This window comes from Rutidosis leptorrhynchoides, chromosome 7 (assembly GCF_046630445.1).
Source record: "Rutidosis leptorrhynchoides isolate AG116_Rl617_1_P2 chromosome 7, CSIRO_AGI_Rlap_v1, whole genome shotgun sequence".
Classification (NCBI taxonomy): Eukaryota; Viridiplantae; Streptophyta; class Magnoliopsida; order Asterales; family Asteraceae; genus Rutidosis; species Rutidosis leptorrhynchoides.
In genome coordinates, this window is record NC_092339.1 from 310,290,152 (window position 1) to 310,362,240 (window position 72,089).

Genomic DNA, 72,089 nt, shown 5'->3' on the forward strand with positions numbered 1-72,089 from the left:
GATTGGTGAATATCTCGGTGTGGATATAAGTCGGGGGGATTATTAGTAGAAGAACCAGAACCCCGCGATACCATAGGTTTAAATGTATACCATGGTGCGAAAGTTTTGAAGAGGCGAAATAACGCCGCAGTACGATACCATGGTAGACATCCACAGGTGGAGAGAAACCAACAGCAAGGTAATGTAGGAGGGGGGAATGAGATGCAAGAAATGCAAAGGTTTATAGCTTCTCAGGAATACGAAAATGCTAGACAGAGAGCATTCGAAGATTGGCAAGTTCATCAGAACCAAATCATAGCTCATTGCCAACATATAGGTAGAAACTATATTCCTACACCGAAACCCATCTTCCCTCCTTGGTCTATAGAGATGCAGCCACCATATCCTACGTATGACCCTGCCGAAGCATTCTATAGCACCTATGGTTATGCCTGGAACCCCTATTGGTACCAATATCATCCTTAGTTTACTTATTATTTTTTTTTATTTTGTAATTTGTAATTATTGATACGTTTAATACTTTTGTTAATATTGTAATCATTTTTATAATTATCTAACTTTTATTCTTAGATTTTAATAATTTTTGAATGTGGGGTAATATACCAAACTTCAAAAATATGTATATATGTTTGCAGTTTATCTTATGTACACAACAGGGTAAAACAACGCATTTTCAAAGACTGGCATTAAGTTCAGCAAAAGCAACTAATTTTGACGACAAGATGCAAAATATATGTGAAATTACAACAAGACGGAATGAACAAATGATGTGCACCATTTATCATTCAGCAAACAAACGCCAATATATTTGGAAACTTTGGTAAAAATTTAATCATTTTCACACAAATCACCATCAATAATTTAAATTGTTACTGATTTCTTGCAAACGAGGGCATTGCAAGATCTTAAGTGTGGGAAGGGGTTAAATTCTTTCGGATTTTAAAATTTTTTACTTTATACACTTGGTTACCATTAAAAATACTAGTAAAGCAGTAGTTATATTAGAATCTAGTGCTCTCTGATAATAAAGAACAGCCCTAGTCTTATATACTGACTACCCAATTCTAGTAAAATTTTTCAAAATTTTCAATTAAATGAACTCAAAATCATGTTTATACATATTTATGAACGATAAAACTAGGTTTTAACACCGAAATTATTGTTACCTCGGAAAGGACATAAATTGAGAAACAAACTAAAATGTTAAAATTCATTTAAAATGGAATAGAGGACGATAAAAAGGAAAATAAAAGCCAAGTGTGGGAAAATTTACCAAGTTATCTTAAACATATGTCACATATATCTGTAACAAATAACTGAAAATACTTTTGCTTTGGACTAAACTAAAATGTTTTACCCGATGAAAGAAAAGAAGAGATGGATCTACACGATGAATCAATTCCATCATTAAAAGGAAGTAAAGTCTTCCGAAAAAGACACGCGCTTCTTGATTTAGGTCATGAAGTTCTCGTCCAGACCAGCTGTAGGTTGACAAAAAATCTAGAAAAGTCATCACTAAAATCAGCAGGAAATCCACGGACCTCAGCATTAACCAGGGTCGCCAAGTGGTCAGATTTATCCTAACCATGAGAAGGATTTATCTCGTACAATGGGGGGAACCATGCAAATTAGCTGGACAAGACTAATGAATCAGATCCCCAGAAAGGATAATCTCCTTAAAGGTTAAAAATCAGCTTTTAAGACTGATATCACTCAATCCTTGAGATTGACCTTAAAGATTGAGAATTCAAACTCATGGAATTCAATGATATCTAAACTCGAGCTTGAACGAGAAAATATTTTGATCAAAATTATAAACCGATTTGTTTTTTGAAAACCCTATTTTCAATGCGTTCATTACCATTGAACGTAAAATCATAGGAATTCACCTGGAATTCATTAGGTCACCTGAACTAAATCGGGTGTCAACCGTAAGAACGGTGGTTGCATAGTGGTCAAACACAGGACCTTGTGCCATACCGAAAAATTATAAGGGTGAGCTTTACTATTGCTCCTACCAAGGATAGTAATTGCGTCCGACACGTTACAGACCATAATTAAAAGCATGTCAGGGGACATTGCCTTAACAGTTGCTTGTTCAACGCTTTCCTTTACAACCGGACGGTAGTTTACCGAAAGGTAATATACGGAACAAGTAAACTGGACGTGTTGCTTTCCAAATACAAGGTTAGCAAGTGGGTGACACAAAACAGCAAGTTTTGAGCTAAAATTTTCAATTCTGAAACCCACCAAACCCACAAAAATATTTTGCAAACACCGGTAAAGGGTTATTCTGGAAAACTTATCTAGGGTAAAAACTAGATTTTCAAAAGATCAAATGTTTTCATAAAGATCCAATTTCCTTAATGGATCTAAATTTTTATAGTCATGTGGGACTGTAAACCATATCGTTACTACCATTGTTTATACCACCGTATAGAAATCACTGATGTACAAAGTGTGAAGAATAAAGAAGTGATTCTAGTATTTCAAGACGATATTGCTTGAGGACAAGCAACGCTCAAGTGTGGGAATATTTGATAATGCTAAAAACGAACATATATTTCATAGCATTATTCCTCAAGAAAGACAAGCTTTTAGTTGCAATTGTTCTATTTACAAGTGATATTCGTTTAAATAATAAAAGGTGAAGACAAAAGACAGATTCGACGAATTGAAGACGCAAACGACCAAAAAGCTCAAAAGTACAAAAGACAATCAAAAAGGTTCCAATTATTGATAAGAAACGTCTCGAAATTACAAGAGTACAAGATTCAAAACGCAAAGTACAAGATATTAAATTGTACGCAAGGACGTTCGAAAATCTGGAACCGGGTCCAGAGTCAACTCTTAACGCTCGACGCAACGGACTAAAAATTACAAGTTAACTATGTATATAAATATAATATAATATATAATTAATTATATTAATTATATATATATATTATATTTATAAATAAAAACCGTCGGCAGAGAAAGACTCCAAGGGACTAAGCTGTAAATTCATTCTCCGTGACTCGCGGAGTTTGAAGAGGATTTCACCGCGAGTCGCGGAGCCCCAAAAATCGACTTTTCCTATAAAAGCAACCGAATTCTGATCGCAAATATCAATCTTTTTCTTCCTCATTCATATGTAAAATTTATATTTATATTTATAATTTATATTTTAATTTTAATTATAATTCTAATAATAAGGGTATGTTAGCGAATGTTGTAAGGGTGTAAGTCGAAATTCTGTCCGTGTAACGCTACGCTATTTTTAATCATTGTAAGTTATGTTCAACCTTTTTACATTAATGTCTCGTAGCTAAGTTATTATTATGCTTATTTAAAACGAAGTAATCATGATGTTGGGCTAATTACTAAAATTGGGTAATTGGGCTTTGTACCATAATTGGGGTTTGGACAAAAGAACGACACTTGTGGAAATTAGACTATGGGCTATTAATGGGCTTTATATTTGTTTAACTAAATGATAGTTTGTTAATATTAATATAAAGATTTACAATTGGGCGTCCCTATAAATTACCATATACACTCGATCGGACACGATGGGCGGGGTATTTATATGGACGAATAATCGTTCATTTAACTGGACACGGGAATGGATTAATAGTTAATAAACTTGTTGAAACAGGGGTGAATTACATTCAAGGGTAATTGGTGTAATTGTTAACAAAGTAGTAAAACCTTGGTTTGCACGCAGTCGATAACCTGGTGTATTCATTAAACAAAGTATTAAAACCTTGTTACAATTCGAATCCCCAATTAGTTGGAATATTTAACTTCGGGTATAAGGATAATTTGACGAGGACACTCGCACTTTATATTTATGACTGATGGACTGTTATGGACAAAAACCAGACGGACATATTAAATAATCCAGGACAAAGGACAATTAACCCATGGGCATAAAACTAAAATTAACACGTCAAACATCATGATTACGGAAGTTTAAATAAGCATAATTCTTTTATTTCATATTTAATTTCCTTTATTTTATATTTAATTGCACTTCTAATTATCGCACTTTCCTTTATTTTTAATTGCACTTTTAATTATCGCACTTTTTAATTATCGCAAGTTTATTTTATCGCACTTTTATTATTCGCAATTTCATTATCGTTATTTACTTTACGCTTTAATTTAAGTCTTGTATTTATTTTTAATATTTTACATTTGGTTTTAACTGCGACTAAAGTTTTAAAATCGACAAACCGGTCATTAAACGGTAAAAACCCCCCTTTATAATAATAATATTACTTATATATATGTTTGTATTGTTATAAAAGTAAATTAATATAGCGTTGAGCTTTGTTTAAAGATTTCCCTGTGGAACGAACCGGACTTACTAAAAACTACACTACTGTACGATTAGGTACACTGCCTATAGGTGTTGTAGCAAGGTTTAAGTATATCCATTCTCTAAATAAATAAATATCTTGTGTAAAATTGTATCGTATTTAATAGTTTTTCCTAGTAAACTTCAATAGTATTTTATACCCCTCCGCTACCGCATCAACTTTCGACACTCAAATAGTTGAGTAATAATCCAGTCTTCGTTGCTAGCATGTGTCATCTTGGTTTCTACAGCACCATAGAAGTGTGCAAGACTTTAATCACCGAGTTTAACATGAGAAAACCGCCTCAACTCATCGCTCTAGACACGCCCAACCCTGTCACCCATATGTCAACTGTTAGTACGATTTTCCGTATAGCGACTGTAAGGTACTAGTACAAAAAATTAGCTGCTCAGCGTGTGGTGTATACTGTTGATTGTTATTTGCCCTTGAGAAATAATCTCTGCAGACCCGGAACACAGATGTAAGATCCGTGGGGTGGCCTCAATCAATCTGTGGACCAATCTGTAATGATCCGTCTAGCGCACTGCTGCTAAGCGGCTAATATTATTTTAGAATGAGAAAGAACTGTGTTAGAGAGAAAGTGTATTTCTCTCTGACTGAAGTTTAGATCAGAATGATGTGAAATGTGGTGACCCAGGGGGTCTATTTATAGGCGTAAAATGTCCAAAATTCACGGGATACACGTGTCAATCACTGAATGGTTCTGTTACGTGAAGTATCCGGAATGTCAGTGGCGTGTACTGACGTGGCTGCTTGCCGTTTACGCGCTGAGTTCAAGGGATTATTGTAACATCCTCAATCAGGCCTAGTTGTAAGATTACTATTTTGTCCTTAAGTTAGTATTGTGTTACTATATGCTTTTATTTTTATCTAATATTTATTATTATTTAATGATGTGGTTAGGACCAGTTTGTGACAAGGGTCACAAAACATGTTTGTTTATTTAATTTGGACTCCGTTTGGGTTGCCAAACGACGTACGAAAGATATCAGATAACTGATAAATACCCGTGTGTCACACAGTGTGGGAATTATCCACAATTAAGTGACTAGTGGGCTGTGTTCTTACAATTTCTAGAAAATTCACCAAACACTCCCGTACCTTCCCTTTCACCTACAATCAAACCCTAATCCTTAAACATTTATTTGGAGCTCAAATTGGTGTTAGAATCGTGTTTGTTATCATTTACTGAGTCTATCAAGGTAAGTAACATGTGTTTTTTTGTGTTCAATTCGTTGTTAAATTCATAGTTTTGTGTGAGTTTTGTAAAAAGCTTGAATTTGTGTCAAAACAAGTGATTTAAGTGTTGTTATGGTCAAATTGTTGTGGGTTTTGAGTCTATAACATGTAGTGAACAAGTTGTGGTCGATTTTGGTGTTTAAAACGAGCTCTAGATCGAGATTTGAGGATTTCATCGTGAAGTCCGTAGCCTTTATTCCGTTTCTGATGAAGATGAACACACTCGGCCGACTGTCGGTCGACAGTCGACCGACTGAGGGTTGAACCGGCCGATTGACAAAGACAACCGACCGACTGTTGAGTGAACCGACCGACTGAGATTTACCTTCGGCCGATTGATGTAATACCAAATGAATCGACCGACTGGGAAAGTCAGTCGACCGGTTATGTCGACAGTCGACTGACTGTAAGAGTCAGTCGACCGACTGAGTGTCCAGGGCAGAATATTTTGCCTAAGTGTTGATTTTTAGCCGTTATGCTGCCCGTTTGTATTTTGATGTTCAGGATGTAAATTTTGAAAGTGCATAAGTGTTAAGCAAAAAATTTCAGCGGACAGTTTTTGATACAAAAATTTATATATTGTGTTATTTGATGTTAACGAACAGAAACTAACTTGTGGATATGTTTTTCTCGGGAGAAAAGGAGAAAGAGAAGGTTCAGTGATTAGATAGCTGAATACCTTCTCGTTTGCTGGTAATCGGTGAGTGGGACTAACTGGAGAATATAGTATATAGAAGCATGTTATATTATGATTGCCATGCTTGTTAGATATACTTATTGTTGTGGTTAGTTAGTACTTGTGATGACTGCATGTTAGTTGATGCTTGTCTGCTGGAGCCCAGTGTGTCCCTATTGTGTGGTAGCCTCGGTAGGAGAGATCAACCTGCGGGTTAGGTTCCTCTGTGGTAGCCTAGACAACCGTGGTGTATATATATGTGAATGACGCGTCCGTCGCGTGTGGATTATGTATATACATACGGTGGTGGAGGAACTTCTGGTAAGCCCCAGTCCGATCAGCTGGTGGTTAATGGTTTGGCTGAGCCGCCAGAGTCTCTGTAGACGGCACTTGGGTGATGTTTGTGTGTTAGACTATGTGACATGATTAGTATAACACTTGTGTATGTTATGGCCTGTAGTTAGTTGTACTCACTTAGCTTCATGCTAACTCCCCTCCATCTCCTCCCTGCAGGTTGATAACTTTTGTAGATTGTACTTTTTGGGAGAAGACGGGCATGGTGATGTTATGTTTAACAGGAGTCAACTCTGATGTTGTCTTGTTTTGTTTAAACAGTGATACTTTGTAAATGTATTGTAAATACGTCTTCTCCATATAAACAAGTATTTTGTAATGACACGTGACACTGGTTGTATTAACAATAGTTAATGTTTATTATGTAATTAATAAATAAATGCTTCCGCCACGTATAAAAAAAAAATAGCGGTGCCACACTTATGCATAGAAGCTGCCTGCAGGGCTTACGCTTAATGCTGGGCGGCCTGCTGGACGATGGGCGGCAAACTCTGAAAACTGCCAAATTTCATTATGTCTTGTGCTCTTTGATCGAGTTTTCTGTATAAAAATGATGTGTTATGCGTGTATCGTATAGGATACACCATTAATGAAATGTCCCGTTCTTATTGATTAAAAACGTTCCATATTAATTGATTTCGTTGCGAGGTTTTGACCTCTATATGAGACGTTTTTCAAAGACTGCATTCATTTTAAAACAAACCATAACCTTTATTTCATCAATAAAGGTTTAAAAAGATTTACGTAGATTATCAAATAATGATAATCTAAAATATCCTGTTTACACGCGACCATTACATAATGGTTTACAATACAAATATGTTACAACGAAATAAGTTTCTTGAATGCAGTTTTTACACAATATCATACAAGCATGGACTCCAAATCTCGTCCTTATTTAAGTATGCGACAGCGGAAGCTCTTAATAATCACCTGAGAATAAACATGCTTAAAACGTCAACAAAAATGTTGGTGAGTTATAGGTTTAACCTATATATTATCAAATCATAATAATAGACCACAAGATTTCATATTTCAATACACATCCCATACATAGAGATAAAAAAATCATTCATATGGTGAACACCTGGTAACCGACATTAACAAGATGCATATATAAGAATATCCCCATCATTCCGGGACACCCTTCGGATATGATATAATTTTTGAAGTACTAAAGCATCCGGTACTTTGGATGGGGTTTGTTAGGCCCAATAGATCTATCTTTAGGATTCGCGTCAATTAGGGTGTCTGTTCCCTAATTCTTAGATTACCAGACTTAATAAAAAGGGGCATATTCGATTTCGGTAATTCAACCATAGAATGTAGTTTTACGTACTTGTGTCTATTTTGTAAATCATTTATAAAACCTGCATGTATTCTCATCCCAAAAATATTAGATTTTAAAAGTGGGACTATAACTCACTTTCACAGATTTTTACTTCGTCGGGAAGTAAGACTTGGCCACTGGTTGATTCACGAACCTATAACAATATATACATATATATATATCAAAGTATGTTCAAAATATATTTACAACACTTTTAATATATTTTGATGTTTTAAGTTTATTAAGTCAGCTGTCCTCGTTAGTAACCTACAACTAGTTGTCCACAGTTAGATGTACAGAAATAAATCGATAAATATTATCTTGAATCAATCCACGACCCAGTGTATACGTATCTCAGTATTGATCACAACTCAAACTATATATATTTTGGAATCAACCTCAACCCTGTATAGCTAACTCCAACATTCACATATAGAGTGTCTATGGTTGTTCCGAAATATATATAGATGTGTCGACATGATAGATCGAAATATTGTATACGTGTCTATGGTATCTCAAGATTACATAATATACAATACAAGTTGATTAAGTTATGGTTGGAATAGAATTGTTACCAATTTTCACGTAGCTAAAATGAGAAAAATTATCCAATCTTGTTTTACCCATAACTTCTTCATTTTAAATCCGTTTTGAGTGAATCAAATTGCTATGGTTTCATATTGAACTTTATTTTATGAATCTAAACATAAAAAGTTTAGGTTTATAGTCAGAAAAATAAGTTACAAGTCATTTTTGTAAAGGTAGTCATTTCAGTCGAAAGAACGACGTCTAGATGACCATTTTAGGAAACATACTTCCACTTTGAGTTTAACCATAATTTTTGGATATAGTTTCATGTTCATAATAAAAATCATTTTCCCAGAATAAAAACTTTTAAATCAAAGTTTATCATAGTTTTTAATTAACTAACCCAAAACAGCCCGCGGTGTTACTACGACAGAGTAAATCCGATTTTACGGTGTTTTTCGTGTTTCCAGGTTTTAAATCATTAAGTTAGCATATCATATAGATATAGAACATGTGTTTAGTTGATTTTAAAAGTCAATTTAGAAGGATTAACTTTTATTTGAGAACAAGTTTAGAATTAACTAAATTATGTTCTAGTGATTACAAGTTTAAACCTTCGAATAAGATAGCTTTATATGTATGAATCGAATGATGTTATGAACATCATTACTACCTCAAGTTCCTTGGATAAACCTACTGGAAATGAGAAAAATAGATCTAGCTTCAAAGGATCCTTGGATGGCTTGAAAGTTCTTGAAGCAGAATCATGACACGAAAACAATTTCAAGTAAGATTTCCACTCAAAATAAGATTGTTATAGTTATAGAAATTGAATTAAAGCTTGAATATGATTATTACCTTGTATTAGAAAGATAACCTACTGTAAGTAACAAAGGTTTCTTGATCTTGGATGATTACTTGGAATGGATTTAGAAAACTTGGAAGTAAACTTGCAATCTTGGAAGTATTCTTGATTTTATGAAACTAGAACTTTTGGAATTTATGAAGAACACTTAGAACTTGAAGATAGAACTTGAGAGAGATCAATTAGATGAAGAAAATTGAAGAATGAAAGTGTTTGTAGGTGTTTTTGGTCGTTGGTGTATGGATTAGATATAAAGGATATGTAATTTTGTTTTCATGTAAATAAGTCATGAATGATTACTCATATTTTTGTAATTTTATGAGATATTTCATGCTAGTTGCCAAATGATGGTTCCCAAATGTGTTAGGTGACTCACATGGTCTGCTAAGAGCTGATCATTGGAGTGTATATACCAATAGTACATACATCTAAGAGCTGTGTATTGTACGAGTACGAATACGGGTGCATACGAGTAGAATTGTTGATGAAACTGAACGAGGATGTAATTGTAAGCCTTTTTGTTAAGTAGAAGTATTTTGATAAGTGTCTTGAAGTCTTTCAAAAGTGTATGAATACATATTAAAACACTACATGTATATACATTTTAACTGAGTCGTTAAGTCATCGTTAGTCGTTACATGTAAATGTTGTTTTGAAACCTTTAGGTTAATGATCTTGTTGAATGTTGTTAACCCATTGTTTATTATGACAAATGAGATGTTAAATTGTTATATTATCATGATATTATGATATATAATATATCTTAGTATGATATATATACAGTTAAATGTCGTTACAACGATAATCGTTACATATATGTCTCGTTTCGAAATCATTAAGTTAGTAGTCTTATTTTTACATATGTATTTCATTGTTAATACATTTAATAATATATTTACTTATCATTTAACATAATTAACCAAGTGTATCAATATCTTAATATGATTCATATGTACCTAGTAAGACGTTGTTATAACGATAATCGTTATATATATCGTTTTTGAGTTTCTTAAATTAATAGTCTCATTTTTATGTATATAACTCATTGTTAAAATACCTAATGAGATACATACTTATAACCAAATCATGTTAACTATATATATAACCATATATATGTCATCGTATAGTTTTTACAAGTTTTAACGTTCGTGAATCACCAGTCAACTTGGGTGGTCAATTGTCTAAATGAAACCTATTTCAATTAATCAAGTCTTAACAAGTTTGATTGCTTAACATGTTGGAAACACTTAATCATGTAAATAACAATTTCATTTAATATATATATAAACATGAAAAAGTTCGGGTCACTACAATTAAGTCCCCCCAGTTTAATGTATTTATTTTTGTAAAAAATAAAGTCATTAAACTAAAAAATAAGTAATGCCTTTTCCTCGGGAACAAGAATCTATTGTAGCCGAACTTTTTTCTGCTATGTCAGTTACTTTTTTGATCATGACCTGCAGAAAGTACCTTTTTGAAATTTGAATTTCATTTTCAATTAAATTTACTTCTCCCGCATTTTTGTACGTCCGACACGCGGGTGCACATCAACCATACGATTAACCATCAACTGTTCATCTTCTGTTTGCTATTTAAAACCCAATTTTTTTCTGTGTCATATTTACTTCAATATGAATTTATTTCCTTCATCTACCTTAAACTTCTGTCATAAAATTCCATTCTTAACTTCCCAATCAATGGCTATTTTTAATGTTGAAGATGTTCCAAGCAGAATTTCTTCAATCTACCTCGATCGTGTCAGAGTTGCTTTTCCCAAATTTTTTGGTGCCGATGCTGTTGTTCCAGGCCCACATGATCGTACCTGTCACCCTCCTCTTGGAAAAGTTGCTATTTACGGCCGTGCTTTGTACTTTTCTCACCTTAGTATTCCTTTTACAAAATTTTACCTGGACGTTTGTTGCTTTTATGGTGTTAGCGTTGGACAATTTGAGCCTATGTCCATTCGTAAGATCATGTTGTTCGAGATGTATTGTATGGCTCGAGATATTACCCCTTCTGTTCGTCTTTTTTCTAATCTAGCAACCATAAAACGTTATGAAGGATGGTTTTGTCTTACTCTGGATGGGTTTTTGCTTAATTCTGGTGAGACAAATCAGAATTGGCAGAGTACATTCTTCTTTATTAATAGCGAAGTTATCCCCAATGAGTGCCTGCAAGCTAGCTATTGGCGTACGTCACTTGATCCTCCCAAAGTTATTCATCCAAGGTTAACATCTGAAGAACGAAAAGTATTAAATGTGATTAAAAAGATAAGATTCCAAACCGTCATTATCCAAAACATATGCTCTCTCTATGCTCCCTTAATGCTGAATGGGATGCAGAAACACGCGGTTGTGTCATTGTTATGGTGAAAAATAAAGGTATAATTTGATTAGGATTTGATTATCTATTGTTATTATCTGTATAATAAATAATAATTACTGTTATTCTTATGTTTTTTAGTGATTACTCCGCTCGCCGCTCTGCGTTACACCAGATTTAATGATCTGCAATTTAGATCTGAAAAATTAGCTGATCAGACGCTCGAAAATAGTTTATGTGAAAATGAGCTTGAAGATGAGGATGATGCTCCTTTAAATCGAGCAAATTCGAGGAAACGCCGTGCTGCTGGTAACCTCTCTTTTGAATCAATAGCAGAAGAAAACCTTTATTACTTTTTCCATATGCCTAGCAATGGTGGCTATTATAATGTTGATCCTGATAAATATGCAATATTGAATTGTGAATCTTCTTTTCTGGATTGGAAAAACTTCTTGAATAACAACTGTTATTTTAAATCAGCCCGGGCAGCGAGAGAAGAAGCACAGAAGAAACTTGTTCTTCCGCCTCCCGCTCAGCGTAGCAGAATAGGGGAAAGCAGTTCACAAATAAGCATTCCCAACTTAGATACTACTAGCTTAACAACTCTCTTAGCTGGTCCTCCTGGTAATTATGAGGATTTTATGAAGTATCTTGAAGCGATGCTGTCGCCTTCACTTATTAAATTCTTTGAGAGTTTATCTGATGGTGATGCTCGAAAATGTCAAGCACAAGGCATTATTTGGAATATTGCATCTGAATTCAATAATTTGAAGCGTCTGGAGCGCTCTGATCAAATACATCGTGACAAATCTGAAAAAATTGAAAAAGATGCAGAGGCACTGAAAATTGCCCAACTTGAACTAGAGGCTGCTGTTGCCGCTAAAAATGCTGCAGAGGCGCGCTATGTTCAAATGGAAACAAAGGAAAAATGGTATCTGCATAAAATTGATACTTTAACTCGGTCTGAAATGTCCTTCAACTCAATCTGAAACATCATTGATGGAACAACTGGAGTTAAGCAAGGGTGAGACCAGGCGTCTGATGGAAGGTATTCCAAAAATTGTGAAGAGTGCTTTCTTTTCTGAGAAGTTAACTAAGTCGTTCAACGAATTTATAACTGTTGCTCTGGACGCTGACCGGATACGGTTTCTTGAGAGATTGAAAAATGATATACTTGACTTTCCAAAGTCATTGCCGGAATCTCTTATATCTCAATTGAAGCCAAATGCAGAAGATAAACTTAAAGTGCTTGGTGATGAAATAGAACATCTGTCTTTTCCTGAATTAGAGAATTTGTGTAATAATGCTGCTACATCGGTAGACGATGTTCTAAATTTGAAGTTATAAGCTGTATTGCTTATGTTATCTGTTAATTATATAATGTATATAAATGTTTTTTACTTTGCTGATAATTTTGCCAAAGCTTTATATGTTTGATTTGAACAATCAAAATTATGACTAGTCATATACTGTTTGTATAATTTTTACGTCATGACGGTCGTAGATACATTCTATTGCCTGGATGCTCAGCGGAGTTCTACGTTATCCGCTGCCATTTCAATATTTTGCTTATGATTAAACTTCTACCACTGAGGAAAAAACTTCTCTTTTGTGGGCAGGGATGACACACAGCTTTGTGACATCTGATTATAATCCTTGGCCGGATAAAAATTATGAATAATATGCCATAAGAAATTTTTCTGAATTCTTATTTCTTTTAAAGAAATTTTCACATTTATGATTGCATCTGATGCTCTAAATAGTTGATCAAGCTATTCGAACATGCAATACTACGCATACAATTTCTTTAAACTCATTGCATTCCATGTTCGTGGAATTTCTTCGCCGGAGGGCGCTGAGAGGGTGTATGACCCATTAGGATGTGCCTTTACAACTTTATATGGGCCTTCCCAACGTGGTCCTAACTTCCCTTGTTTTTCCTGCCTACTTGCCTCATTATCTCGTAACACCAAATCCCCCTCTTTGAATTGCACATATCTGACCCGCTTGTTATAATATTTTGCCATTTTCTGTTTTGCATCCGCTTGACGGATGGCGGCCATGATTCGCCTTTCTTCCAATAAATTCAAGTTTTCACGTAAAATGGATGAATTATTTTCTGTATCAAATGCCAAAATCCTTTGTGTTGGTACACGGATTTCAGCGGGTATCACTGCCTCAGTGCCATATACCAAACTGAATGGTGTTTCACCCGTGCTCCATCTTGGCGTTGTGCGGTGAGCCCACAATACATATGGCACTTCATCTACCCACTTAGTCTGACTCAAACCCAACCTATCCTTTATGCCGACTACAATTTCTTTGTTTGTTACCTCAACCTGCCCATTGGCCTGTGGGTGAGCAACTGAGGTAAATGTATGTTTGATGTTTAGCTCTTCACACTAACTTCTGAAGGGGTTATCTGCAAACTGTTTTTCATTATCACTGACAATTTCATTCGGTAATCCATATCTGCACACAATATCATTCCACACGAATTTCTTGACATTCTCCCCAGTTATTTTTGCTAATACCTTCGCTTCAACCCACTTACTGAAGAAATCAATTGCAACAACCAAAAATTTTGCATTTCCTACACTTCTTGGGAAGGGGCCTACTATGTCAATTGCCCATTTACAAAATGGCCATGCCGACGATACTAAAATTAAATCATACTTGGGTAAACGCTGTACGGTTCCATGTCGCTGGCAGGCATTACATGTCTTAATTACGTCTGCTGTATCTTTGTAAATTGACTGCCAATAATACCCTTGTCGCATAATCCATCCAACTATAGTTCTATAACCGGAATGCTGTGCACCTCATGCATTTCCTTGACTACATCAATTGCTTGCTATGGTGTTAAACACCTTAAATTTGGTCCACTGAAGGATTTTCTATAAAGTATTCCGTTTTCCAGGACGTAAAGTGGAGCGCTAACTCTTATCCGTCTTGCTTCCACGGTATCTGTTGGCAGTATTCCGTCCTGCAAATATTTCACATAGGGGGTTATCCAACATGATTCTATTTCTTCAACTATTACAACCACTACCTTTTCATCAACCGATTTATCTTTTAAGACCTTCACCAAAACTTTCTTGTGCAAATGATCAAATGTTAATGTTGCTAATTTGCTCAAAACATCTGCCTTCTTGTTTTTATTTCTTGGTATCTGCACGACCTCTAAGGTATCGAAATGTTTTGATATTTTTTCAACTAATTGCAAATACTGTTTCATAGAGACATCTTTAACTTCAAACCCTCCATTAACCTGTTGTGCCACAATTTGAGAATCAATATATGCACGCAAATGTTTTATTCCCATTTCTGACACTATGCGGAGGCCGGAAAGCAATGCTTCATATTATGCTTCATTGTTAGATGCATAGAAACAAAACCTCAATGCATACGTATGCTCCTTACCTTCTGGACTAGTAAGTACTAACCCTGCATCAACACCTTCCTCACTTGATGCACCATCAGTGTGCAACTCCCAAACATGATTACTAGCTGTAACGTTTGGCGGATGATCGACCTTTTCTGTTGTTTCTAATAAAAAATCTGCCAAAATTTGACCTTTGACTGCATGTCGAGGCGAAAAATTTATTTCATATTCTCCCAATTCAATTGCCCATTTTGCTAGTCGTCCTGATGACTCTGGATTTCTCAAAATATGTTTTATCGGCTGGTCTGTCATTACCAGGATTGAATGTGCCTGAAAATATCGTCTGAGTCGCCTAGCTGTGTGTGTTAAAGCATACACCAATTTTTCAATTGGTGGATAGTTAACTTCACTCTGTTGCAATACTTTACTGACAAAGTATATAGGCATTTGTATTCCCTTTTGCTCTGAGATCAAGACTGAACTGATGGCCTCTGCGGAAGCAGCCAAATACAAAATTAACATTTCTCCTTCTATTGGTGAAGTTAAAGTAGGTAATTATTTCAAGAGTTGCTTAATATCCTGAAAAGCTTTTTCTGCTTCCTCTGTCCACTTAAAATCTTTTTTGTTCAAACAACTTTTTAAAACCTTCATAAATGGTAATGATCGATCTGCTGCTCTTGATAGAAACCTTGTTAAAGCTGCCAATCTTCCATTCAGGCTTTGAACTTCTTTCTTTGTTTTAGGAGATACCATATTTTCAATTGTTTGAATATTTTTTGGATTAGCCTTGATTCCTCTCTCTGTAACAATATAACCTAAGAATTTACCTTCTTCTACACCAAAAGTGCACTTCTTAGGATTCAATTTCATATTGACCTTTCGTAATGATTCAAACGTTTCAAGAGTATCTCTGAGCATACTGTCTTCTGTATGGCCCTTGATAACAATGTCATCAACATAGGCTTCTACATTTTTACCTATTTGATCTTTAAATGCTTTATCAATTACGCGCTGGTAAGTTGCCCCTGCATTCTTTAATCCGAAAGGCATCATGATATAGCAGAAAATTCCATCTGGTGTGTGGAATGCTGTTTTATCTTGATCACGTATTGCCATTGGGATTTGATGATATCCTTTGAATGCATCTTAAAAGGATTTAAACTGATACCCACTGACAGACTCCACTTTCTAATCAATTTCTGGTAAAGGATAATTGTCTTTTGGAAATGCTTTATTTAAATCTGTGAAGTCTACACACATCCTCCATGAATTATCTGGCTTTCTTACCATAACTGGGTTTGCTACCCATGTCTGGTATTTTACTTCCCTCAATATTCCAGCATCCACCAATTTTTTTAACTTCTTCTTTGAGAAATTTTGTTCGATCCGGAGCCATGCCTCTTTTCTTTTGACACACTGGTGGAATATTAGGATTCACACCAAGCTTATGTTCAGCTACATGATGTGGTACTCCAGTCATATCAGAATCTTGCCATGCAAAAACATCCAAATTTGTGGCTAAGATTTTGTAAAGCTTTTCTTTTGTTTCTTTTGTTATTGTGTTTTCAATTATGATTTTTTGATCTGGAAACTCTGAATTTGGTGATATTGACCCATCTTCATGAATGATTGGGTTAACAGCTGTTCTGTTTATTTGTACACATTCTATTGGTCTTCTCCGTTCAGCGTACAGCGTGGCGATGTCAGCCGGTGTGGGGAATTTCATCATTCCGTGTACCGTTGACGTCACAGCTCCGAATGCCATCATGGCTGATCGTCCTAAAATGACATTATACTGCGAATTTGCTTTTACAACCAAAAATTCAATATGGGCAGTTCTTTTAAATGGCATTTTTCCCAATACGACTTCTAAAACTATGCTTCCTTCTGACCATGACGGATCATTAGCAAAGCTTACTAAGGGAACAAATGTGTCCTTTAGCTTTTCCTTAACTCTGTCCGGTAGTTGTATAAAACAATGTTCATACATGATATCTGCTCCTGCTCCGGTATCAGTATATATTCCTCCAACAACACAATTTTCTATTCGAGCTTCAATCACTACAGGAGCGTCAGATAGATTGGTGTTGAACATGGAAGGAAAAGCAATCATTTCTTATTTCTAATCTTCTAACATTTCTGCTTTTCTCCGCTGTCCGGCTTGCCATGAATGTATCATGTTTGCTTCAATGGGTGCTATCTGACAATTACACCTTTTGGTGCTCTTGAAAGTTTAGTGGTTCTTTAGAACGGGTGGCCCCATCTGTTAGTACGATTTTTCGTATAGCGGCTGTAAGGTACTAGTACAGAAAATTAGCTGCTCAGCGTGTGGCGTATACTGTTGATTGTTGTTTGCCCTTGAGAAATAATCTCTGCAGACCCGGAACACAGATGTAAGATCTGTGGGGTGGCCTCAATCAATCTGTGGACCAATCTGTAATGATCTATCTAGCGCACTGCTGGTAAGCGGCTAATGTTGTTTTAGAGTGAGAAAGAACTGTGTGAGAGAGAAAGTGTACTTCTCTCTGACTGAAGTTTAGATCAGAATGATGTGAAATGTGGTGACCCAGGGGGTCTATCTATAGGCATAGAATGTCCGAAATTCACGAGATACACGTGTCAATCACTGAATGGTTCTGTTACGTGAAGTATCCGAAATGTCGGTGGCGTGTACTGATGTGGCTGCGTGCCGTTTACGCGCTGAGTTCAAGGGCTTATGCATAGAAGCTGCCTGCAGGGCTTACGCTTGACACTGGGCGGCCTGCTAGACGCTGGGCGGCAAACTCTGAAAACTGCCAAATTTCATTATGTCTTGTGCTCTTTGATCGAGTTTTCTGTATAAAAATGATGTCGTTATGCGTGTATCGTATAGGATACACCATTATCAACGATCACCCTCGTACAAGATTTCAGTTTATCATCGATTTTCCTTCCCAGCAATAAGAAAATCCAACATACGCCCTTGTAGACTATTCATCAAGGCTCTAGTGAGAACGCAGTCACAACCTCGATATCTATACTTTTAAACTTTCTGCTGTCACGCTGGTACACTTACCTATCTCAAGCACTCTCCCACTGTACGAGTACAAAAATAAACTGTGGCTACTCGATAAGAATCTGGTTCGTACCACCCGGCCAGTTGCAAATTTCATTGCAATTGGAGAGTAAAATAGGTACTCAAGTATCTAGTGCCTGGAATCGATCTAGTGCCTGGAATCGATGCACTAACTCTGTAAATAATAGAGAAACACGTCGCACAACCATCTCTAAAATCCCACAAGTCGTCAAACTCCCACTAACCTGATATTTCTGTCAGTTACCAAACTCACACCGAGTTTTTCATAATAAATTACCTTAGGTGAGCTAAGATTTAAGGTATGGCTCCGAGATTATAAGCCATGATCTAAAAAGTTGGTATTTTTCATTTCGGGATTATTTTGCCTCTAGTAGCAAAGGACCGGAGAAACTTTCTAGGTATGAATCGGGTGTAGAACTAACAGGTGACGCTTAATTACAATTTAGAATCCGCTATAATATGTTGCTCTAGTTTTTGTTGTTTTTGATATTCGCCTTTACCTTTACGGGATTACTACCTTATATATAAAAAAAAATATAAAGCACCAAAGGTAAGCAGTTTGCAGTCGAAAGATAAAATTCTTCTTAGCTGTTAAAAAGTGAATGGCGAAGGGGTAACCCAACACCAACCCAAATAGAGCTAGCCAACAAACTCGGGCTAAGAGCTCTGGATGACCAAGAACCGAAAGAGATACTGGTATAATATTGGGTCTCCCCGATGAATAAGTGATCCATCTTCTTATCTTATATTTCTACATAAACAAAAGTTTGATTCAGAGGGGAAAGAAAAGGCAAACAATGTCCAGAAAGCTTAAGTTCCCGGACATACTAGAATATCCACTCCATCATTCACCTAAAGATTCGTAATTGGCCACCTCGAAGAAACCGCTCGTATGTTGAACTAATCATCGCCCAAAGCCTGAGCATCGGTCGAACGCGTTCTATCTGACACCCTTCGTCAAACAAATTTTCTTAGAGAAAGAAGCTTAAACCCGCCCACATATCCTAAATTCCCTGAAATATCCGACCAAAACCTTTGGTCATCCCATTTAAAACCCGCAAGTGTCAAACTTTCCCGATAACTCTCACTGTCGATTTTAATCCGCATGTATCCCATTGTTACGCATCTTTGCCCAAACCTGAGAGAACCACCCCCGTGAGCTTCTGTAACAGACCAACATCCCCAAAAAAGTACAGCCATATCTCCTAAACTTTCCGAGCCAAACCCGTCTCGCACTCTCTTCATCAAAACTCGAAAAGTTCATCCCGAAAACTGCTCAAAATTGAAAACTGATATATGAAAATCCAATGGTTTAATCATCTCAAAAATTCTACCACAATTAGAACCATGTGTTTAGTCCTTGAGTCCAAGTTTTAGGTAAATCCAACAGTAGACGAACCGGCAATGATTTTTCTCTCATAGCTGCGCAAACAAACCCTAACATGAGTGACAACAAGTTTGGAAAATTATATCTCCCAATTGAACAGTTCGATCCCTACGTAGTTTTGACCACTTCTGGAACTATGAGTTAAGAACCTACAGTAAAAATATCATGGCGATCCAACAGTTAACGAATCCGCTATAAATATTCTTCTACGGCAGCTTCTGAATCTCTGATTTTGATTACTCAATCATTCTTTTGCACGGGATCGCAAGAACGAGAACTCAGATCCAATACCCGGATCTCCCGAAAATCTCTCTTTGTGTCTTCTGCCACAAAACTCTATCGAACCAACCCTCTGACTCTGTAACCTCCGCGAATAACTCACCATCATAATGCAACTAGCGTGCCCGGTTATATCATAACCCGCCAGAATCAGAGAAACTATGGTGTAATCAATTTTTCTGGATATATAGACATACCCCAAGTTGACCGCGATCAACTAAGTCTCTAGATCTCGATACATGTTGCAAAAAACAAAACCCTGGATGTCGTTTCTTCTCATGATGATAACCAAATCATCAAACTGATCTAATATATGCTTTCAATTCGCTATCGTGCCGAGTCTTCAAGCATACGCTCTTATATCACTTGTTAGGAATTTAGAACATAACCAAGAAACTAAGTAAACAACTTTTCTAAAATCATAAACTAGTTTCACAAGTTAAACTTAACTTCCAAGTAAAACTTATTTCCCAAGCAATATTGATTTTCTTTCTTTGTTTAAAGATCTCCACATATCTCAACAAAGATTCCAACAACGAGTCTTAACCAAACTAAACAAACAAACTTGGCTTCCCTTTTCCTCAACCAATTCGATTGTGTCAGCCTGTCTAGCTTTTTGTTATGGGTTGTCTTGGCTGGACAACGATGGATTGAAAGTAAGATAGATTTGAGTTCAAGTGGTACAGGACCTTCGATCTATTGTATGGTAGAACAATACCGAATTCATTCTATTGAAGCGTAACATTACCCTAACTAAATCAAACAAACTAACTAAACGGTTTCAGCAAACAACGGAAAATCGTGTTTAACCTGGTACACAAAGAATAACTAAGACTAAAACAAACAATCTTTTTATTTCAAAGAACAACAATGGTCTATTAATGGTTACTCTTTTAATAAAAACAGCATTTTTAAAGGAATACAATCATATTATTAGTATTATTATAATAATTATAATTATTAAACTTCATATTCATATAAGGGTAGATATTAATTACCCAACTAATTAAGTAGCATGATACAGAACTCATGCAAAGACCCACAAAATTAACATACACGACCCAGAAATTTTATCCAAGAATCAATGAACAGAAGCAGAAAAAAACTGCGTAATGTACAATTGTTAATTTGTTTATCATAAAGAAAAATGGACTAAAAGTTCACTTCACTACAGTGATATACGACTACACTAGAACTAAACCAAAACCTAAACTAAAAGTCTCGCATCACAAGATGTAATACAGGGACTAAACATATAGTTATAAAGGCTACACGAATTTGAAGTATTTTATTTCATGTTATACAAATTGGATTGGATTATTTGATTATAAAAGTCTAAAAGAATTGTACTCCCTTCATCCTATCCTAAATGCACTTAAAAAGCCATATGTACTTGATACGAAGTACTATATTAACAATAAGAAATATATAAAATGAAAAAGGTTGTGTTGTTTATATTTTATTATTTATTTATTTTTGCAAAATATTACGTAGTAAAAAAAAGGTTTGTCAAATGTCCTTTTAAATATGAGTCTATCAACAAAAAGTTGGTGAATGGTGATACGGACAACATTTTTACAACACATCCCAAACAACCCTAATGATCCTAGATACTTTCATTGAAGTATGTTATTTATGTCCCCTCACTATCCATTAGTCAAACCCCTATATAAACAACCACCATCATCACTACTTCCTTCGCAAATTATCAAACAATCACACAACAATCATCATTCACTACTCATCACATTCTTTAAATCAACAACCCTAAAAAACACACACAAAATGCAATATCAAGCAGCCCCGACAACCAAATCATGGATAACAACCCCAACCACCCAATATTACTACAACTACAACTACATGCCACTAACTCATAAACACTACCCAATAGTAGTAGCAAATGACCCTTTAGAAAAAGTGGCAAAACTAGTGTCACAAAGTGCGGTTGTGATATTTAGTTTAAGTAGTTGTTGTATGTGTTATGCGGTCAAGAGTTTGTTCTCGAGTATGGGTGTGAACCCAACGGTTTACGAGCTCGATCAGGACCCAGTTAGAGGAAAAGAGATTGAAAAGGGTTTGGTTAGACTTATGGGGAACTCAATGAGTGTGCCGGTTGTGTTTATTGGTGGCAAGTTGGTTGGGTCAATGGATAGAGTCATGGGTTCACATATTAATGGGACATTGGTTCCACTTCTTAAGAAAGCTGGTGCACTTTGGTTATGAATGATTAGTTAGTTAGTTACTACGTATTAGTTAGTTAGCTAATTATGATTTGATTAGCAATGTTGATTAATTATGATAAGTTAATGAGATTTCAACGGTTTGGAGAAATTGATGTGAAAAAGTAGCTAATGTCATTTTATTTTGGTTACTAAGTTTATAGACTTGATTAATTTTAAGATTATGCATCCATAAATCAGATTTGTTTGAATTACAAACAACACATTATAGACATGATTAACACATTATAGATATGATTAACTATATCATAACAGTAACAATAACATAACAATATTAATTATAATGGAACAAACACAGGCATTTAAGTTTTCTACTAAATCTTGTATTAAACAGAAATTAAAATGGTACTTATAAAATGTGTTATAAGTAACTAAATGTACTATTTGTACTCGAAACAAAATTTTATCGAAGAGAAATTCTACAATTACCAAATTCTTACTAAACAAATTTTACTAAATGACATGGACTAGTGAGTTGGGATTCCATGTCATTCCAGTCACTTATCTCAAACTAACTTCCCACCATTCCACTTGCCTAACTTCTCTCTTTTAATTTAGTACTAAGTATTTATTTATTTATTTATTATTTTTTTTGCCACTTTCTTACTTCCACTTCCAATTTATTCTCTCCCCCAAAAAATTTGATTCACAGTTGGATGGTAAAAAGCATACTATTTTTGTATGTGATATTTCACAAATTCTAGCAATAAAATAATAGTATTCATATTGAAGGCACTTGCATATGTTTTTTCCTCATTAATAATACGAACTTGTTATAAAATTAGAAGTAGAATAAATTTTGTAGTGATGGTGGTTTCACTATTTTTTTTTTTGAAAGGCAAGTTAATTTTATTAATTATGAAAAATTACACGAAATGAACTAGCAAGGAGCTAGAAGCAAAAAGCACGAAACTACATCCACGACTACACCCAACTAAAAACTCACAACAAAACGGACTGACATAAATAATAAAACACAAAAACGCGAGGACAAAAAATGACGCACACCACGACAGGTCGGGCAACTAAGTATCCGACTCCGAGGACGCACATGAAGAACAACAAGAGCAGCAATCATCATCATCCTCGTCCTCTATCGAATTTTTCATCACATTATCTATGAAAAATCGATCTTGCCATCGAAAGTTTTCCCGACGTTGACAACGCTTCATGTTACTCATTTTCCACACATGTTTAATGAAATGACTTTTAATTAGGGGATGGACTTTTTTCCTCTTGCCACGAAAACGAGCTACAGCAGTGGATGATTGACAGGCGATAACCTCGTTTGAGTCGACATAAATCTTCTCACCCGAAACGTTTCCATTCACTGCTGGAGGAGGGACTAGTCCGTTTGAATTACATCCCACCTTAGACTCATTAAACTGAATTGGCCCATTAAGCTCATGTTCAGGCCCAACACCAATTTGATTTTGAAACTGCATTGGGGCAACCGAATTATCCACTGGTTCCTTGGTACACCCAACTTCACGCGAGTTCTTGATACCTGCAACACTATTGCTAATCTCGATATCTTTCTCTTTCTCTTTCCTCGAAACCCGATCATCACCTGTCACCGGAAAAACGTTGGACACTAGATCCGGTGAGGAGACAGAATCCGAAAAACCGTCTGACGGAGAAGGAATGAATTCCCCTTCTTCAAGGTCAGCCACGATTTCTGGTGACCCAACACCATCTTCAACTTGCACAATTGATACATCTTCGCTTGATTTAAAATTATTTCCTACACACGTCGCCGTCACATTAGAGTTTTGGTCCGTCATCGATTGAAAATCAACCTTTTCCCCCGTACCCGACGAATTCGAATCTCCCACGCTAGGGATGCCGTGGGGTTCCTTCGAGACGTTCCCACAATTAGCCATTACCGGAGAATCATTGACATTGATCAACGTCCATGAAACACGATCATTGTTGAAACTAAAAACGAGGTTGTGATTTCTCACCGACTCAGGTAGGTTAAACTCGAAGTTTTTACCTCCAATCTTAATTTCAATACGATTAGTTGCAGGCCATTTAAACGACTTGGAGTCGAGATTTGCAGATGAGGCAGTAGTGTTTGTGTTCCCCCATTTAACTGGGTTAGATTGGCCCCGGTTCCAAGGAGCCGGAGGAAAATCTTCTAATCCATCAATGTTCGGGATGGGTTCTTGATTTCTGTAGGGGGGAAGGTCGTCATTTTTCTTTTCACGAAATCTGTAATGTTGAAATTCTACCCCTTCACTGTTCTTCTCCAAAGCCTTATAGGCACGGATCCATCTTCCATTTATTTGGATGGAATTCAAGACCTTGGAAAAAGAATCGATCTCGGTAATACCTTGAAAACGAACATAACCAAATCGTTGTCCACTCGACAATCTCTTCCGAGCGAAATATACATCTATAAGAGCACCATACTTCTCGTAGACTTTCCGACAATCAACCCGAGTCCATGATTCCGGGAAATTAAAAATCAAAAACGAAGTAACTCGAGGATCACACGACGCTGAAGACGAAAAGCCATTAGGCTTCGACATATGGGTCATACCATCATCAGCCAGGAGACTGGCCGGAAAAGATGGTGCAGACCGGAGTGGTTGAAATTGCCGGAAGAATATGGGGACGGCAGGCAGAGAGGAGAAAAGTTCACCTTGTGGCTGAAAATGGAAATGGTGGTTGCTGGGGTAAAAATATTGAAGAATTGAAAGAAGAATTAAAATGGAGAAGAAGAAATACAGGCGGCAAGGTGGTGGTGTGTGGTGGTTAGCTATGGTGGGTTGAAGTGAAATTCGATGGTGGTTTCACTATGGTTGTAGCAAATGACAGACCTTGCAACTCAAAGCACTAAACATAGTTTATATACATTGTCAATTATGTTATGTTACTTTAGATCACATGACATATAACAGAGACATTATAAATCTATATAACAATCCTCACATTTTCATACTTGAATTGACTAATTTGCCTATAGGGTTGTTATCCATACGTAATATATAATTAAATTCGACGTTGATCAAATATTTATTTTTAGTCGACACGTTCTGTTAACTAAAGTTTACACTAATTATATAAAATAACTTTAGTTAATATTAATGCGTATTATATTTAAAATTATATGTAACATAATTATTAATTAAATGATAAGTTATTTTAATCATTATATATATTTTTAGCTTATAAAAAAAATAAAAATAAAAAGAAATAAGATTTTTTTATAAATTAAATAATGAGCCATGAATTTTGACTAAATATTTTCAAAAACAAAAACTTATTAAAAACATTTTTAACATGTTTTTATTATTTTATCAAAATTGGCACCTTTATTTTATTATTTTTTTCTTTTCACCAACTATTTTTTACCTATAAATACATGGCTCCTCATTTATTTTTTCTTGCCAAACACAAAAACTTAAGTTATTCTCTCAAAACCTTGAAGAAAATTTGAGGTACTTTCTATTTTTATTAATTTTCTTCAATATTGTCATTTATATCTATATTTATTGTATATTCTTTGTAAAATTCGAAATTAATTATGTTTATATGTTATAATTAGTATTATAAGTGTTATGATGCATAAAAATAATTTTGATAATTTATGGAATATTATTTATAATTAAATACGAATTATGTAGTGTTTAAACGTAAAAACAATGTAAAATTCGTAATAAATACTTTTAACCAAAAATAAAATATATATAATTTTTTCTGAGTTTTTAAAACTTATATAGATCTGAAAAAATTATAAAAATAATTACTTGGGTCGAATTGGTATTTATTATATAATTAAACTCTATTATTATGTAATTCGAAGGTAAATTAAGAATAAATATAAAATATTAAAAAATATTTTTTTTTAAATATTTTTCTACAAGTTATTAGACTGATAGAAACTTATAAAAATTATAAAAATAATTATTTGGGTTAATTTAGTAATTATGTAGAATTAAAATTTTTTTGTGAATACATTAAGGGTAAAAACAAAAATAAATACAAAAATATAATAAAAACATTTTCTTAAATTTTTCTACTAATCTATATGATTAACTAAGACTATAAAAATTATGTATGTAATTTTTAGATATTTAATTTATTATTTAGACATTTTTGAATAATATTCGATTAATAAAACACTATTATTTTTGAAGTAATTTAGGTATTTATTTAAAGGTAATTATATTTAATATATATAAGACATACTAAGGTATAATAACTAAATATTAAATAATACTTAGGTTATATTATCACATATATAATTATTAAGTACATTAATAATTCGTTGTGTGTATACACCTAAAGTGAAGGTTAATCAAAGATAATGTATAATTCATGTGAACTTCATCGCTACTCACGGTCGTAAGTGAATGATGTCTAGGTTGCCATTTATGGGTAAGCTTGTGGATCTCGAATGCCATGACTTAGATTCTGGTCAAGAATCCTGGGCCCCCGGTTACATTTGGTCATTCTTGACTTATTTGATAGCAACGAAGTTTGAGTAGAGTTGTACAACATCTTGCTAAAGATTAACCCGAACTTTCTAAAATTGGAAAATTACTATAAGTGGAAACTTTCCATAAATAGTAACCTTCCGAAAATGGAAATTCTTTAGTGAACCATTACTATCAATATAGTACTATATACTATTGTTTGTTAGGCAATGTCTGATCATACGTTCTATCTCTAGGTTGAGATCTCGGTCACATCCTTCCGTTTAATTCTTTCGTGTGCTACTAAGGTGAACTTCATAGCCCCACTTTTTACTGTTTCATAACTATTTTATAACTTTTGGGGTGAGACACATGCTTGCTTTATAACTGTTTTACGCTTAGACACAAGTACTAAATTGTTAACTATACTGTCATGCTTTGATTCATGCTAAATCCCTACCGTAATATCGTCAATTGCTACGTTTAAATGCAAACTTAATTATTGTGAGTAGGCCTATTGAGAGTAACGTCTCTAACCATTCGACCGTTGGTCTTTGGTTACATAATAATGATTCCACGACACTGACAGTACAAGGTGTCATAGGGTAAATTGTTTAGTAGCGATATTACAAACTGCAGCAACACTTTTAGATTGATATATCTATATTGATCAACTTTAAACTAAATCTTGCGGTCTAAAACTTTGAATATTATTTATAAACCTATGAATTTCACTCAACCTTTTTGGTTGACACTTTAAGCGTGTTTTGTCTCAGGTGATGATTGAGCTAGCTGATACTTGCTACTTGATGATTGATGTATGCTTTGCTGCTTGCATGGAGTCCATCATTCATATTTATCATTTTGTTTAAGACATTTTCCATTTACTGTACTCTTATGATGTAAAACTTTGAATAATGCTTCCGCTGTTTATTTAATAAATAAAATGTCTCATTTAGAGTCGTTCTCGCTTATACAAATGTGTTATTATATGATTGGTCACAATTACCCCTGGTCTATTTTGGGGGTGTGAGAGATTGGTATCAGAGCATGTTTGTTGTAGAGAACCAGGATTGCATTTTATGTGTGCCTTTTGTGCTAGTTAGGGTACCTTAGCAATCTTTAGGACTATAACCTTTCCTGCCTTAGTTTTAAGTGCTTTTCCCTTATATCTTACCTCGTGCTTTTATGTCATCCTTAGAATCATTCTAGTTCTCTTTCCTTCTTTCTTTTAGGATGTCCAACCATAATCCGATCATCATCTCTGACTCCGAAACTGAAGGATCAGTCAAACGTAATCCGATCATCATCTCTGATTCTGAAACTGAAGGATCAGGCAACTCACCAACTTACGCACCTGCTACTCCACTTGCATCACCAGTTTATGTTCCGACTACACCGCCTGCACCACCAGTCTATATGCCCGATACTCCACCATATTCACCACCTGCTGGAGAATCCCAAATTGATGCTGACTATGATGGGGATGATGATGAAGAAGAAATCATGGAGGAAATCATTGAAGAAGAAGAATCAGAACCCGAGAAGGAGTCTGAGCCCACTGTTGTCTTAGCTCCCTCTCAGAAGAGGAAGGAACCTGAGACACCTATTGTTGAAACCCCTAGTTCCTCCAAGAGACTTAAACACAACTAACTTAGTTATTAAAAAAAAAAGTCAAGTGTTTTTCATATAAAAGGCTTTGCCTACTCATCGTTTTCTGTGTAATAAGGATAATTTATCCATTCGTTATTAATAAAAGTCAAGTGTTTGTTTTTAAAAATTTTGTCTTATCTCACCATATCTATATGTGTGTGTTGTGTGATTATTATGAATCATAATTGCAAACTTATATTTATAGCACCATAACTCTTCAATTAATACTTTATTTATGTATTGAAGAAAATGACTAGTGGTGCGCAAACAAATGAAAACAACAATATTCCCAACATCACTCTCTCTGCCGAGCAATTTCAGATACTTTTAGCTGCCGCCCAGGGCAACCACATCAATGGCAACAACGGTCAACAGAATCTCCCCAAAACTTGTTCATATAAGGATTTCTCAAATTGCAAACCTCCAAGCTATAAAGGAACTGAGGGACCGGTTGAACTAACCCGGTGGTTCGAAAAACTTGAGTCTATTTTCAGGATGTGCAATTGTGCCGATGTTGATCGCGTTAAGTTTGCTACAGGATCTTTATCTGGCAGTGCATTGACTTGGTGGACCGCATACTCTCAAACTGTGGGACTTGATGCTGCAAATGCCATCCCATGGACTGTCCTAAAAAGAATGATGACGGACAAGTATTGTCCAAGAAATCAGGTCCAGAAAATGGAAAGTGAGTTCTGGGAACTCAAGGTAAAGGGTACTGACATTGAGGCTTATACCAACCGTTTCTTAGAGTTGGTTACATTGTGCCCTGACATGGTACCAACGGAACATAAGAAGATTGAATGTTATGTTGAAGGTCTGCCTGATGAGATTCAGGGTAATGTGATAGCTGCTGGTAAAGAGACCGTCGATGGTGTGATATTGATGGCTCAAAATTTGGTAATGGCGAAAAGAAGGAAGCTCGCCACTAATAAGCAAACCGAAGTAAAAGCTGCTGATAATAAAAGGAAGTTTGAGCCTGCTCAGAGTTCGGGTCAGGGTTCAAACAAAAGGGTTAGTGATGCTACAAAAAGTGGTTATATTGGAACAAAGCCGTTATGTAATCGCTGTGATAAGCATCATCATGGGAGGTGCACTGTTGAGTGTAGTAGGTGTAAGAAGATTGGCCACTTAGCCAAGAACTGTAAGGTTGTGCTGCCTGCAACCAACACTCCAGCTGCAAAGACTGATCTAACCGTGCCTACTTGTTATGGTTGTGGGGAAGTTGGGCATTTCAGAAACCAGTGCCCTAAGAACAAGACTGCAACAGCGGGTAATGCTAAGGGTAGAGCATTTGTCATGACTACCGAAGAGGCCCGTGAAGAAGATGAAGTTATAACGGGTACGTTCCTTGTTAACAATTGCTATGCTACTGTTTTATTCGATTCCGGTGCTGATAGAAGTTATGTGTCTACGGAATTTTGTGCCTTATTCACTGAAAAACCACAAGCCTTAGAAATCAAGCGCCTTGTAGAAGTAGCAAACGGTAAGGCTATGAAAGTAGACAATATTTATAGAAATTGTGATCTGATTCTAGCTGACAAAAACTTTAAGATCAACTTACTGCCAGTCGAATTAGGAAGCTTTGATGTAGTTGTAGGGATGGATTGGCTAACCCCGTTGAGAGCTGCAATCATGTGTTATGATAAAACCATTAATATTCCTCTTGAGAATGGTGAAACCCTAATCATACAAGGAGAAAAGAGTGGTTCTAAACATAATATCATCTCTTGTATAAAAACCCGTAAATACCTGATGAAGGGGTATCAAGCCATCTTAGCTAATGTTAAGAAAGTCGAACCGGAAGAGAAACGAATTGAAGATGTTCCGGTGGTTAGAGAATTTCCTGAAGTTTTTCCTGAAGAACTCCCTGGTCTCCCACCTCAAAGACAAGTCAAGTTTCAAATCGATCTAACTCCCGGTGTTGCACCTATTGCAAAGGCACCATATCGACTAGCTCCATTCGAAATGAAAGAATTATCCATCCAACTACAAGAACTCTTAGAGAAAGGATTCATTCGTCCTAGCTCATCTCCCTGGGGAGCACCTGTTCTTTTTGTTAAGAAGAAAGATGGCACGTTGAGAATGTGTATTGATTACCGAGAACTCAACAAGTTAACTATCAAGAACCGTTATCCACTTCCGCGTATTGATGACCTATTTGACCAACTGCAAGGGTCAAGTATCTATTCAAAGATTGATCTTAGGTCAGGTTATCATCAGTTGAGAGTCAAAGAAACTGATGTTCCTAAGACTGCCTTCCAAACTCGTTACGGACATTACGAATTTCTTGTTATGCCTTTTGGTTTAACAAACGCACCAGCTGTATTCATGGATCTTATGAACCGTGTATGCAAACCTTATCTTGACAAATTCGTGATTGTTTTCATCGACGATATCTTAATCTATTCCAAGAACAAGCAAGAGCATGAATGACATTTACGTTTGATCTTAGAATTGCTAAAGAATGAACAATTGTATGCCAATTTCTCCAAATGTGAATTTTGGTTACGAACAGTTCAATTTCTCGGACATGTGGTTAATAGTGAAGGAATACATGTCGATCCAGCAAAAATCACTGCTATTCAGAACTGGGAAGCGCCTAAGAATGCGAAGCATATTTGCCAATTTTTGGGACTTGCTGGTTATTACCGAAGATTTATCGAAGGATTTTCTATTCTGGCGAAACCTCTTACTAAGTTAACTCATAAGGGGAAGAAGTTTGAATGGTATGAAGAACAAGAATCTGCGTTTAAGATTTTAAAGGAGAAATTGACCACAGCCCTGATTCTATCTTTACCTGAAGGGGACGAGGATTTCATAGTTTATTGTGATGCCTCGAATCAAGGTTTCGGTTGTGTATTGATGCAACGTCAAAAAGTTATTGCATACGCATCTAGACAACTTAAGAAACATGAGAAGAATTATACCACACATGACCTGGAGTTAGGAGCTGTGGTATTCGCTTTGAAGATATGGAGACATTACCTTTACGGAATTAAATTCACGGTGCTTACCGATCATAAAAGTCTTCAACATATCTTCGATCAGAAACAACTAAACATGAGGCAACGACAATGGGTTGAACTACTAAACGACTATGATTGTGAGATTAAGTACCATTCCGGTAAGGGAAATGTTGTTGCCGATGCTCTCAGTCGAAAGGAGCGTAATAAACCTATTCGAGTCCGAGCTTTGAACATGGTTATTCAAACTAATCTTACAACTCGAATCCGTGAAGCACAACTTGAAGCACTGAAGGAAGAAAATGTTCAACTCGAGGGACTAAAAGGTCTTGAAAAGCAACTTGAACTCAAGGGAAATGGAACACGGTATTTTAATAACCGAATCTGGGTCCCAACCTTTGGAAATCTTTGAGAACTAGTCTTGGATGAAGCACATAAGACTAGGTATTCTATTCACCCAGGCTCTAGTAAAATGTATCATGATGTGAAAGAGTTTTATTGGTGGCCTAATCTGAAATCTGATATTGTTGAGTATGTGAGCAAGTGTCTTACTTGTTTGAAAGTTAAGGCCGAGCATCAAAAGCCGTCTGGTTTACTTCAACAGCCAGATATTCCGCAGTGGAAGTGGGAATGTATCACTATGGACTTTATTACTAAATTGCCCAAGACTTCTAGTGGCAATGATACTATTTGGGTCATAGTGGATCGCCTTACTAAATCTGCACACTTTTTACCGATCAAGGAAACTGATAAGATGGAGAAATTGTCACAACTTTACATCAAAGAGATTGTCTCACGACATGGAGTCCCTATTTCTATCATTTCTGATCGCGATAGTCGATTCACTTCTAGATTCTGGAAAACTTTACAATCTGCTCTTGGAACTAAACTCGACATTAGTACCGCTTATCATCCGCAAACTGATGGCCAAACTGAACGAACCATTCAAACATTTGAAGATATGCTTCGTGCTTGTGTTATCGACTTCGGTAAAGGTTGGGACAGACATCTGCCCTTGGCTGAATTTTCTTACAACAACAGTTACCACTCAAGTATTAAGGTTGCACCTTTTGAAGCCTTATACGGACGAAAATGTAGATCACCCCTATGTTGGGATGAACTAGAGGACAGACAATTGACTGGTCCTGAAATCATACATGAAACTTCCGAAAAGATCGTACAGATTAAGAAACGATTGGAAACTTCCCGCAGCCGATAGAAGAGCTATGCTAATAAACGTTGAAAGGATTTGGAATTCCAAGTTGGTGATAAAGTCATGTTGAAAGTATCCCCTTGGAAAGGCGTCATTCATTTTGGTAAACGAAGCAAACTAAGTCCTCGTTTTGTTGGACCTTTCAAGATTACTGAGAGAATTGGTCCCGTGGCGTATCGATTAGAACTACCTGCTGAGCTTAGTAGAGTACACGACGTATTTCACATCTCGAACCTGAAAAAGTGTCTTGCTGATGACCCACTTGTTATTACTTTGGATGATCTCCGCGTTGATGATAAAATGCACTTCATCGAAGAACCTATTGAAGTTATGGATCGTGAGATTAAACGTTTGAAACAAAGCAACATTCCCATTGTTAAGATCCGTTGGAATTCACAACGTGGCCCCGAGTATACCTGGGAACGTGAAGACCAAATGAAACGGAAATATCCCCACCTCTTCTCAACCGCCGATGCATCCGAGAAGTCTACTTGAAACTTCGGGTCGAAGTTTTCTTTAACGGGGAGGTACTATAACAACCCTCACATTTTCATACTTGAATTGACTAATTTGCCTATAGGGTTGTTATCCATAGGTAATATATAATTAAATTCGACGTTGATCAAATATTTATTTTTAGTCGACACGTTCTGTTAACTAAAGTTTACACTAATTATATAAAATAACTTTAGTTAATATTAATGCGTATTATATTTAAAACTATATGTAACATAATTATTAATTAAATGATAAGTTATTTTAATCATTATATATATTTTTAGCTTATAAAAAAAATAAAAATAAAAAGAAATAAGATTTTTTTATAAATTAAATAATGAGCCCATGAATTTTGACTAAATATTTTCAAAAACAAAAACTTATTAAAAACATTTTTAACATGTTTTTATTATTTTGTCAAAATTGGCACCTTTATTTTATTATTTTTTTTCTTTTCACCAACTATTTTTTACCTATAAATACATGGCTCCTCATTCATTTTTTCTTGCCAAACACAAAAACTTAAGTTATTCTCTCAACACCTTGAAGAAAATTTGAGGTACTTTCTATTTTTATTAATTTTCTTCAATATTGTCATTTATATTTATATTTATTGTATATTCTTTGTAAAATTCGAAATTAATTATGTTTATATGTTATAATTAGTATTATAAGTGTTATGATGCATAAAAATAATTTTGATAATTTATGGAATATTATTTATAATTAAATACGAATTATGTAGTGTTTAAACGTAAAAACAATGTAAAATTCGTAATAAATACTTTTAACCAAAAATAAAATATATATAATTTTTTTCTGAGTTTTTAAAACTTATATAGATCTGAAAAAATTATAAAAATAATTAATTGGGTCGAATTGGTATTTATTATATAATTAAACTCTATTATTATGTAATTCAAAGGTAAATTAAGAATAAATATAAAATATTAAAAAATATTTATTTTAAATATTTTTTTATAGGTTATTAGACTGATAGAAACTTATAAAAATTATAAAAATAATTATTTGGGTTTATTTAGTAATTATGTAGAATTAAAATTTTTTTGTGAATACATTAAGGGTAAAAACAAAAATAAATACAAAAATATAATAAAAACGTTTTCTTAAATTTTTCTACTAATCTATATGATTAACTAAGACTATAAAAATTATGTATGTAATTTTTAGATATTTAATTTATTATTTAGACATTTTTGAATAATATTCGATTAATAAAACACTATTATTTTTGAAGTAATTTAGGTATTTATTTAAAGGTAATTATATTTAATATATATAAGACATACTAAGGTATAATAACTAAATATTAAATAATACTTAGGTTATATTATCACATATATAATTATTAAGTACATTAATAATTCGTTGTGTGTATACACCTAAAGTGAAGGTTAATCAAAGATAATGTATAATTCATGTGAACTTCATCGCTACTCACGGTCGTAAGTGAATGATGTATAGGTTGCCATTTATGGGTAAGCTTGTGGATCTCGAATGCCATGACTTAGATTCTGGTCAAGAATCCTGGGCCCCCGGTTACATCTGGTCATTCCTGACTTATTTGATAGCAACGAAGTTTGAGTAGAGTTGTACAACATCTTGCTAAAGATTAACCCGAAATTTCTAAAATTGGAAAATTACTATAAGTGGAAACTTTCCATAAATAGTAACCTTCCGAAAATGGAAATTCTTTAGTGAACCATTACTATCAATATAGTACTATATACTATTGTCTGTTAGGCAATGTCTGATCATACGTTCTATCTCTAGGTTGAGATCTCGGTCACGTCCTTCCGTTCAATTCTTTCGTGTGCTACTAAGGTGAACTTCATAGCCCCACTTTTTACTGTTTCATAACTGTTTTATAACTTTTGGGGTGAGACACATGCTTGCTTTATAACTGTTTTACGCTTAGACACAAGTACTAAATTGTTAACTATACTATCATGCTTTGATTCATGCTAAATCCCTACCGTAATATCGTCAATTGCTACGTTTAAATGCAAACTTAATTATTGTGAGTAGGCCTATTGAGAGTAACGTCTCTAACCATTCGCCCGTTGGTCTTTGGTTACATAATAATGATTCCACGACACTGACAGTACAAGGTGTCATAGGGTAAATTGTTTAGTAGCGATATTACAAACTGCAGCAACACTTTTAGATTGATATATCTATATTGATCAACTTTAAACTAAATCTTGCGGTCTAAAACTTTGGATATTATTTATAAACCTATGAATTTCACTCAACCTTTTTGGTTGACACTTTAAGCATGTTTTGTCTCAGGTGATGATTGAGCTAGCTGCTACTTGCTACTTGATGATTGATGTATGCTTTGCTGCTTGCATGGAGTCCATCATTCATATTTATCATTTTGTTTAAGACATTTTCCATTTACTGTACTCTTATGATGTAAAACTTTGAATAATGCTTCCGCTGTTTATTTAATAAATAAAACATCTCATTTAGAGTCGTTCTCGCTTATACAACTGTGTTATGATATGATTGGTCACAATTACCCCTGGTCCATTTTGGGGATGTGACAATCTATCACTTTACATGACTGAAACTGCGAATCAAAAAGTAATAAATGATAATCTTCCTCAATAAATAAACTAAAATTGAACAAAATGTACCCCATTGTATAAAACATAAACATATAAAATCATACTCAACATGAGATGAGCTAAATCATAAAAAATAAAAATATAAAAAATAAAAATAAATAAACAGTAGCTACGGATGAAAAAATTCAGAAGTATTTGGATGCCTAAATGTCATATTTGAAGCATAAAATTTTGCATTTAATGAGTTGATTTGTGATGGTTGATGCATTTGGATGCCAAAATGTTGTACTTCATTTGGTGTTACTTGCTGAAATATCCTACTGTTTTGCGAAGAATATTGAGGAGGTTGCATAGCATAACTAGGAATATATCCACTATACTGAGGAGGAACGTTAGCATATCGACTATGATTATATTCATTATAAACTTGGTACACATTTTGATCAACCTGCATTCAGAATAATAGATGTTAATCGTTAGAGTAAATGTAAAGACCCTAATCTTACAAATTCCAATCATCATTAACAAAAGTAACTTAAAAGATAAAAGTGCATTATTCTTATTCGAATTCAAACCATAGTCAAAACATCAAAGTTGACAAACTTATTCAAAAGTACTACTAAACCAAAATAAACTACTAAATCTTGATGGAAATCTCTAAGGCAAGGTGCTAAGTTCACTCCACTCTACACTCTTCCCTCGTTCCCAACGCCCCCTAGATACCTGTCGTATAAGAAGGGAAACAAAAAATACGACTGAGCCAAAGCCCAATGAACGGATATAACAAAGAACAGAATACAGTATTACATGCAAAATTTAATTTCAAAACGAACTTATTTTCAAAATAACTTAGTTTGCAAACAAAGTGCGAATATGTATAGATCCACAATACCATATATCATGATGCAAGTTTCATAAAATAATGCACTAAGAGTCAAAAAATATATGTATCAAAGTATCAAACTGAAATCATAGGGTAATTACTCCACTAATCATCCATATCAGTGACGTTTAGTATGACACTACGATGAACGTACACCGTCAAAACAAAATCCTAGGATCGATCCATATGCCTCCTATCAAAATATAATAATAAAGAGCTCGTACCACCACCGGGCAATCAAAAGGAGACGCCGTAGATATAACAAAATACACCGCTACGGTCGATGCCACGTTACCGGCGTCACAATAACGCGCTCATGGGACCTCCACGAATAGGTTACTCTTAGGCACATTTTAAGAAAATGTTTTAACCGATTTAAAAATTATAATTTTTCAAATACCCTTTAAAGTGATTAACAGACTTTAAAAGATATTTAAAAAGAATTAATGATATGACTTAAATATTTTACGCTTGACCAAATACTTAAAATGTTTATAATATTGTATGTCGTATTATTTTTAAAATCAAGTGTCAACCCAACCATTCTGTCCAACCTTTGTCACGAGTCATGTTACATAATATTTTAGCTCTTAACAAATTAATAACTTAAAACAGGACTTAAAGGGACATGTAAAGCTACATGGAATGAGGGACACTTGATACGAATTACCGTACCACTCGCCACACTCACACATGTTCTTTATCAGAATGTTTCCGACATTTTTCGGGGCTGTTTTGAGGCATGGTTTTGACACAATTTTTAAAGGCCAAAATATTATAATTTTCTCAATTAACAAACATAATTAGCAACCTCGTTAGTACATCCAAAATGAGGAAAACATAACACAATATATAGACTAACAAATATAATGAATTTCGAAATAAGCATGTCATACTAATAATTTTTATACACAATTCGAAACAAGATTTTTAAAGGAAAGATATACCAAAGCGATCCTAAAACCACCTAGAATATCCGTACCTTATGTTGAATGATGAAATTCCAAGGACAACAAAATACCACCAAAGGAGGCGATGACCGAGCCAAATCTAATGAATACGCACATATGAGTACAAAACGCATTCAAATAGGGAGTATGTAATATTCTTTATTAATAGTATTACCATAAGATTCTTATGTTTTTATTTCTATCCAAATAGTTTCATTTTTTTAATTTAAATATAGTAATAGTAATTTATTACGAAGTATTATTAACTATTAACTGATGGTAATCTAGATCTAAATTAACAAAAACTATTGAAAGGAAAATTGATACTCCGTATTAGATTATGAAAGAGCAATAGACTAATTTTTATTGCTAAATACTACTTCGTACTTCAAACTTAGTATTCAATACTGAGTGGAACTTATACAATACCAAATGATATGTTGCAAGGGTATTAATTTACATGCCGCTTTTCATTTAATTCTATAAGTTCTTGTATATATGTTTAAAAAAGGCATAGAGTTACTACTACCATAAAAATTTATACACTTTAATTTAATCATGTAATAATTTGATGGACTAGTTACATAAAGGTTTTGAATAATCCATTACTAAATATATGACTACCATTTCTTTAAGATTAATATTCACAAAAGATGCTTATTTTGTACTCAAAATCTTAACATCTCATCCCTATAATAATTCATGTGATATGTAGTAAATCTAAACTAGTAAGTTGATAAACAAAAGAAAAACAATAAACAAATTATACATCAATAACAAAGATGGTGATTAGTAGTTACCTTTAAAACATGTTCGTGTTAGAACCGAAACTAGACCCGCAAATATATTGTACTCTTCTTTGAATATCTCTATTCTCTTCCTCTTAAAAATGGTGTTAGGTGGAAGTGAGTAGTAGTATGGGTCTATGGATAGTTTAGTTCATTTCATTTAGTAAACAGAATACTAGATGGATGGTACTAGTAGATATATAATTTTAATAAGACCTATCTCATTCCCTCTTTTAATATATGTTGGCCAACGTAATTTCCATCTAATCTGATGATATGACCTTTCACATTTAAATATTGAATTAAAAATTCTGGTTTTGCATATTAGCACAAAGTTAGTGACAAGTTTGGTGATCTTAATTAATCTATAGCATGATACAAAATCAAGTTAGTTGCGTAGGATACAAAATTAAGTTAGTTTAGTAAGATACAAAATTTAGTTAGTTTATGTTAATTAATTTACCAGTTAACTTATTTACCACTTATTACTTATGTATCTATCTTATATATTTTAATTATTTTAGTTTGAGTTATTTTAATTTGTATGTAAAAATCACTAGTTATGAGTTATTGGTTTAGTTTTATAGGATATTACAACTCCACCTACTTAAAAAAAATTTGTCCTCGAAATTGAAAGAAGTTATAGAATTGAAACGCACCAATTAGCAAACAAATGAGGGTGCTAGGCCCGCATGGTTTCCTCGAGTTCCCAAGTGGCCTCGCTAGCAGGATGATTCTTCCATTGCACTTTAACGAAAGGGGTGGAGCTTTTACGAGTTACTCACTCATCACGTTCTATAATTGCCTCGGGTTCTTCAACATAAGAAAGATCAGCTCGAATTTCAGAAAAAGGATATTTCACCACGTGCAATGGATGATAGTTGTAACCCCGCAACTGAGATACGTGAAATACGTTATGAACATGAGATAACTGTGGCGGTAATGCTAAACGATAAGACACTTCACCAACTCGATCCAATATCTCAAACGGTCTAATATATCGAGGACTGAGCTTTCCTTTCAAACCAAAATGACGTATACCCTTCCAAGGTGACACCTTTAAAAACACCTTATCACCCACCACAAACTCTAACGGACGTCAGTGTTTATCAGCATACACTTTCTGTCTCAATTGGGCCTCCTTTAGTCGATTCGTAACTATAGCGACCTTTTCATTAGTCACTCTAACCAACTCAGGTCCTTCAATCAATTTCTCTCCTGTTTCATTCCAACAAACTGGCGCTCTACACTTCCGACCATAAAGCATCTAAAATGGCGCCATACGGATACTAGCCTGCCAACTATTATTATAAGCAAATTCCACCAAACATAAGTACTCATCCCAATTTCCCTTCCAATCTAAGGCACATGCTCGAAGCATATCTTCTAATATCTGTATCGTACACTCAGACTGTCCATCAGTTTGTGGATGAAAAACAGTACTAAGCTTCAATCGCGTACCCCAAGCTTTGTGTAACCCCTTCCAAAATCTAGATGTAAACCGGGGATCACGATCGGATACGATAGATGGTGTCGCGGCGCGACAAAGAGGGCCACAGCGCGGCATTTCGAAGAAATCCAGACCAGAAGTTCGTTTAAAAATGATCCCAGTTCAATGCAATCGTCGCGGCGCGACGAATTAGGCCGCGGCGTGGCAATACGGGTAAACTGGTGCCGGTTTTGTGTAATTTTAAATGAGGAGCAAGGGCATTTTGGTCTTTTCACATTTGAGCCAGATTTGAGGCTTTAACCTCATCCATTCATTTCATTTCCTAATTTCATTTTCCTTTTCTTTTCATTTTCCTCTCAAAACTCAAACACCCAATTGAATTCAAAGGGATTTTTGGAAAGGAAGAAGCGAGATTTGATCTTTGGCGTAGTTGACTAGGTTGTTCTCCTCATTCTTAGCTACACGGTGATACTAGTAGTAAGCTCTAACTCCGAATTTCATTCTTGTGTTTATCATTCAATTTTGGGGCTTTTGATTGTATGATTCATAGATAGAACCCATTTAGTTGTTAATTGGAGATTAACACCAATATTCGGATTTATTGTTGTTATTGGCGGGTTTTGGGTTTGGTGTACAAGTTCATGCTTGTGAGACTTGCAATTTGGGTGAAATCACTAGCATTTAGTGATTATTGAGATGTTGGAAGCAATTAGGGTTTGATGATGATTTTGACCCGATTGTTGATTTAATAAGGTTTATAAACTTAAAATGGATTAAGTTGAAGTATAAAACCGAGTTAAATATGTTTTGGTGTTAAAACTTGTAAATGGTGAGATTTTGACTTAGTGGGTCAAAATTAGGGTTTATGGGCGATTTTGAGAACGATAAGTGTTTAACACTTGTGTTCGGGTTTAATTGGCATATTAGGACCATTATCACTTGTGTTAGTGATTATTGGTTAGTTTGGGCGCGGTTTGTCCTTGGAAGTGCATTTGGGTCGAAATTGCACTAGGTGTCGAATTGGGTTGGTTTGTAGATCCAATCTAAGTGTGTTGTTGAATTTGTGATAATGGATTAGGTACTTTCCATTGACGAGTTGCGGATTTCTTGGAAGCATTTTCTTTAAGGCGACAAGGTGAGTGTTAATATCCTATATGCATATGTATGTGTAGGATGGGTGCGGGTCGGGTGAAGGGGTTCTCGGTTATAGAGCTCACTTCTCATATAGGTGGAATTTTTGGACTTGTGTATAGGTCCAATTGGCACGGTTGTGCGTTTTGGTTGACTACCTTGAAGTGGTGCACACTTTGTGTATACGTTATCACATGGGCGTGTGATGTGGATTATATAACCCCAATGGCGAAGGGTTAATATTGTGAGTGGAATATCTATGTATGTATGTATATGATTAATGTACCCGTAGTAATGGTGTCACATAGCCATTTTTGTGACCATAGATGTGGGACATAGCCGTTTTGTCCAATTGATAATTATGCACATAGCCGTGTTTGTGCATATGGTGGTGAGTAATAGCCGTGTTTTACTCCCACGTTGTTACCCGTATTAATTGTTGCACATAGCCGTGGTTGTGCACATGATTGTGAGTAATAGCCGTGTTTTACTCACACATTGATCAAGTGATGCCATAGCCATTTTTGGAACACTTGGGGGTGATGCCATAGCCGTTTTTGGAACACCTCGGGGGTTAGCATGCCATAGCCGTGTTTGGAAGCTAACGGTTGTTATGAACATCGATGACTTGTTTCGCGAAGTTATTCCCTTGCGAAGATTTGGTTAACCATGGTTATTGTGTTGTAAGCGTAAGCAAATTATGTTATTCGATATATATATATATATATATATATATATATATATATATATATATATATATATATATATATTGTATACGTATAACGTTGTATTGTCGTGATGTAGCTAACCCTCTGGGTGTAGCTTATTGGCATTGTTCACATTATCATTGGTGAACTTATATTTTGTTGATGTATCTTTAGCTCGTTGCTTATTGATCTTACGGTATGCTTAGTGTAGTTGCCTTATACATGGATGCTTTTCTATGCGGTATTGATATTTGTGTGGCGTGTCCATTTTATACATATATATGTATGTAGTATATTATCATTCACTAAGCATTAGCTTACCCTCTCGTTGTTGATATTTTTATAGGTTCGCGTGATGGCGGCTCGGGTAAGCATAGGTATTGGAGATCTTGGCTAGGTTGCTTTAGGAGATCTTGCTTTTGGACTCGATTAGGATTTGGGTAGCGTAGTCCTAAATCACCATGCTCGGTTTTGTGTAAACGTAACTAGTCGGGTCATAATGATTATAACCGGTTTACGATTTAATTAATGAACCATTGTATTAGGGAGTTTAAATTATTAATGTATGTTTTAAGTTCGTTGAACTTACTTTGGTAACAAATATGTTTTGGAAATTGTATAATGGGACCTAAAGTATTATTTAACGTATATTAAAAGGAAAAATTTTTATGGGCCGATTTAATACGGGTTGGGTCGTTACAAGTGGTATCAGAGCATGGTCTAAGGGATTTAGGTGACTTGAGATAGGTGCCTAGACTTAGACTTTTGTGTGTGCTTATTTGTTGCGGGACTTGTAGGAGTACGGGTCGGAATAGGTTATAGTTAGTGCCTTCTTTGTAGGTGGACTAACGTTATATTAGTAATGCGGATATTATTAATATGTTATTGTGTTGTGATAATAATTCTCGCGTGTGTTTATATCACGTAGAATTTTGTTTGTGTTTATTTATATCATCAAGCGAGGCGGACGTTGTACTAACGAGTTGATACGACGTGTGTGCGTAATAAGGACTTGCAAACCTTATTACGGGTGCAAATCGTGTCTAACAAGTGATGTACGATGAGTGTTTAGCAAGATGGGACGGTGTTGCGTGTGTGGTTTTATACGTTCGTGATCTAATCGCTTTGCATTCCTTAGAATGGCGACGGGAAGTGGGATCGAGACGAACAACGCTGAGATTAACGCTAGAGTTGCGGCCGCCGTTGCGGAGCAAATGAGTGCGTTACGAGAAGAAATGGATAGGAAGTATTCAGAACTTCAAGGTAGTAGTGGAATGGAGCGTTGTCTTAAGAGCTTCATGAGGACTAAACCCCCAATGTATGACGGGAAACCGGATCCTTTGATAAGCACAACTTGGATCTCGGATGTCGAAGGGTGTTTTCGTACTATTGAATTCCCTCCTAAGAAGAAGACGAGACTCGCTACTAGTTTGTTGCGGGGTAGGGCAAATGATTGGTTGGATGGTAAGATTGATTTTGTCGGTGGTGAACCGTTTATGGCGTTATCGTGGGACGGGTTTAAGAAGGAATTCTTCGAGGAGTTCTGGACTTCAGCCGATTTGTCGGAAATGCGTAATGAGTTGCGAAATTTGCAACAGGGTTCTATGGATTTGAATACTCTCAAGACGACCTTTATGGCGAAGGCTCGTTTTTGCCCGGAGTATTTGGGGAATGATAATTTGTTGATGCAAGATTTCTATCGAACCTTGAATGATGACTTGAAGAATAAGATTAGCCGGGGTCACGCAAAATCGTTTGCGGAATTATTCGCCGTGGCTAGAGGTTTCGAGTCATATACGCAATCAAAGATTGGTGAACCTTCAAGTGAGAGAAGGGTTGTTTCGTATGGTGCTCCGAGTAAGAGGACAAAGGGTCCGAGTGTGAGCACGGGTGGTACGCGGACGGGTATACCGGATTCTAGTGCATCTAGATGTTGCAATTGTGGCATGTGGGGTCACAAGTCTTGGGAATGTTCGGTACCAAAGAGTGATGGCATGGTGTGCTTCAATTGCCAAGAAGAAGGACATCGTAAGTCGGAATGTCCCAAGTTAGCGGGACGGGTGCGGCAAGGAGACGTTAAGGTACGTTTCGTTTTAATAAATATGCCCTTTGATTATTCATTAAGTGCCGTTTGAGTTGGAGTATGTTAAATGCATCGTGTTGTGCATGTTATCGTCATGGGTGACGTTCCTAATGGAAGTACCCTATGGTGACGTTTTGATTGTTGGGCGAAGGGCGTAAGACTTGTCGTAACCACGCATTCCTTAGTATTTGGGAAATGTTTCTACCAAGCCATGGAAATGGGTTTTGGTGTTCGATTGTTAAGCGCGTGTTCGCTTGTATGTTGGAGTTGATGAACCATGAGGTTCGACGGGTGGGATGAAACCCTTGAAATTGAGTGTTTTGGATCTCGATGTACGTTGGTAAAGGAGTCTACGTGACGCGATATTAGGTGCCTCTTTTATACCTACTAGCATGGTGTTCGACTCCGATTATGTTGTGGTTACATTGTACTTAGGGTACCGGAGTGAAACCCTTAGGTACATGAGTGACAAGGTGGAAGTTGAAAAACTAAAGCAATTGGATGATTGCGAGGGATTTGGGTTGTGTAATTGGTGGTACACTTTTCGTTCGAAGTGTTTAAGGATTGATTGAAATCCTTCGTGTGCCCAAGATTGGAGCAAGATGTGGTGATGGGCCGTGTGAGCCCAATTGTTGGTAAAGTCTACCTTTGGTAGCACTGTACGAGTTGTGGATATGGAACATAGTTCCAAGTGGGGGAGTTACACTCCCGCACGAGGATATCCTTAGGGTGAGAATTCGGATAATGCTTATGGTAGATCCGAAACTTGTGTTGGGACCTAGTTTTGGTCGATTTGTGGTAGAGTACAATTTTGGTTAAATTGTACTTATGATTTTGGATTTGGAAATTATCACCGAGGTGGTAATGTGGTAAATCTCGTTGAGAGATAATGGACGTGTTTGGCGAGCAAGGTGAAATCCCTCGGTTAAGGGATGTGTGTGTCGGATTCTCTTTTAGAAAATTTTTGTTTTGTGCCTATGTTCGATATAGGTGGTTCTTGCTCGATTGTGTGAATGGTTAGTGGTATCCGTTAGGATTCACTATGGCGTAGCGGAGCGCGATGTCACGCTACTCATTGTTCAAGGCCAAAAGGGCGTTGATTGGTGAAGCATGACCTTCGAGGTCCGCTGACTTCATCATGGTATTGTTGATTGGTGAAGCATGACCTTCGGGGTCCGCTGACTTCATCATGGTATTGTTGATTGGTGAAGCATGACCTTCGGGGTCCGCTGACTTCATCATGGGAGTAGTGATATATCGGTGAAGCATGACCGTTGACGGGGTCCGTTGACTTCATTCGGTGTTGAGTGATCTATCAGTTGTTTTATACACCGATGGTGGGGTCGTGAGGACCATGTTGTGAGATTAGTGGTGCGATAGCCGTGTTTCGCTCACGTGTTGTTACGGGGTGTGACAATAGTCGATTTGGTACACCTTGAGATTTGCGTTGCCATAGTCGTTTGGGTGCTATCGGTTTTAACCGTTGGATTATGATGTTACGGTAGTTGCGTATTGGTTATGTTTCGCACTACAATGGATGGTTAGTGATTTGGTGTTATCCGTAAGGAGTCGTTTGGTTCGATCATCATCATTTCAGATTGTCGACCTTAGGTTGAGACTTGGTTGCTTTTAGCGTTGTACTCGGTAAGGGTACGTTAAGGGGTTGATATCTCGGTACGAGATTGGCTGAGTTTTCCCGATGTGAGGGATTTAGTTAGTGCTAGTGCTCGGAATTGGAATTTGATAAATCGCGGGTGACGATTTAGCTGTTAAGGGTAACTCTTTGAGAAGATTTGTCTAAGGGATCGTTGTAGGCTTCAGTTATTGCGTGTATTGTACGTCTCGGGTTAGCGAATTTGTGGTAGAAGTCGGTTTGAAATGCATGTTTGAGGACCGTGAAGTGTGGTCCGTTTGGTTAAGTGACGAGGATCATGAGGATGTGATCGAGTATAAGTGGGGAGAGTTGTAACACCTCGTTTTTCCCCGTACATGATTTATAGGTGTAAAATGTACGTACGACTAGTGGATGAAAGGTCCGAGACTTGTTCGTGTGTTGAAGTTGTACGCGAGAAAAATGAATCAGAAAGGGCATGGTGTCGCGGCGTGACAAAGAGGGCCGCGGCGCGGCGTTTCGAAGAAATCCAGATCAGAAGTTCGTTTAAAAATGATCCCAGTTCAAGGCAATCGTCGCGGCGCGACGAATTAGGCCGCGGCACGATAATACGGGTAAACTGGTGCCGGTTTTGTGTAATTTTAAATGAGGAGCAAGGGAATTTTGGTCTTTTCGTGTTTGAGCCAGATTTGAGGCTTTAACCTCATCCATTCATTTCATTTCCTAATTTCATTTTCCTTTTCTTTTCATTTTCCTTTCAAAACTCAAACACCCAATTGAATTCAAAGGGATTTTTGGAAAGGAAGAAGCGGGATTTGATCTTTGGCGTAGTTGACTAGGTTGTTCTCCTCGTTCTTAGCTACACGTTGATACTAGTGGTAAGCTCTAACTCCGAATTTCATTCTTGTGTTCATCATTCAATTTTGGGGCTTTTGATTGTATGATTCATAGATAGAACCCATTTAGTTGTTAATTGGAGATTAACACCAATATTCGGGTTTATTGTTGTTATTGGCAGGTTTTGGGTTTGGTGTACAAGTTCATGCTTGTGAGACTTGCAATTTGGGTGAAATCACTAGCATTTAGTGATTATTGAGATGTTGGAAGCAATTAAGGTTTGATGATGATTTTGACCCGATTGTTGATTTAATAAGGTTTATAAACTTAAAATGGATTAAGTTGAAGTATAAAACTGAGTTAAATATGTTTTGGTGTTAAAACTTGTAAATGGTGAGATTTTGACTTAGTGGGTCAAAATTAGGGTTTATGGGTGATTTTGAGAACGATAAGTGTTTAACACTTGTGTTCGGGTTTAATTGGCATATTAGGACCATTATCACTTGTGTTAGTGATTATTGGTTAGTTTGGGCGCGGTTTGTCCTTGGAAGTGCATTTGGGTCGAAATTGCACTAGGTGTCGAATTGGGTTGGCTTGTAGATCCAATCTAAGTGTGTTGTTGAATTTGTGATAATGGATTAGGTACTTTCCATTGACGAGTTACGGATTTCTTGGAAGCATTTTCTTCAAGGCGACAAGGTGAGTGTTAATATCCTATATGCATATGTATGTGTAGGATGGGTGCGGGTCGGGTGAAGGGTTCTCAGTTATAGAGCTCACTTCTCATATAGGTGGAATTGTTGGACTTGTGTATAGGTCCAATTGGCATGGTTGTGCATTTTGGTTGACTACCTTGACGAGGTGCACACTTTGTGTGTACGTTATTACATGGGCGTGTGATGTGGATTATATAACCTCAATGGCGAAGGGTTAATATTGTGAGTGGAATATCTATGTATGTATGTATATGATTTATGTACCCGTAGTAATGGTATCACATAGCCGTTTTTGTGACCATAGATGTGGGACATAGCCGTTTTGTCCAATTGATAATTATGCACATAGCCGTGTTTGTGCATATGGTGGTGAGTAATAGCCGTGTTTTACTCCCACGTTGTTGCCCGTATTAATTGTTGCACATAGCCGTGTTTGTGTACATGATTGTGAGTAATAGCCGTGTTTTACTCACACATTAATCAAGTGATGCCATAGCCGTTTTTGGAACACTTGGGGGTGATGCCATAGCCGTTTTTGGAACACCTCGGGGGTTAGCATGCCATAGCCGTGTTTGGAAGCTAACGGTTGTTATGAACATCGATGACTTGTTTCGCGAAGTCATTCCCTTGCGAAGATTTGGTTAACCATGGTTATTGTGTTGTACGCGTAAGCAAATTATGTTATTCGATATATATATATATATATATATATATATATATATATATATATATATATATATATATATATATATATATATATATATATATATATATATATATTGTATACGTATAACGTTGTATTGTCGTGATGTAGCTAACCCTCTGGGTGTAGCTTATTGGCATTGTTCACATCGTCGTTGGTGAACTTATATTTTGTTGATGTATCTTTAGCTCGTTGCTTAGTGATCTTATGGTATGCTTAGTGTAGTTGCCTTATACATGGATGCTTCGGTATGCGGTATTGATATTTGTGTGGCGTGTCCATTATATATATATATATATATATATATATATATATATATATATATATATATATATATATATATATATATATATATATATATATATATATATATATATATGTATGTAGTATATTATCATTCACTAAGCATTAGCTTACCCTCTCATTGTTGATATTTTTAAAAGTTCGCGTGATGGCGGCTCGGTAAGCATGGGAATTAGAGATCTTGGCTAGGTTGCTTTAGGAGATCTTGCTTTTGGACTCGATTAGGATTTGGGTAGCGTAGTCCCAAATCACCATGCTCGGTTTTGTGTAAACGTAACTAGTCGGATCATAATGATTATAACTGGTTTACGATTTAATTAATGAACCATTGTATTAGGGAGTTTAAATTATTAATGTATGTTTTAAGTTCGTTGAACTTACTTTGGTAACAAATATGTTTTGGAAATTGTATAATGGGACCTAAAGTATTATTTAACGTATATTAAAAGGAAAAATTTTTATGGGCCGGTTTAATACGGGTTGGGTCGTTACACTTTGGTAACCTACAAACGAAATCCATTGAGATATCATCCCACTTCCACATAGGAATGTCCAACGGCTGCAATAAACCACTAGCACGTTGGTGCTCGATCTTTACTTGTTGACAAGTAAGGAACTTCCCAACATATCTAGCAACGTCCTTCTTCATGTCGCTCCACCAAAAGTGCTGCTTTAAATCCTGATACATTTTGGTCGAATCGGGATGTACAGAAAAAGGTGAGCTGTGAGCCTCAGACAACAGAGCCTCATGAATATTATCATCATTAGGAACACACAATCGATTCCCACACCAAATAATCCCATCATCATCTTCTCTGAACTCTTTCACTTTACCCTCTTCCAAATTTTGAAACACTGTCCACAAATCCCCATCATCCAATTGAGCTTCTTTTATTCTAGTAATTAAATCTGGCTCGAATTTTAGATTTGCCAACATCCTCAATGCTCCTCTTTTACTCAATCCCATATCAAGTCTTTCGAATTCTCGAATGTGAGTAACCAAACATGAGATACTACCAAATGACTTTCTACTCAAAGCGTCGGCTACCACATTCGCTTTATCCGGATGGTATTGAATGTTGGCATCATAATCCTTCAATAACTCAAGCCACCTTCGTTGTCTCATATTTATCTCTTTTTGCGTGAATAAATATTTAAGACTTTTGTGATTAGTGAAAATATCACAAGTTTCTCCATAAAGATAATACATCCATATTTTCAACGCAAAAATCATAGCAGCTAACTCCAAATCATGAGTTGGGTAATTAACCTCATAAGGTTTCAACTGCCTCGAGGCATAAGCAATTACCTTACCGTGTTGCATCAAAACACAACCCAAACCATGCTTAGAAGCGTCACTATAGATTTGAAAACCCCCACTTCCTGACGGTAATGCAAGAATACGAGCAGATACAAGCCTTTTCTTTAATTCATCGAAACTTTTTTGTCGTTCATCGGTCCACACAAATTTTTCCCCTTTTCTCAACAACTTGGTAAGCGGCAAAGAAATCGTTGAAAAACCTTCAACAAATCTTTGATAATAACCAGCTAAACCAAGAAAACTTCGAACCTCAACAACATAAGTAGGTCTTGACCAATTTGTAATAGCCTCAATTTTCTCTGGATCCATCATTATACCCTCAGCTGATACAACATGACCCAGAAAGGCAACTCGTTGCAACCAGAATTCACATTTAGAGAACTTTGCAAACAATTTCTTACTTCAGAGGGTTTCAAATACAACACGAAGATGATTCTCATGCTCTTATTTATTCTTTGACAATACCAAGATATCGTCAATGAATACGATCACAAACTTATCCAAATACTCATGGAACACCCGGTTCATTAAATCCATGAATACCGCAGGAGCATTAGTTAATCCAAACGGCATCACTAAAAACTTATAGTGCCCATAACGAGTGCGGAAACCAGTCTTAGGGATATCTTCTTCTTTAACACGCAGTTGATGATACCCAGACCTAAGATCAATTTTAGAAAAATACTTCGAACCTTGAAGTTGATCAAACAAATCATCAATACACAGAAGTGGATAACGGTTTCGGATAGTAATACGATTTAACTCGCGATAATCAATGCAAAGTCTCATGCTACCATCCTTCTTCTTGACAAACAAAACCGGCGCACCCCAAGGTGACACACTTGGTCGAATAAATCCACAATCTATCAATTCTTGTAATTGCTTCTTGAGTTTTTGCAACTCGAGTGGTGCCATACGATAAGGAGCTTTTTATATCGGTTGAGAACCAGGAATCAAATCAATCGAAAATTCAACTTCACGAACTGGAGGCAAACCTTGCAATTCGTCAGGAAATACATCAGGAAACTCTCGAACAACGTCAATATTTTCAAGTGAAGGACTCTCGATAGACAAATTCTGAATCGAAGCTAAATAACCCACACAACCATGTGAAATGAGCTTTTGTGCCTTAAGCGCTGAGATAACCTTAATAGATTTTTCAGGAAGATCACCATTAAAGACACAATCGGGTATAGAATGATTTCCAAACAAAATTCTCTTAAAATAACAATCGATAGTCACGTGACGATGAGATAACCAATCCATGTCAAGAATAATGTCAAAGTCATGCATGGTCATAGGAAAGAGATTTGCGGGAAACATGCAGTCATTGAATTCCAAACGGCAGTTTTGATACACACGATCTATAATTTCAATACTACCCATTGGGGTAGAGATTGTAAACGGAGTAGACAACCAAGTTGGAGACACTTTCAAATATTTCGAGCTCTTAACAGACACAATCGAGTGCGTAGAGCCAGAATCAAACAGAAAGAAGAGGTCACGATGGTGTACAAATACATGACCAGTAATAGTACCTAATCATATCAAGAATGTATGAACAAATAACTCAAAGGAAATATTTTTAAAATGAAAAGGGATCGAAATGTACCTGTTGCGTCAGCAGCCTGAGCAGTAGTCATGGCAAAGACGCGTCCACCAGGAGCTGGAGGAGGAACCCTCGGAACAAACCTAGGTCTAGGATTCTTATAATCCTTAGCTAAGTGACGAATCTCACAAGCAAAACATGAACCAGCACTACGATAACAAACTCTTCCAGGATGATTCTTTCCACAAGTCCCACAAGGTGCATTAGCATTAACACCACCATTTTCATTACCCCTTTGTTGCCCTTGGGGACGGTACACTTGTAATTGACCACGGTTATTATTATTTGGCCCGTTGTCAATCCTAGGCTGATTTCCTCTATTATTCCAATTATTACTACGATATCCTTGGTTCCTAGGTTGTTGACCCTGTTTGCTAGTCTGTGGCGGCACATATCGTAGTGGTTGTACATTCTTAACCCTATTATTTTTACCATCATCATTTTTAGTAGTCAAATACTCGGCTCGCTCCATCTCCAAATTCCGAGCATAATCGGCTGCCTCGGCGAGATCAAAACATTTCAGATTAATCATTTTAAAACGGTAACGCCCATGAACAGTCCATTTGTACTTACGAGCTTGGTCCTCGGAAGACCCAACAGCAGCCCTAATCAAACCCACAAGCCTCAAAAACTTCTTAGTGAAATCATTAATAGACTCATCACTCCCTTGCTTAATATTCGCATACTCCTGAATCACAGCCTCTTTCTCCGCCTCAGAAAAGTACTGACGAAAAAACAACTCCTTGAAATCAACCCAATCTAACGAATCCTCAAAATTGATACCTCCTTTTGCTTGTCTCAAAGTGATCCACTAACGCTGAGCATCCCCTTCTAGTTTATAAACAACCAATGGAACCCAAAATCTCTCTTCACAACCAAGCACTCGATATATCTTCTCAATGTGAGTGATCCAATTCTCAGCTTCAACAGGAGTACTAGCAGTGCTAAATGACAAAGGACGCTATTTTTGAAACCGTCCTAGCTAAACATAAATAGCATCCCCCGTTACAGCATTCATCTCCACATACTCATCCTCATCCACATCTTCATGCTTAAAAGTCTCGCCACCTTGCTTACGCATAGCGTCAATAGCTTGAGCTACAATGTTGGGTAACAAATTCATGATTGTTTGGTTAATCTTGTTTTCTACCTCCTCCTCAGACATCCCCTTTCTTTTCGGTGCCATCTATGAACGAGATGAGGATATAACGGTTACGATTAGTAAGAAGAAAAGAAGAGAATATGAGAAGTGGAAACATATTATTAATGCGGAAAGAAAATCCTAACCCAAAGTCTACCCAAATCTCACAGGCCATAACATAGGACGTAAGTTTCTATAAGAGGGAACCTAAGCTCTGATACCATCTGTAAAGACCCTAATATTACAAATTCCAATCATCATTAACAAAAGTAACTTAAAAGATAAAAGTGCATTATTCTTATTCGAATTTAAACCATAGTCAAAACACCAAAGTTGACAAACTTATTCAAAAGTACTACTAAACCAAAATAAACTACTAAATCTTGATGAAAATCTCTAAGGCAAGGTGCTAAGTTCACTCCACTCTACACTCTTCCCTCGTTCCCAATGCCCCCTTGATACCTGTCGTATAAGAAGGAAAACAAAGAATACGACTGAGCCAAAGACCAGTGAATGGATATAACAAAGAACATAATACAGTATGACATGCAAAATTTAATTTCAAAACGAACTTATTTTTAAAATAACTTAGTTGCAAAACAAAGTGCGAATATGTATAGATCCACAATACCATATATCATGATGCAAGTTTCATAAAATAATGCACTAAGAGTAAAAAAAAATATGTATCAAAGTATCAAACTGAAATCATAGGGTAATTACTCCACTAATCATCCATATCAGTGACGTTTCGTATGACACTACGATGAACGTACACCGTCAAAACTGTAACAGACTGAAACTCGGGCTAGTTGTAAGTGGACTATTTTGCCCTTAGGGTTTGTGCTTAGTCTTAAGTGCTTTTTATTTTAATTATTTTATTAGTGTTTTATTATAATTGTGTTGTGACCTGTTTGTGACAAGGCTCCCAGAACAGATTTGTTTATTTTATTTGGACCTCGTTTGGGTTACCTAATCTTGTGCGAAAGATATCAGATAACTGGTAAATACCCGTGTGTTGTGAGGTGGGGAAAATAGCAGCCTTAAGTGACTAGTGTACTGCCTTCTTCTTCCCATTTCTAGAATTTTCCCAAACACACCCGTACCTTCATCCCTCCCATCTACCAAACCCTAATTCTCCATTGTTGATCTTGAGCTCGAATTGGTCTTGAAATTACGTTCTTTACACTCTACTGATTCTTTTAAGGTATGAATCATGAGCTTTCATGATCAATTTAGTGTTAAAATGGTGTTTTTAAGTGTATTTGTTCAAAAGCTTGAATTTGTGTCAAAACAAGTGATTTAAGTGTTGTTATGGTCAAATTGTTGTGGGTTTTGAGTCTATAACAAGTAGTGAACAAGTTGTGGTCGATTTTGGTGTTTAAAACGAGCTCTAGATCGAGATTTGAGGATTTCATCGTGAAGTCCGTAGCCTTTGTTCAGTTTCCGAGGAAGATGAACACAGTCGGCCGACTGTCGGACGACAGTCGACCGACTGAGGGTGAACCGACCGACTGACGAGTGAACCGACCGACTGAGTTTGACTTTCGGCCGATTGTGGAAATACCAAATAAGTCGACCGATTGGGAAAATCAGTCGACCGGTTGTGTCAACAGTCGACCGACTGTCTACGTCAGTCGACCGACTGTGTGTCCAGGACAGAATGTTTTACCAAAGTGCCTTTTTCTAGCCGTTATGCTGCCCGTTTGTATTTTGGTGTTCAGGATGTAAATTTTGAAAGTGCATAAGTGTTAAGCATGAAAATTTTAGCGGACGCATTTTTTTATGAATTTACTATAATTCGCCGTCAGTGTGTCTAATCTTGATGGGAACACTATTCTAACTTGATTTTTGCTGTTATCAGGAGATAAGGACAAGGAGGAAGCTCAGAATTAATAACTGAGCAGTTGCTGGTAATTGGTGAGTGGGTCTATCTACGGATAGAGTTTAAGTAGCATATCATGCTACTGTGGTTGACTCTTTTACCATGCATAGTGTAGGAATTGCTATGATAGAATAATATAGTTTTCCTAATGTTGTATGTGAATTATGTGTACACTCTGTGAATGGCACCAGTCGGGCCTAGGGAGAATGGGGACTCGAGACCGTGCCTAGGAGAGGTTAGAGTCCGTATGAGGTCAACCGTGCCTAGGGGAGGTTGGGTCAATAGGCTACTGATTGTGGAGTATAGTGTGAATGATGCATCCCCTGCATCTGGATAACTATACTGTGAATTGAGTAGCAGGGACTATCGGTAGACTCATGCCCGATCAGCTGGGAGTCGTGTGCTCGTACAAGCCGCCGATCCTCGTATTGTCTTATTGTATACTAGTTGGTAGTTAGCAAGTGTTGTTGTTAGCATATAGCTTGTGTGTAGCTTAAGCTATATCTGTTAGATAGATTCCATTCACTTAGCGGTGCGCTAATCCCCCACATGTTTCTCCCCTTGCAGGTTTAGGTACTGCTAGTCGGGATGGGTGCTGATGCAGAAGATATGTTTGACAACCCAACTCTGATGTGGACTTTTGTATAATTAATATTTTGTAATAACATAACACCGTCGTGTAAACAAAAACATAATTACACGGTTTAATGTAATGACGTGACTATATTGTATTTGTTAATGAAGTCTTCCGCTGTGTGTTAAAAAAAAAGGGTCGGTGTTACAAGAATGGTATCAGAGCCACTCATGTGTCGTTGGGGGTGGTGGGGCAAACCTCATCGAGGACGATGAGTCCCTAAGGGGGGTGAATGTAACACCCTAGGAAAATCTCACATCGCCCACGGACATGAGTGATCATTGGATTATAAGGTAATACCCACGCTTAAATGACACAACGCGTTTTGGGACCACAGGCTGAGTAGAAGTGTGAGTACGTTGTGGTTAAGCGTGCTCGGGCGAGAGCACTACTAGGATGGGTGACCTCCTGGGAAAGTGCTTCTCGTGTGTGGTCGCCAAGAAAAAGCCGTGCGCCTGCGGGCAAAGCGGACAATATTGTGGTCATGTTAAGCTGGGGTGTTACAAAAACAAAATCCTAGAATCGATCCATACGCCTCCTATCAAAATATAATATTAAAAAGAGCTCGTACCACCACCGGGCAATCAAAAGGAGACGTCGTATATATAACAAAATACACCGCTACGGTCGATGCCACGTTACCGGTGTCGCAATAACGCGCTCATGGGACCTCCACGATGAAATGTCCCGTTCTTATTGATTAAAAACGTTCCATATTAATTGATTTCGTTGCGAGGTTTTGACCTCTATATGAGACGTTTTTCAAAGACTGCATTCATTTTTAAAACAAACCATAACCTTTATTTCATAGATAAAGGTTTTAAAAAGCTTTACGTAGATTATCAAATAATGATAATCTAAAATATCCTGTTTACACACGATCATTACATAATGGTTTACAATACAAATATGTTACAACAAAATAAGTTTCTTGAATGCAGTTTTTACACAATATTATACAAGAATGGACTCCAAATCTCGTCCTTATTTAAGTATGCGACAGCGGAAGCTCTTAGTATTCACCTGAGAATAAACATGCTTTAAACGTCAACAAAAATGTTAGTGAGTTATAGGTTTAACCTATATATATCAAATCGTAACAATAGACCACAAGATTTCATATTTCAATACACATCCCATACATAGAGATAAAAATCATTCATATGGTGAACACCTGGTAATCGACATTAACAAGATGCATATATAAGAATATCCCCATCATTCCGGGACACCCTTCGGATATGATATACATTTCGAAGTACTAAAGCATCCGGTACTTTGGATGGGGTTTGTTAGGCCCAATAGATCTATCTTTAGGATTCGCGTCAATTAGGTTGTCTGTTCCCTAATTCTTAGATTACCAGACTTTATAAAAAGGGGCATATTCAATTTCGATAATTCAACCATAGAATGTAGTTTCACGTACTTGTGTCTATTTTGTAAATCATTTATAAAACCTGCATGTATTCTCATCCCAAAAATATTAGATTTTAAAAGTGGGACTATAACTCACTTTCACAGATTTTTACTTCGTCAGGAAGTAAGACTTGGCCACTGGTTGATTCACGAACCTATAACAATATATACATATATATCAAAGTATGTTTAAAATATATTTACAACACTTTTAATATATTTTGATGTTTTAAGTTTATTAAGTCAGCTGTCCTCGTTAGTAACCTACAACTAGTTGTCCACAGTTAGATGTACAGAAATAAATTGATAAATATTATCTTGAATCAATCCACGACCCAGTGTATTTTTATCTCAGTATTGATCACAACTCAAACTATATATATTTTGGAATCAACCTCAACCCTGTATAGCTAACTCCAACATTCACATATAGAGTGTCTATGGTTGTTCCGAAATATATATAGATGTGTCGACATGATAGGTCGAAACATTGTATACGTGTCTATGGTATCTCAAGATTACATAATATACAATACAAGTTGATTAAGTTATGGTTGGAATAGATTTGTTACCAATTTTCACGTAGCTAAAATGAGAAAAATTATCCAATCTTGTTTTACCCATAACATCTTCATTTTAAATCCGTTTTGAGTGAATCAAATTGCTATGGTTTCATATTGAACTCTATTTTATGAATCTAAACAGAAAAGTATAGGTTTATAGTCGAAAAATAAGTTACAAGTCATTTTTGTAAAGGTAGTCATTTCAGTCGAAAGAACGACGTCTAGATGACCATTTTAGAAAACATACTTCCACTTTGAGTTTAACCATAATTTTTGGATATAGTTTCATGTTCATAATAAAAATCATTTTCTCAGAATAACAACTTTTAAATCAAAGTTTATCATAGTTTTTAATTAACTAACCCAAAACAGCCCGCGGTGTTACTACGACGGCGTAAATTCGGTTTTACGGTGTTTTTCGTGTTTCCAGGTTTTAAATCATTAAGTTAGCATATCATATAGATATAGAATATGTGTGTAGTTAATTTTAAAAGTCAAGTTAGAAGGATTAACTTTTGTTTGCGAACAAGTTTAGAATTAACTAAACTATGTTCTAGTGATTACGAGTTTAAACCTTCGAATAAGATAGTTTTATATATGAATCGAATGATGTTATGAACATCATTACTACCTCAAGTTTAGTAGGTAAACCTACTGGAAGTGACAAGAAATGATCTAGCTTCAAAGGATCTTGGATGGCTTGAAAGTTCTTGAAGTAGGATCATGACACAAAAACAAGTTCAAGTAAGATTTTTACTCGAATTAAGATAGTTTATAGTTATAGAAATTGAATCAAAGTTTGAATATGAATATTACCTTGAATAAGAAAGATAACCTACTGTATATAACAAAGGTTTCTTGATCTTAGATGATTACTTGGAATGGATTAGAAAGCTTGGAAGTAAATTAGTAAACTTGAAGGGATTTTTGAAGTGTTCTTGAAGTGTTCTTCCTATGATGATTATAGCTTGATTCTTGAAGTGATTTTTGATGAAGATGATGATTAACTACTGGAAAAATACATTCATAATAGTGTGTATGCGTTGAGAGAGAATTAGAAAGAGAATTGGAAGTGAAATGGAGTGAATGATGAGTGGTAATTGGTGAGTGGTGAGTGGGGTTAAAAGGAGTTCTAGTTAGTTGACTAGCTCATGGTAGAAGTTAAAATTGATTAGTCATACATGACATAATCAAGAGTGGAATCCCATGCTAGTTCCTATTGGTATATACTCATAGTAAGTACGTTTTGAAGCTGTGTATAATACGGGTAAGAATACGACTAGAATTCTTGATGAAAGAAAAGAATGGAAAAGTAACTGTAACCATTTTCGTTAAGTATGAGTGTTTTGATATATGTCTTGAAGTCTTCCAAAAGTATTTTAATACATCTAAATACACTACTTGTATATACATTTTAACTGAGTCGTTAAGTCATCGTTAGTCGTTACATGTAAGTGTTGTTTTGAAACCTTTAAGTTAACGATCTCAATTAATTTTGTTAACCCATTGTTTATTATATCTAATGAGATGTTAAATTATTATATTATCATGATATTATGATATATTAATATATCTTAATATGATATATATACATTTAAATGTCGTTACAACGATAATCGTTACACATATGTCTCGTTTCGAAATCCTTAAGTTAGTAGTCTTGTTTATATGTATATAACTCATTGTTAATATACTTATGGAGATACTTACTTATCATAATCTCATGTTAACCATATGTATATCCATATATATATCGTCATGTCGTTTTTACAAGTTTTAACGTTCGTGAATCGCCGGTCAACTTGGGTGGTCAATTGTCTATATGAAACATATTTCAATTAATCAAGTCTTAACAAGTTTGATTGCTTAACATGTTGGAAACATTTAATCATGTAAATATCAATCTCAATTAATATATATAAATATGGAAAAGTTCGGGTCACTACAGTACCTACCCGTTAAATAAATTTCGTCCCGAAATTTTAAGCTGTTGAAGGTGTTGACGAATCTTCTGGAAATAGATGCGGGTATTTCTTCTTCATCTGATCTTCACGCTCCCAGGTGAACTCGGGTCCTCTACGAGCATTCCATCAAACCTTAACAATTGGTATCTTGTTTTGCTTAAGTCTTTTAACCTCACGATCCATTATTTCGACGGGTTCTTCGATGAATTGGAGTTTTTCGTTGATTTGGATTTCATCTAACAGAATAGTGAGATCTTCTTTAGCAAAACATTTCTTCAAATTCGAGACGTGGAAAGTGTTATGTACAGCCGCGAGTTGTTGAGGTAACTCAAGTCGGTAAGCTACTGGTCCGACACGATCAATAATCTTGAATGGTCCAATATACCTTGGATTTAATTTCCCTCGTTTACCAAATCGAACAACGCCTTTCCAAGGTGCAGCTTTAAGCATGAACATCTCTCCAATTTCAAATTCTATATCTTTTCTTTTAATGTCAGCGTAGCTCTTTTGTCGACTTTGGGCGGTTTTCAACCGTTGTTGAATTTGGATGATCTTCTCGGTAGTTTCTTGTATAATCTCCGGACCCGTAATCTGTCTATCCCCCACTTCACTCCAACAAATCGGAGACCTGCACTTTCTACCATAAAGTGCTTCAAACGGCGCCATCTCAATGCTTGAATGGTAGCTGTTGTTGTAGGAAAATTCTGCTAATGGTAGATGTCGATCCCAACTGTTTCCGAAATCAATAACACATGCTCGTAGCATGTCTTCAAGCGTTTGTATCGTCCTTTCGCTCTGCCCATCAGTTTGTGGATGATAGGCAGTACTCATGTCTAGACGAGTTCCTAATGCTTGCTGTAATGTCTGCCAGAATCTTGAAATAAATCTGCCATCCCTATCAGAGATAATAGAGATTGGTATTCCATGTCTGGAGACGACTTCCTTCAAATACAGTCGTGCTAACTTCTCCATCTTGTCATCTTCTCTTATTGGCAGGAAATGTGCTGATTTGGTGAGACGATCAACTATTACCCAAATAGTATCAAAACCACTTGCAGTCCTTGGCAATTTAGTGATGAAATCCATGGTAATGTTTTCCCATTTCCATTCCGGGATTTCGGGTTGTTGAAGTAGACCTGATGGTTTCTGATGCTCAGCTTTGACCTTAGAACACGTCAAACATTCTCCTACGTATTTAGCAACATCGACTTTCATACCCGGCCACCAAAAATATTTCCTGAGATCCTTGTACATCTTCCCCGTTCCAGGATGTATTGAGTATCTGGTTTTATGAGCTTCTCTAAGTACCATTTCTCTCATATCTCCAAATTTTGGTACCCAAATCCTTTCAGCCCTATACCGGGTTCCGTCTTCCTGAATATTAAGATGTTTCTCCGATCCTTTGGGTATTTCATCCTTTAAATTTCCCTCTTTTAAAACTCCTTGTTGCGCCTCCTTTATTTGAGTAGTAAGGTTATTATGAATCATTATATTCATAGATTTTACTCGAATAGGTTCTCTGTCCTTCCTGCTCAAGGCATCGGCTACCACATTTGCCTTCCCCGGGTGGTAACGAATCTCAAAGTCGTAATCATTCAATAATTCAATCCACCTATGCTGCCTCATATTCAGTTGTTTCTGATTAAATATGTGTTGAAGACTTTTGTGGTCGGTATATATAATACTTTTGACCCCATATAAGTAGTGCCTCCAAGTATTTAATGCAAAAACAACCGCGCCTAATTCCAAATCATGCGTCGTATAATTTTGTTCGTGAATCTTCAATTGTCTAGACGCATAAGCAATCACCTTCGTTCGTTGCATTAATACACAACCGAGACCTTGCTTTGATGCGTCACAATAAATCACAAAATCATCATTCCCTTCAGGCAATGACAATATAGGTGCCGTAGTTAGCTTTTTCTTCAATAACTGAAACGCTTTCTCTTGTTCATCATTCCATTCAAATTTCTTCCCTTTATGCGTTAATGCAGTCAAGGGTTTTGCTATTCTGGAAAAGTCTTGGATGAACCTTCTGTAGTAACCAGCTAGTCCTAAAAACTGGCGTATGTGTTTCGGAGTTTTCGGGGTTTCCCACTTTTCAACAGTTTCTATCTTTGCCGGATCCACCTTAATACCTTCTTTGTTCACTATGTGACCGAGGAATTGAACTTCTTCCAACCAAAATGCACACTTTGAAAACTTAGCGTACAATTCTTCCTTCCTCAATACTTCTAACACCTTTCTCAAATGTTCACCGTGTTCTTGGTCATTCTTTGAGTAAATAAGTATGTCATCAATGAAAACAATGACAAACTTGTCAAGGTATGGTCCACACACTCGGTTCATAAGGTCCATGAATACAGCTGGTGCATTAGTTAAACCAAACGGCATGACCATAAACTCGTAATGACTGTAACATGTTCTGAAAGCAGTCTTTGGAATATCATCTTCTTTCACCCGCATTTGATGATACCCGGAACGTAAGTCAATCTTTGAATAAACAGACGAGCCTTGTAGTTGATCAAATAAGTCGTCAATTCTCGGTAGTAGGTAGCGGTTCTTGATGGTAAGTTTATTCAACTCTCGGTAGTCGATACACAACCTGAATGTACCATCTTTCTTCTTGACAAACAAAACAGGAGCTCCCCACGGTGATGTGCTTGGTCGAATGAAACCATGCTCTAAAAGTTCTTGTAATTGGCTTTGCAGTTCTTTCATCTCGCTGGGTGCGAGTCTGTAAGGAGCACGAGCTATTGGTGCAGCTCCTGGTACAAGATCTATTTGAAATTCAACGGATCGATGTGGGGGTAATCCCGGTAATTCTTTCGGAAATACATTGGGAAATTCTTTTGCAATGGGAACATCATTGATGCTCTTTTCTTCAGTTTGTACTTTCTCGACGTGTGCTAGAACAGCATAGCAACCTTTTCTTATTAGTTTTTGTGCCTTCAAATTACTAATAATATGTAGCTTCGTGTTGCCCTTTTCTCCGTACACCATTAAGGGTTTTCCTTTTTCTCGTATAATGCGAATTGCATTTTTGTAACAAACGATCTCTGCTTTCACTTCTTTCAACCAGTCCATACCGATTATCACATCAAAACTCCCTAACTCTACTGGTATCAAATCAATCTTAAATATTTCGCTACCTAGTTTAATTTCTCCATTCCGGTATATATTATCTGCTGAAATTAATTTACCGTTTGCTAATTCGAGTAAAAATTTACTATCCAATGGCGTCAATGGACAACTTAATTTAGCACAAAAATCTCTACTCATATAGCTTCTATCTGCACCCGAATCAAATAAAACGTAAGCAAATTTATAGTCAATAAGAAACGTACCCGTAACAAGCTCCGGGTCTTCCTGTGCCTCTGCCGCATTAATATTGAAAACTCTTCCGCGGCCTTGTCCATTCGTGTTCTCCTGGTTCGGGCAATTTCTAATAATGTGGCCCGGTTTTCCACATTTATAACAAACTACATTGGCATAACTTGCTCCGACACTACTTGCTCCGCCATTACTCGTTCCGACACCATTTGTTCCTTTCGTTCTGTTAACCCCTGGTCCGTAGACCTCACACCTTGCCGCGCTATGACCATTTCCTTTACACTTGTTGCAAAATTTGGTGCAGAACCCCGAGTGATACTTTTCACACCTTCGGCATAGCTGCTTCTGATTGTTGTTGTTGTTGTTGTGGTTGTTATTGTTGTTGGGATGATTGTTGTAGTTGCTGTTGTTGTTGTTTTTTTTGTTGTTGTTGTTGTTGGGCCGTTTGTTGTAGTTGCGATTGATGTTGCGATTGTTGGGATAATTGTTGCGATTATTATTGTAAATGTTGTTGTTGTTGTATTGGTGATTCTTATCACCGTTTTCCTCCCACTTTCTTTTGACTTGCTTCACATTGGCCTCTTCAGCAGTCAGTTCTTTAATTCTTTCTTCAATCTGGTTCACTAGTTTGTGAGCCATTCTACATGCCTGTTGTATGGAGGCGGGCTCGTGTGAACTTATATCTTCTTGGATTCTTTCCGGTAATCCTTTCACAAACGCGTCGATCTTCTCTTCCTCATCTTCGAATGCTCCCGGACACAATAGGCACAATTCTGTGAATCGTCTTTCGTACGTGGTAATATCAAATCCTTGGGTTCGTAACCCTCTAAGTTCTGTCTTGAGCTTATTGACCTCGGTTCTGGGACGGTACTTCTCGTTCATCAAGTGCTTGAATGCTGACCACGGTAGTGCGTACGCATCATCTTGTCCCACTTGCTCTAGATAGGTATTCCACCATGTTGACGCAGAACCTGTGAAGGTATGCGTAGTGTACTTCACTTTGTCCTCTTCAGTACACTTACTTATGGCAACCACCGATTCGACCTTCTCGGTCCACCGTTTTAATCCGATCGGTCCTTCGGTTCCATCAAATTCCAAAGGTTTGCAGGCAGTGAATTCTTTGTAGGTGCATCCTACACGATTTCATGTACTGCCAGATCCAAGGTTATGGTTGGTATGTAGCGCAGCCTATACTGCGGCTATGTTTGAAGCTAGAAAAGTACGGAATTCCTCTTCATTCATATTCACGGTGTGTCGAGTAGTCGGTGCCATTTCCTTCAAAATAGTCAAATGGAACAAGTTAATCATACAGAATATTAAGAGTAGTTAATAGTATTTCGTAGCATAATATGAACTCATTTATAAAGGCTTTTTCTTCATATTAGCGTTTTATAAGTTTAAATTCGGGTAGTACCTACCCGTTAAGTTCATACTTAGTAGCTAATATACAATTCAACTACTACAATTCTATATGAAAAACTGATTGTAATAATATTTCGCGTTCAAACTTTTATACAATATTTTACAAACTTACAATACCGCTTATTTTACATAAAGCATGAAATATAGCACACAATAACTTTGATACAAGATAGTTGTGAAGATAATTCTAGCTAGTACACAAGTCGTTCAGCAAAGGCAATAAAGACACGTAATTCATACGTCCAGAAACAATTCATGCATTCTGGTTTTACTAGGACTACTTTCCATCCTTGGTCTTGTGGAACATAACCGTTATGGCCGTTGATAAGACAGCGTGTTGTAACGTCGTCAAAGGGATGAGGGTTACGTAATGACCAACAGTCTCGTAATAACCTAAAAACCTCATTTCTTACCCCAATTACTGACTCCGTCACTTGTGGGAACGTTTTGTTTAATAGTTGTAGCCCGATGTTCTTGTTCTCACTTTGGTGAGAAGCGAACATTACTAACCCGTAAGCATAACATGCTTCTTTATGTTGCATGTTAGCTGCTTTTTCTAAATCACGAAGTCCTATATTCGGATATACTGAGTCAAAATAATTTCTTAACCCGTTGCGTAAAATAGCATTTGGGTTCCCCGCAATATATGCGTCAAAGTAAACACATCGTAACTTATGGATTTCCCAATGTGATATCCCCCATCTTTCGAACGAAAGCCTTTTATAAACCAAGGTATTCTTGGAACGTTCTTCGAATGTATTACAAACTAATCTCGCCTTAAATAGTTGTGCCGAGGAATTCTGACCGACTCTAGACAAGATTTCATCAATCAAGTCTCCGGGTAGGTCTCTTAAAATATTGGGTTGTCTATCCATTTTGTGTTTTTATACTGTAAATTAGACAAGAGTTAGATTCATAAAAAAAATACTTATTAATACAAGCAATTTTTACATATATCATAAAGCATAAGCACACTATATTACATATATTACACCACACGAATACAACTATCTTATTCCGACTCGCTCGTTTCTTCTTGTTCAGTTTTGGTTCGGTTTGCCAAGTTTCTAGGGATATATGATGTTCCCCTAATACGAGCCATCGTTGTCCACATTGGTTTAGAAAAACCTGGTGGTTTAGAGGTTCCCGGGTCATTGTTACAACTTAAGGACTTCGGGGGTTGACGATACATATAAAGTTCATCGGGGTTTGAATTAGATTTCTCTATTTTTATGCCCTTTCCCTTATTATTTTCTTTTGCCTTTTTAAATTCAGTTGGGGTAATTTCTATAACATCATCGGAATTCTCGTCGGAATCCGATTCATCGGAGAATTGGTAATCCTCCCAATATTTTGCTTCCTTGGCGGAAACACCATTGACCATAATTAACCTTGGTCGGTTGGTTGAGGATTTTCTTTTACTTAACCGTTTTATTATTTCCCCCATCGGTTCTATTTCTTCATCCGGTTCGGATTCTTCTTCCGGTTCCGATTCTTCTTTCGGTTCCGACTCTTCTTCCGGTTCCTCTTCGGGAACTTGTGAATCAGTCCACGAATCATTCCAATTTACATTTGACTCTTCATTATTATTAGGTGAGTCAATGGGACTTGTTCTAGAGGTAGACATCTATCACATAATATCAAACGCGTTAAGAGATTAATATATCACATAATATTCACATGTTAAAAATATATAGTTTCCAACAAAATTTGTTAAGCAATCATTTTTCAAGTAAACACGGTCGAAGTCCAGACTCACTAATGCATCCTAACAAACTCGATAAGACACACTAATGCAAAATTCTGGTTCTCTAAGACCAACGCTCGGATACCAACTGAAATGTCCCGTTCTTATTGATTAAAAACGTTCCATATTAATTGATTTCGTTGCGAGGTTTTGACCTCTATATGAGACGTTTTTCAAAGACTGCATTCATTTTTAAAACAAACCATAACCTTTATTTCATAGATAAAGGTTTTAAAAAGCTTTACGTAGATTATCAAATAATGATAATCTAAAATATCCTGTTTACACACGACCATTACATAATGGTTTACAATACAAATATGTTACAACAAAATAAGTTTCTTGAATGCAGTTTTTACACAATATTATACAAGCATGGACTCCAAATCTCGTCCTTATTTAAGTATGTGACAGCGGAAGCTCTTAGTATTCACCTGAGAATAAACATGCTTTAAACGTCAACAAAAATGTTAGTGAGTTATAGGTTTAACCTATATATATCAAATCGTAACAATAGACCACAAGATTTCATATTTCAATACACATCCCATACATAGAGATAAAAATCATTCATATGGTGAACACCTGGTAATCGACATTAACAAGATGCATATATAAGAATATCCTCATCATTCCGGGACACCCTTCGGATATGATATAAATTTCGAAGTACTAAAGCATCCGGTACTTTGGATGGGGTTTGTTAGGCCCAATAGATCTATCTTTAGGATTCGCGTCAATTAGGGTGTCTGTTCCCTAATTCTTAGATTACCAGACTTTATAAAAAGGGGCATATTCAATTTCGATAATTCAACCATAGAATGTAGTTTCACGTACTTGTGTCTATTTTGTAAATCATTTATAAAACCTGCATGTATTCTCATCCCAAAAATATTAGATTTTAAAAGTGGGACTATAACTCACTTTCACAGATTTTTACTTCGTCGGGAAGTAAGACTTGGCCACTGGTTGATTCACGAACCTATAACAATATATACATATATATCAAAGTATGTTTAAAATATATTTACAACACTTTTGATATATTTTGATGTTTTAAGTTTATTAAGTCAGCTGTCCTCGTTAGTAACCTACAACTAGTTGTCCACAGTTAGATGTACAGAAATAAATCGATAAATATTATCTTGAATCAATCCATGACCCAGTGTATACGTATCTCAGTATTGATCACAACTCAAACTATATATATTTTGGAATCAACCTCAACCCTGTATAGCTAACTCCAACATTCACATATAGAGTGTCTATGGTTGTTCCGAAATATATATAGATGTGTCGACATGATAGGTCGAAACATTGTATACGTGTCTATGGTATCTCAAGATTACATAATATACAATACAAGTTGATTAAGTTATGGTTGGAATAGATTTGTTACCAATTTTCACGTAGCTAAAATGAGAAAAATTATCCAATCTTGTTTTACCCATAACTTCTTCATTTTAAATCCGTTTTGAGTGAATCAAATTGCTATGGTTTCATATTGAACTCTATTTTATGAATCTAAACAGAAAAGTATAGGTTTATAGTCGGAAAAATAAGTTACAAGTCGTTTTTGTAAAGGTAGTCATTTCAGTCGAAAGAACGACGTCTAGATGACCATTTTAGAAAACATACTTCCACTTTGAGTTTAACCATAATTTTTGGATATAGTTTCATGTTCATAATAAAAAACATTTTCTCAGAATAATAACTTTTAAATCAAAGTTAATCATAGTTTTTAATTAACTAACCCAAAACAGCCCGCGGTGTTACTACGACGGCGTAAATCCGGTTTTACGGTGTTTTTCGTGTTTTCAGGTTTTAAATCATTAAGTTAGCATATCATATAGATATAGAACATGTGTGTAGTTAATTTTAAAATTCAAGTTAGAAGGATTAACTTTTGTTTGCAAACAAGTTTAGAATTAACTAAACTATGTTCTAGTGATTATGAGTTTAAACCTTCGAATAAGATAGTTTTATATATATGAATCGAATGATGTTATGAACATCATTACTACCTCAAGTTTAGTAGGTAAACCTACTGGAAGTGACAAGAAATGATCTAGCTTCAAAGGATCTTGGATGGCTTGAAAGTTCTTGAAGTAGGATCATGACACAAAAACAAGTTCAAGTAAGATTTTTACTCGAATTAAGATAGTTTATAGTTATAGAAATTGAATCAAATTTTGAATATGAATATTACCTTGAATAAGAAAGATAACCTACTGTATATAACAAAGGTTTCTTGATCTTAGATGATTACTTGGAATGGATTAGAAAGCTTGGAAGTAAATTAGTAAACTTGAAGGGATTTTTGAAGTGTTCTTGAAGTGTTCTTCCTATGATGATTATAGCTTGATTCTTGAAGTGATTTTTGATGAAGATGATGATTAACTACTGGAAAATACGTTCATAATAGTGTGTGTGTGTGTTGAGAGAGAATTAGAAAGAGAATTGGAAGTGAAATGGAGTGAATGATGAGTGGTAATTGGTGAGTGGTGAGTGGGGTTAAAAGGAGTTCTAGTTAGTTGACTAGATCATGGTAGAAGTTAAAATTGATTAGTCATACATGACATAATCAAGAGTGGAATCCCATGCTAGTTCCTATTGGTATATACTCATAGTAAGTACGTTTTGAAGCTGTGTATTATACGGGTAAGAATACGACTAGAATTCTTGATGAAAGAAAAGAATGGAAAAGTAACTGTAACCATTTTCATTAAGTATGAGTGTTTTGATATATGTCTTGAAGTCTTCCAAAAGTATTTTAATACATCTAAATACACTACTTGTATATACATTTTAACTGAGTCGTTAAGTCATCGTTAGTCGTTACATGTAAGTGTTGTTTTGAAACTTTTAAGTTAACGATCTCAATTAATGTTCTTAACCCAATGTTTATTATATCTAATGAGATGTTAAATTATTATATTATCATGATATTATGATATATTAATATATCTTAATATGATATATATACATTTAAATGTCGTTACAACGATAATCGTTACATATATGTCTCGTTTCGAAATCCTTAAGTTAGTAGTCTTGTTTATATGTATATAACTCATTGTTAATATACTTATGGAGATACTTACTTATAATAATCTCATGTTAATCATATGTATATCCATATATATATCGTCATGTCGTTTTTACAAGTTTTAACGTTCGTGAATCGCCGGTCAACTTGGGTGGTCAATTGTCTATATGAAACATATTTCAATTAATCAAGTCTTAACAAGTTTGATTGCTTAACATGTTGGAAACATTTAATCATGTAAATATCAATCTCAATTAATATATATAAACATGGAAAAGTTCGGGTCACTACACACGAATAGGTTAATCTTAGGCACATTTTAAGAAAACGTTTTAACCGATTTATAAATTATAATTTTTCAAATACCCTTTAAAGTGATTAATAGACTTTAAAAGATATTTAAAAAGAATTAATGATATGACTTAAATATTTTATGCTTGACCAAATACTTAAAATGTTTATAATATTCTACGTCGTATTATTTTTAAAATCAAGTGTCAACCCAACCATTCGGTCCAACCTTTGTCACGAGTCATGTAACATAATATTTTAGCTCTTAACAAATTAATAACTTAAAACAGGACTAAAAGGGACATGTAAAGCCACATGGAATGAGGGACACTCGATACGAATCACCATACCACTTGCCACACTCACACATGTTTTTTACCGGAATGTTTCCGACATTTTTTGGGGCTGTTTCGAGGCATGGTTTTGACACAATTTTCACAGGCCAAAATATTATAATTTCCTCAATTAACAAACATAATTAGCAACCTCGTTAGTACATCCAAAATGAGGAAAACATAACACAATATATAGACTAACAAATATAACGAATTTTGAAATAAGCATGTCATACTAATACTTTTTATACACAATTCGAAACAAGATTTTTAGAGGAAAGATATACCGAAGCGATCCTAAAACCACCTAGAATATCCGTACCTTATGTTGAATGATGAAATTCCAAGGACAACAAAATACCACCAAAGGAGGCGATCACCGAGCCAAACCTAATGAATACGCACATATGAGTACAAAACACATTCAAATAGGGAGTATGTAATATCCTTTATTAATAGTATTACTATATGATTCTTATGTTTTTATTTCTATCCAAATAGTTTCATTTTTTTTTAATTTAAATATAGTACTAGTAATTTATTACGAAGTATTATTAACTATTAACTGATGGTAATCTGGATCTAAATTAACAAAAACTATTGAAAGGAAAATTGATACTCCGTATTAGATTATGAAAGAGCAATAAACTAATTTTTATTGCTAAATACTACTTCGTACTTCAAACTTAGTATTCAATACTGAGTGGAACTTATACAATACCAAATGATATGTTGCAAGGGTATTAATTTACATGTCGCTTTTCATTTAATTCTATAAGTTCTTGTATATATGTTTAAAAAAGGCATAGAGTTACTACTACCATAAAAATTTATACACTTTAATTTAATCATGTAATAATTTGATGGACTAGTTACATAAAGGTTTTGAATAATCCATTACTAAATATATGACTACCATTTCATTAAGATTAATATTCACAAAAGATGCTTATTTTGTACTCAAAATCTTAACATCTCATCCCTATAATAATTCATGTGATATGTAGTAAATCTAAACTAGTAAGTTGATAAACAAAAGAAAAACAATAAACAAATTATACATCAATAAGAAAGATGGTGATTAGTAGTTACCTTTAAAACATGTTCGTGTTAGAACCGAAACTAGACCCGCAAATATATTGTACTCTTCTTTGAATATCTCTATTCTCTTCCTCTTAAAAATGATGTTAGGTGGTAGTGAGTAGTAGTATGGGTCTATGGATAGTTTAGTTCATTTCATTTAGTAAACAGAATACTAGATGGATGGTACTAGTAGATATATAATTTTAATAAGACCTATCTCATTCCCTCTTTTAATATATGTTGGCCAACGTAATTTCCATCTAATCTGATAATATGACCTTTCACATTTAAATATTGAATTAAAAATTTTGGTTTTGCATATTAGTACAAAGTTAGTGACAAGTTTGGTGATCTTAATTAATCTATAGCATGATACAAAATCAAGTTAGTTGCGTAGGATACAAAATTAAGTTAGTTTAGTAGGATACAAAATTTAGTTAGTTTATGTTAATTAATTTACCAGTTAACTTATTTACCACTTATTACTTATGTATCTATCTTATATATTTTAATTATTTTAGTTTGAGTTATTTTAATTTGTATGTAAAAATCACTAGTTATGAGTTATTGGTTTAGTTTTATTGGATATTACAACTCCACCTACTTAAAAAAATTTTGTCCACGAAATTGAACGAAGTTATAGAATTGAAACACACCAATTAGCAAACAAATGAGGGTGCTCGGCTCGCATGGTTTCCTCGAGTTCTCAAGTAGCCTCGCTAGCAGGATGATTCTTTAATTGCACTTTAACGAAAGGGGTGGAGCTTTTACAAGTTACTCGCTCCTCGCTCCTCGCATTCTATAATAGCCTCGGGTTCTTCTACATAAGAAAGATCAGCTCGAATTTCAGAAAAAGGATATTGTACCACGTGCAATGGATGATAGTTGTAACTCCGCAACTGAGATACGTGAAATACGTTATGAACATGAGATAACTGTGGCGGTAATGCTAAACGATAAGACACTTTACCAACTAGATCCAATATCTCAAACGGTCCAATATATCGAGGACTGAGCTTTCCTTTCAAACCAAAACGACGTATACCCTTCCAAGGTGACACCTTTAAAAACACCTTATCACCCACCACAAACTCTAACGGACGTCGGTGTTTATCGGCATACACTTTCTGTCTCAATTGGGCCTCCTTTAGTCGATTCGTAACTATAGCGACCTTTTCATTAGTCACTCCAACCAACTCAGGTCCTTCAATCAATTTCTCTCCTGTTTCATTCCAACAAACTGGTGCTCTACACTTCCGACCATAAAGCATCTCAAATGGCGCCATACGGATACTAGCCTGCCAACTATTATTATAAGCAAATTCCACCAAACATAAGTACTCATCCCAATTTCCCTTCCAATCTAAGGCACACGCTCGAAGCATATCTTCTAATATCTTTATCGTACGCTCAGACTGTCCATCAGTTTGTGGATGAAAAGCAGTACTAAGCTTCAATCGCGTACCCCAAGCTTTGTGTAACCCCTTCCAAAATCTAGATGTAAACCGAGGATCACGATCGGATATGATAGATGAAGGAACCCCATGCAATCTCACAATTTCCTGCTAAAAAAACTCCGATAGTTTACTTACTGAATAATCTATACGGATCGGTAAGAAATGAGCCGATTTGGTTAATCTATCAATCACCACCCAAATAGCATCATGCCTTTTAATAGTCTTTGGTAACCTACAAACAAAATCCATTGAGATATCATCCCACTTCCACACAGGAATGTCCAACGGCTGCAATAAACCACTAGTACGTTGGTGCTCGATCTTTACTTGTTGACAAGTAAGGCACTTCCCAACATATCTAGCAACGTCCTTCTTCATGCCGCTCCACCAAAAGTGCTGCTTTAAATCCTGATACATTTTGGTCGAACCGGGATGTACAGAAAAAGGTAAGCTGTGAGCCTCAGACAACAGAGCCTCACGAATATTATCATCATTAGGAACACATAATCGATTCCCACACCAAATTACCCCATCATCATCTTCTCTGAACTCTTTCACTTTACCCTCTTCCAAATTTTGAAACACTGTCCACAAATGCCCATCATCCAATTGAGCTTCTTTTATTCTAGTAATTAAATCTGGCTCGAATTTTAGATTTTCCAACATCCCCGATGCTCCTCTTTTACTCAATCCCATATCAAGTCTTTCGAATTCTCGAATGTGAGTAACCAAACATGAGATACTACCAAATGACTTTCTACTCAAAGCGTCAGCTACCACATTCACTTTATCTGGATGGTATTGAATGTTGGCATCATAATCCTTTAATAACTCAAGCCACCTTCGTTGTCTCATATTTATCTCTTTTTGCGTGAATATATATTTAAGACTTTTGTAATAAGTGAAAATATCACAAGTTTCTCCATAAAAATAATGCCTCCATATTTTCAACGCAAAAATCACAGCAGCTAACTCCAAATCATGAGTAGGGTAATTAACCTCATAAGGTTTCAACTGCCTCGAGGCATAAGCAATTACCTTACCGTGTTGCATCAAAACACAACCCAAACCATGCTTAGAAGCGTCACTATAGATTTGAAAACCCCCACTTCCTGACGGCAATGCAAGAATAGGAGCGGATACAAGTCTTTTCTTTAATTCATCGAAACTTTTTTGTCGTTCATCTGTCCACACAAATTTTTCCCCTTTTCTCAACAACTTGGTAAGCGGCAAAGAAATCATTGAAAAACCTTCAACAAATCTTTGATAATAACCAGCTAAAC

At 35.8% G+C, this 72,089-nt stretch overlaps 3 protein-coding genes across 3 annotated transcripts; 2 read left to right on the forward strand and 1 right to left on the reverse strand.

Annotated features, from left to right (window-relative positions):
* Window positions 1-16,333: 16,333 nt before the first annotated feature.
* On the reverse strand, window positions 16,334-17,176 carry LOC139860152 (uncharacterized). Its single transcript, XM_071848925.1, has one exon. The coding sequence runs from the start codon at window positions 17,174-17,176 to the stop codon at window positions 16,334-16,336; it is 843 nt and encodes a 280-aa protein (XP_071705026.1).
* A 4,414-nt stretch (window positions 17,177-21,590) lies between these two features.
* On the forward strand, window positions 21,591-22,031 carry LOC139858475 (glutaredoxin-C1-like). Its single transcript, XM_071847325.1, has one exon. It carries the CDS (start codon window positions 21,591-21,593, stop codon window positions 22,029-22,031), a length of 441 nt encoding a protein of 146 aa, XP_071703426.1.
* Window positions 22,032-28,374: 6,343 nt separating this feature from the next.
* On the forward strand, window positions 28,375-30,365 carry LOC139860153 (uncharacterized). Its single transcript, XM_071848926.1, has 3 exons — window positions 28,375-29,464; window positions 29,660-30,063; window positions 30,330-30,365. Exons 1-3 carry the CDS (start codon window positions 28,375-28,377, stop codon window positions 30,363-30,365), a joined length of 1,530 nt encoding a protein of 509 aa, XP_071705027.1.
* The last annotated feature ends 41,724 nt before the right edge of the window (window positions 30,366-72,089 follow it).

What these genes read in the sequence shown, in the direction of transcription:
- LOC139860152 (XM_071848925.1), bottom strand. Translation starts at nt 17,176, where the DNA reads ATGATTGCTTTTCCTTCCATGTTCAACACCAATCTATCTGACGCTCCT.
- LOC139858475 (XM_071847325.1), top strand. Translation starts at nt 21,591, where the DNA reads ATGCAATATCAAGCAGCCCCGACAACCAAATCATGGATAACAACCCCA.
- LOC139860153 (XM_071848926.1), top strand. Translation starts at nt 28,375, where the DNA reads ATGACTAGTGGTGCGCAAACAAATGAAAACAACAATATTCCCAACATC. An exon ending in AGAAGATGAAGTTATAACGG is followed by an intron (nt 29,465 to 29,659) that starts GTACGTTCCTTG and finishes ATCTGATTCTAG; the next exon opens with CTGACAAAAACTTTAAGATC. An exon ending in GTGTTGCACCTATTGCAAAG is followed by an intron (nt 30,064 to 30,329) that starts GCACCATATCGA and finishes GATTGATCTTAG; the next exon opens with GTCAGGTTATCATCAGTTGA.